Source organism: Pituophis catenifer, unplaced genomic scaffold, assembly GCF_029215685.1.
Source record: "Pituophis catenifer annectens isolate HBS135680 unplaced genomic scaffold, rPitCat1.0.hap2 SCAF_6, whole genome shotgun sequence".
In the NCBI taxonomy this organism is placed as follows: domain Eukaryota; kingdom Metazoa; phylum Chordata; class Lepidosauria; order Squamata; family Colubridae; genus Pituophis; species Pituophis catenifer.
Genome location: NW_027256886.1, coordinates 18,001,925 through 18,074,013, shown reverse-complemented (window position 1 = coordinate 18,074,013; position 72,089 = coordinate 18,001,925). Strand labels below are relative to the sequence as shown.

At 36.0% G+C, this 72,089-nt stretch overlaps 1 protein-coding gene across 1 annotated transcript; it reads right to left on the bottom strand.

The window, feature by feature from the left end:
- Window positions 1–18,524: 18,524 nt before the first annotated feature.
- BCHE (butyrylcholinesterase) lies at window positions 18,525–52,291 on the bottom strand. The gene is made up of 3 exons (XM_070945537.1): window positions 50,769–52,291; window positions 23,580–23,746; window positions 18,525–18,703 (listed from the first exon to the last, which is right to left on the bottom strand). Exons 1-3 carry the CDS (start codon window positions 52,289–52,291, stop codon window positions 18,579–18,581), a joined length of 1,815 nt encoding a protein of 604 aa, XP_070801638.1. The 3' UTR covers window positions 18,525–18,578.
- Between the last annotated feature and the right edge of the window lie 19,798 nt (window positions 52,292–72,089).

The window sequence follows — 72,089 nt, the reverse complement described above, 5'->3', positions numbered from 1 at the left end:
AAAATGCCTGAAGGAATCACCTACTATACATCATTTGTATATTTCTTCTATTAATGGAAGAAAAGCTTCATACATTTGCTTTTCAAACAATTGAATAAATGAGAAGAGAATAAAAAAAGAATACAAGTCTACTTATACTTTTCTGAAAGGTAAATCAGAAAGACAAAAGAAAGGACAGATTGAGCAGTGACATCTATTCTTTCTTTTTTCTTTCTGATTTACCATTCAGAAAAGTATAAGTAGACCAGTACTCATGTTTTTTTTATTCTCTTCTGTATATGACAGATTAGATCTGGAAACAACCCAAATCTTTTTTTTGGGGGGAAAGGGGGGGGGAGAGGGAGGGAGAGAGGGGGGGAGGGGATGCATGTCCACTTGCAACACAATTTTGAAATCATACATATTTGTATATTCCAATAATATATTTTACAGTATAAATAAATGTAATTTGGTCATGTACTAGAGCCCTACATTACACTACTGATTAAACTAAGCCTTTTTGAGACTGGAATTTATATTGAATTTTGTGACAAAGTTATACTTTAGTCCAGCTGGAAGAACAAGAGCTGGTAACATGATGAAGAGTAAGGAGAAGATGGTAGAGATCTTACACTAAGTTGAATATAAATATATATAAAAGTTAGGTTATCATAGTAAGATACATACTGAAATGAATGAAGGGTTCATTTCTCCTTTAATTTTAAAAATAGCAAGAATCACTCAGTTTGCTATTTAGTTTGCCTATCAACTACACAGAACCAAGAAAATTGCCTTCTTAATCTGCTTTTGTTGTTTTCAATAACATGTGCTATACATACTGTATTATGATTGTTGGTGACAGGCTATTCTGATCTTCTCCAATAATTTTATTTTCAGCAATGTTTTTGCTTTCAATTTTTATCTTCTGTTTTACTCTAAAGAACATAAAGTGTTGCAGTTTCAGAATTCAGTAGATTTACTCAGGTTCTAGAATGTCCTTGAGAACACCTTATTCACATAACCCAAATTAATAGACTTTCAATGAGAGAGACAGGAAGAAGCTCTAGTGTTATTGTTGAGCGTTGAATTGGATTGAGCTTGCCTTGAACTGGGATTATCTTCCAATATCTGATTCAAAATATAAGGAAAAAACTATACAGAGTAAATTATTTCAGCCTATTAATAGGGTGTCTATGAGGATTCTCAGTCATCTAAGTCGTGATAGTCCCAAAAATGCTTTTTCAAGAGACAGCTGGACTTTGTTTGTTTTTCTTGGAGACATTTCACTTCTCATCCAAGAAGCTTCTTCAATTCTGAACTGAAGTCTTGAAGGAAAAACAAAGAAAGCCCAGTTGCCTCTTGAAAAAGCACCTTTGGAACAATTAATAAGGTTTTCTGCTATTTGATTTATTCCATATTTAAAACATTTTTTTTCTTCTCTGTCAATTTAAACACTTCCAGAGCAAATAAATTAAGGTCAATAACAATATCACCTAAAAGCAAAAAATAAAAGAAAGAGATGTAGGGAGCAAACTGGTACGCATGTTGTTACACCTGGAAGCATCTTATAATCATTATTCCATGGAAATATGCAAAGGATGAGCCCAAATATCTCATGCTGATGAAATGCTTTTTGGTAAAATAAATAAATAAATAAATAGGATGGGTAAATTAAAAGCAGGAAAAAAGAGTGGCATTTCACAAGCTGGTTATAAATTTTAGAGAAGCTACTTAATAGATATCCGTGCCAGTCAAATATCCCTTAATGTGAATTTGCCTGATAAAATTTGGTCTTCTGCCTGTTTTGAAGACAATGTTTAATGAACGACTCCAGTGGCTCTAGATACAGAATGCTTAAATTGCCTATTTAGCTAAAATGAGAAAAAGCCAAAAAAAAAAAAAAGGGGGGGGGGAGGAGAGGAACTCAATTTTTAGTTAGATCAATATTCTTCTTTCTGTATTGCCAGTTTAAAGTGATGTTCATTGAATTCTCAGGCAATTTCCAAGCCAAGCTCAAATCTGCTTACTTTCAGCAAAGCTGCCCCATAGCTCTTTGCTTTCCTGGAAACAAATAAAAGCTGAGCAGTTTGGGATTATTGATATTGTATTTTCTAGTTGATTGGCAGCCCCATCTCTCGGAATTGCAGGATTCCTGTGGAGATGAAATTGCAGTTAAATTCATTTGAGGTAGCACAAGAAAGACACATTCTTTACAGCTGGCATGGTAATAACCAATTATAAAGCAAAAAGTATAAAGAATAAAGAAAGAACGATTAAAGATAAGTAATGCAAGTCACAGGTTAAACTGAGTTTTATTTATTTGGTTTTTTCTCTATCATCAATTAAGAACAACTGTATCCTATTCTTCCCCAAGGTTCAAGAATACGTGTGAATGGTTTAATAGACTTTTTTTTAAAAAAGAATATATCTTGCACAAAAGAAGATGTGTGTTGAAAGGGAGGGAAGAAGAAAGATACCAAGGACTTCCTTTAATGGATTAATGTTCCCAGTCTTCCCATCACAAATCCATTATCATATGGCCTTTACTACCAATAGAACTCTTACCAAATGTATCTAATCAAAAATGTCTTCAAATACAACAAGGAAAGATTTGTTGGTTGTTTAGTTCATTAGTCATATAATCAGTGGTGGGATTCTACTGGTTCAGACCGGTTCGGGCGAACTGTTAGCTCCAACTTTCAGCCATGAGCGAACTGGTTCTCTCTTTGTTTGAAGTGGGCCCATCCGCTCGCCCCTGCATTATACTTATCTATATATCTGCTTCCAAAGCCCAGCTGATCAGCGGCGGCAGACTGAATTGCCGCTCCTCAGTTGTTTTCCTTGCTCTCAGCAATGCGGAAGTTCAATTTTCTGCAAACTGCACATGCAGTTGTAAAACCAGTAGTATCCCACCACTGCATATAATGGCAGCATGTCACTAGAAATGAATATATCCTTCTGCCTGACATGTACTTTCAACATCTTTTTTGAATTGTCATGACCAAAACGGGATGCAGTATTCCAGGTGTGGTTTTAATAATGATTTATAAAGCGGTACTAATACTTCACATGATTTTGATTCTATGCCTCTGTTTATACAACCAAGGATTGTATTAACTTTTTTTGGCTGCTGCTGCAAACTGCTGACTCAGGTTTTAAGTGATTATCCACTGGAACTCCAAGGTCCCTCTCCCATTTACTGATTTTGAGCCAGGTTTCACCTAATCTGTATTTGTACCTTTGATTTTCCTGCCCAGATGTAAAACCATGCTTTTCTCCACATTAAATTTCATTTTGTTGGGTAGGGCCCATTATTCAAGTCTGTCAAGATCTTTTTGTTGTAATTTGATGTTAATGACTTATTTTACTGCAACAGAGTCGAAAGTCAATGATTATTTTTCTTTTTCTTTCTCTTAATCCTTCCTCACTTTTCTCTCCCCTCCCCCAATTTCCATTGTGTTCTCATTTTCTTTTGTATTTTGTAACTTATTTTATCTTACAATTCAATAAAAATATTAACAGAAAACAAATCTTTTTGGATCCTGAGCTTGTCTTCTGCTGTGTTGGCTATTTCTGCCAGTTTAGTGTCATCTGCAAATTTGATGAGTTCCTCTTGTGGTACCCCACTTCTTACTTCCCTCCATGTAGATGTAGTACCATTAAGGAGTACTCATTGAGTACAGTTTGTGAACCAGTTACAAATCCATATGGTGGTGATGCTGTCTATCCCACATTTTTCTAGCTTATCAGGAAGTAGATTGTGGTCTACTTTGTCAAATGCCTTGCTGAAGTCTAAATATATTATGTCCACAGCATTTTGCTGGTCTACTAATTTAGTTACTTTGTCAAAGAATGAAATAAGTTTGGTTTGGCATGATTTTTTTTAACAAACCCATGCTAGCTGTTAGTAATAACTTCATTTTTTTCTAGATGTTCACAGTTCTATTTTTTTCTCCCAGTATCTTCCCAGGTATAGGCTTGCAATAGGCTGATTGGTCTGTAGTTTCCTGGGTCTGCTCCCCCAACTTTTTTTTCCAAGATGAGAACCACATCAGCTCTTTTCCAACCCTTTGTAGTTCCCCAGTGCTGAAAATTTTTAAAACATTTATAACATTTGCCAGGTCTTTCAGAACTCTGGGATGTAATCCATCAGGTTCTGGTGATTTATATTCATCAAGGTGTTCTCTTACCATTTTCTTGTTTATTTTAATTTTTATTTCTAGTCTGCCTTTTACAATTATGCTTTTTGTAGGGTTGTTAGGGCTATAGTTTATTTTTGTATGAAGAATGATGCAAAGAATGAGTAAAGCAGCTCTGTTTTCTCTCTATTGCCTGTTACTTCCTTGACATCTCTCTTTAGTTGACCAACTGTTTCGTTGACATTTTTCTTGTTATTTATATGTTGAAATAAACATTTTTGTTTATTATCTTTGATTTTTGTTGCAAGTCTTCATTCATTCTGAGCCTTTGTTTTCCTGACTTCATCTTTGCAGATTTGGGCTCTCTGCTGATATTCTGCCATAGTTATGTGTCCCTCTTTCCATTTTTTGTACTTATGCTTTTTGTCTTTCAGTTTATCAGAGAGATCTTTGTGCAACCATGCTTCTTGGATTTCTTGTTTTTCTTTTTCAGTGGTATTGTGTTGGACTGGGCTTTTATGATTATATTTTTCAGTGTTTCCCATGCTTCTTGAATTGTTTTCCCCTTTAAGATTTTTAACCATTAAATTTTGCTTGGGCTCTCTCTGAAGTTCTTAAAATCAGCTCTTTTAAAGTTTAAGAGACCAGTTGGATTATATTATATTGCTTGTGTTTTACATTGTATTGAATTCCAGTATGAAGTAGTCATTCTCATCTCTCTTATCAGGGGTGGGGAATCATGGCCCTTTTATAACTTGTGGATTTCAACTATTAGAATTCCTGAGCCAGCAGGATTAATTGATTTATTAATTCCCGAGCATGGTTGGTTCAGGAATTTTCAGAGTTGAAGTCTTGTGTTATGACTTGTGGTCATAACAGGGCCATCATTCCCCAACCCCTGCTTTATATGATGAGAAGTGTTTTGTGTAGGTAAAAATGACTCCAGATAAAGCTCTGCAGCCAGCACGTGAAATAATAATGGTTCATATTTTATATTTCCATCAGTTAGGGAATATCATCATGTCTTACAGATAATGATCCCATTAGGTAGATGATTGATGATGATGATGGTGATGATGATGACGATGATGATAATGACATTTATTTACTGCCTATCTCACCACAGGGCTACTCTAGGTGGCTCACAATTATTAAAAAAAATATGAAGAAATAAAAAGAAAGTTTAAAGAAAGTGAATGTAAAATAGAACAATAAAATAACTGGGTAGGGGAGAGGGAGGGGGAATACATCAATATGATTAGTTAAAAAATTCTTTACTGGTTACAAAAAATTTCCCTTAAGAATTTTTTCAGCCTAATATTCAACTGAGGAGAAGGCATATGGTAAACAGGCATACATGGTGCAGCTGTTCATAATGTATGTGTTTAGATTTAGCAGCAAAGGGCATTAAGGTTATGGAGGGTATGCAATACAAAACAAAGATCCAGTGGGTAGAAATGCATGCAACTAAATGTTATCAGTATTATAATTTCTGAGATAAAAATGAGATTTCAAATTTGTTGAGAAAAAAGTTAAGATTAATAGATTTCCCTTTTGAACTTTTGCTTGATAAGCATGGGAAATGTAAACTGAAAAAAATCTGAAATAAAAAAACAACAACAATAGAAAATCGGGGCTGCTCGAATACCATTCTAGATTAAAATGAAAATGGATACAACAAAGGAGTGGGAAAGGAGAGAGGAATAGAGAGAAGGAAGAAGGGGAGAAGAGAGGAAAGGAGAGAGAGGGATAGAAGAGAGGGAAAAGGAGAGGAAGACAAGGGAGGGGAAAGAAGAGTAGGAGAGAGGGTTAGAAAGGGAGGAAAAAGAGAGAAGTGGAGGAAGGGGAGGGAAAGTAGAAGGTGGGGTGGAAGAATGAAAAAAGTAGAAAGGGACAGAAGAAGAAAGAGGAGGGAAGAAGAAGAGGAAAGGTTGTGGTAAAAGAAGAGGAAATGGTAAAAGAGCAGCCCCGAACAAATAAAAATGAAAGTTAAAGGATAAGATGAATGATCAATGATTAATGATGGATAAGAGACTGTACACTTAAATATGTTTATGAGAAATAAAAATTTAAAAAATATGTAAAAAAAAACCCCGAACAGTTTCATTTCTGAGCTCTAATTCATCATCCATCCTTGGTTTTTTTTTTTTTTTTTTTTTTTTTTTTACAGTTGTATTCATTTATAAAATATTTTGTTCCTATTTTAGGAATTGTATGGCACTATTATTTGTTTTCTAACTCAAAATGAGGAACTTACGTAACTGATATTAAACTTCTATGTTACTGAAATTCAGCAGCACAATTAGAGGTCTTTGTGGAACACCAGAAGGTTTTAAAACTTGGAAAAGCTTTTTTATATTTTGTGACCTTGATATCAAAGAATATATATTTGAAGAGTTTCAGTCTAAGGTCAAAACAAAATGAAGTTTTCCTTCAATGACCTTGGAACAGAGCGTGGCTGCTTTAAGTGATGTTGTTCCAAAATGCTCCAACTATTTTGAGATATCTAACTGCAAAGCTTTGTTAGTTATGCTGAAATCCAGTTATAGTTTCAATGGAGATGTTCCTCGGGAACACAGAAAGGTTAAATTTGATGGGACATCAGGATGAACAGATTTTTTTTTTTACACAGGCAGAGGGATATTGAAGTTACATAATTCACTGCAAAATAACATGATTATATTCTCCTTAAATTAGATAACCTGTCAGAGCATTTTAATGATCAGGACTGAGCAAAAGTTTCCCAGTGAAGCAAAATGTGTTGTGGTCCGCCAGCAGCCTGCGGAGCTGGCAATGGAGTTGGACAGCAAGGAGGCTGAGGAAGAACATGGGCCAGTCCTGGAGGCTGGGGAAGGCCCAAATGAGGGCTCTGCGTCGGAGACAGAGATGGGGCCAGGGCCATTGGAGAGTGAGGTGCGGACTCTGGAGCTTCCAGAGGCTGACAGTAGAGAGGCAGATGAACAGGAGGAGCTTGTTCCTAGTGCACGTATGAGAAGAGCTGCCAGAAGGCAAGAGCAGCTACAGCAAAGAGGACGACTCAGGAGTAGGGCCAAGAGATGATTGGCCCCTCCCATAAGGCTTAAAAGACCAACAACGGCTCTTAGGCTCTTTGTCAGAAAACAACATTGATAGACTTGTTCTTGTCTTGCTGCACTTATCTCTGGTCGGCATCTTCTGCTTCTGAACTTTTGCCAAGAGAAGCCTTTGGCAGTTTGCCTAATTATACCAAGGTTGGTGATTAGACTGAAGAATTTGTGTTATGAAGAATTTGTTTTAATTTAGTTTGCACTATGCTGAGAATGAGTTAATTCTCAGCTGTTCTAATAAAATCTGTTTGTTTTGGAATTGTTTGTGTCTAATACTACCTACTTGGGCCTGGGTCACAACAAAATGGTTTTGCATGCACCATAGAATAAAAACAAAAAACAAAAACCAGGGGCAGCTTCTGAAACAGCCACCCAAACCTTATGAGAAGTGCAACAGCTTTGATGACTCACTTACATTATTCACATTTACATATGTTACTAAGCATCATTTTGCAATGCTTTGCAGAGCCCAATTATTCATAGGCCTATGGTCTTATAGAGAGAAAGATTGAAGGTCAAATTGCAAAACAAATACAGGTAGTCCTCAATGTACGACTATTCATTTAATGACTATCTGAAGTTATCACTCACTGAGAAAAGTGACTCACAACTGGTCTTTATATTTATGATATCACAATATCCCTACAGTTAGGTGCTTGGCAATCAGTATGTATTTATGAAGTTTGCAGTGTCTTGGGGGGACATGCGATTGCTATTTGCAACCTTCCCAGGGGCTTTCAACGATCAAAATTAATGGATAAAATCAGAGTCATTTAACAAGCATGGCAAAAAAGTTGTAAAATTGGGTGTTATTGACTTAACAACCATATTTAGTTTAGCAATGGAAGTTCTGGTCCCAGTTGTGTTGTGTTGAGGACTACTCTTAAAAGACGAATAGCAACAGCAATAGCACTTAGATTTATATATCACTACATAGTACTTTACAGCACTCTCTGAACAGTTTGCAAAGTCATCATATTGGCCCCAACAATCTTAAATTAAGATTGTTAAGAGCCTTGGTGGCGCAGCAGACTAAAGTGCTGTTAACTAGCACCAGCTGCCTGCAATTACTGCAAGTTCAAATCTCACCAGGCTCAAGGTTGACTCAGCCTTCCATCCTTTCAAGGTAGGTAAAATGAGGACCCAGATTGTGAGGGCAATAAGATGACTTTGTATAAAAAAGAACACTGCTTAGCGGGGGCCGAAAGCCCTACTAAGCAGGTATATACAAAAGTATGAAGGCTATTGCTTAACGCATTGTAAGCCACCCTGAGTCTCCGGAGAAGGGCGACATGTAAATCAAACCAATAAATAAATAAATAAATAAATAAATAAATAAATAAATAAATAAATAAATAAATAAATAAATCTGGGTTCTCATTTTACCGAACTGAGAAGGATGGAATATTGAATCAACCTCAGCCCATCAGGATCAACTCCTGATTCTGGGCAGTCTGCAATACTGCATTCTAACCATTCTAACCATCAGGGGTCTTGAAAGAAAGGATAAATGAGTTGAGATAAAGGGAAAGAGTGGGAATATTACAATTAGATAAAGTTGATGAGATCACCAGAAAGAAAGAAGTGAGATGTTTAAAGAAAAGGCAGTGTTTGAAGTGGTATATTGATGTGGTGGAAGGAAGGATAATTTACAATAAAAAAACTGGGGAGAAATATAGCTAACACAGTTAATGTCACATCCATGTAATTACAATTCCTTTTCTTTTTGTTATTTAATACCTTTAAAAAATCTAACTAGTTCTTTTTTTCCTGACCTTTCCCTAATACTGCTTACCTCAAAAAGAAATAACTTGATGGGCTGATATGAATAACCAATCAATAAACTTACTCCGAAGGAGTCTATTTCTGTGATGGCGAACCTATGGCATGTATGACTAAAGTGGCATGTGAAGCCATGTCACCTGGCAAACATGGCATCACCTGTTCCTCTTCTGGGTTTCTGGCGTGCATGGCAGTGCAGCAGTGCCGGAAACTGGAAGAGCTGGTCTTCCATTTTCCTGCATGAGCATGTGCTCCAGCCAGCTGATTGTCATGTGTGCATGCATGCCAGAAACCCAGAAGACTAGCTAGCCAGTGCACATATGTGTGCCGAAAACCGGAAGTTCATTTTCAGGCATGTGCACGCACCCTGGGCAGCTCCTTTTCCAGGTTGCAGCCCAGACCAGCAGTGCTGAAAGGTTCACCATCACTGGTCTATTTTGTTATTCAGTAGCCTGAAGTTCAAAACACTGGATATTTTAAAATTCAGGAACATAGATTCCAGTTAAAGGAGTCTCTGTGGCTTTTGATTTGCTAGTCATTGCCAACTATAGGGGTGGACGATGCTCATTTCTTTTTCAAGGCCATTATGCCAAAACTCTCTGAAGATATTTTCATGCTCATATGGCCAGCATGACATCATGGAGTTCTATTACCTTCCCACCATTTGAGGTGTTATCAAAAGCTATATAACCATCTTTGGGTAGCTTTAATTTGAATTTCTGTACTTTACAGACTGTTAGACATGATGGTCTACCTGCTCCCATTGAATTCTATTATTATATGTCTTACTGAATTAGAAGCCATCTGAGAGAGTATGTGGAGAAACTTGGAAATTATAGAAACTATTAAATATTATGAATAATATACTTATTATACAAGCTGCCAAAGAAAACAGCCCAAACAAAGAATCTCTAAGACCACCCCCACCCCACAGAAAAGCAAGTCACCAGAATATAAACTGACAGCAAACAGCACTCCTTACTAGTACTGATGATGCTACCTAGTTTGGGTAATGAAATATCTGCAGGAAAACAAGCAAGATCAAAGAGCACCAAGGACACCTCATATTATTCTTTATTTGCCCCCTTATTGGCATTAACAATCTTTCTGAAATCTCTGTCAATTTTGCTTCTTTGATCTTGCCCAGCTGTGTGAACCTGGTACCAATATGTGCCTGCAACAGACTATTTTTATTATTATTTTGTATACCATGCACATTTTTTTATTCTAGCACCAATGTTGGCTCGTGCATTTTTAAAGAACAACTAAGAAGTTAAAGGTATAAATTAAAATTAATTCTAAAGTTAATGTTAATATTAATTAGCCATTAAAAGCCTGGCCAAAACATTCATACCTCCTAAATGCTAAGGCAGTATGATGTCATTCTTATTACAGTCTGGGAACAATCTAGAAGATTCTTCACTTGCCAAAAAGGTAATGCCCCAAATAGAGAATTTTAACAGAATAACGAATTGGAAGGGACCTTGGAGGTTTCTAGTCCAACCCCCCCTTGAGTAGGGGGGCCCTCAAGCAGGAGGCCCTATACTATACTATGTCAGTGGCTATCTAGTCTCTTCTGAGAAGTCTTTAGTGTTGGAGCACCCACAACTTCTGAAGGCAAGCTGTTCCACTGATTGTTCTTACCGTCAGGAAATTTCTCCTCAGTTCTAGATTGCTTCTTTCTATTTACAGTGCAGAATCTATTGCTTCTTGTTTTGCTTTCTGATGCTTTGGAAAATAGGTTGACTGCTTCTTTGTGGCAGCCCCACAAAAATTGGAACATTGCATTCATGTCACCTCTAGTCCTTCTTTTCAGTAGACTAGGCAAACCCAAATCCTGCAACCATTCTACATTTTAGCCTCCAGCCTCCCCCCCCAAATAATTTTTGTCACTCTTCTCTGCACTCTTTCCAGAGTCTCAGCATCTTTTTTTATATTATGTATCCCTTTTAAACTACCATGGCAAACTATAGCCTTTATCTATTAAAAGAATTTTATTTGACCACTACTTACGTTATCTTTCCTTTACCTTGCTTTCCTATCAACTATTTAAAAGTAAGACTTTTTACTTTTTCTATGTAAGGATAAACCAAACAGAATTATGCTACAAATAAACAAGATTTTCTTTCTTTTTAAAAACATCATTTTCTGATGCTAGACCTGTACTTCTACCTAGACGGATTACACATCAATATTTCAGTTGAGTAAATTCACATTGAATTTTATTGTGGTGATTTGTTTTTCTGTATCTATAGTGAATACTTTTGTGATACTTTTTAACACATCCTTTGCACAGCACCATGCTTAAAAGAAATGTTTTATCTCTTTTAGTTTCAGGGAAAGAATGAAATAAAAGTACACAGGGTGTTTAGGTTATCTAGCTGAAAGAATCTGCCCACCAAAAGCATTGTAAAAATGCTTGGGGATTGAAAGCCAGCACTCAAACTCATGTTTTAATCCTGAACATAGGAAAGAGATGTAATTAGATAAGTACACAATAAGACTTAAGAGTCATCTCTAAATATATAATCAGAAATGCCACATGCTCTGTAAGAATGAAAATATCACATGAAGTACTAGTATGCTTTACACTGCACTGGTAAGACCACACACAGAATTTTGCACCAGTTGTAGCCGCCACGATAAAAAAAAAAAAAGCTCTAGAAAGGCTCTAGAAAAGCTCTAGAAAGAGTGGACAGAAGAGCAACAAAGATAATAAGGGGTCTGGAGGCTAAACTGGATGATGATGATAAACTGTACTTCAGATATCAACACATTAGAGAGGGTCCAGAGATATTTCACTAGAAGAGTACTCAAATCCTCTCTTCAAAATAAAAATATCACCAGGCTTGAAATTTTAGGCCTCAATAGCCTCCAACTACGACATCTACGTTCCGACCTAAACTTAGTTCATTAGATTACTTACCAAAACGTCCTACCTGTAAATGAGTACTTTAATTTCAATCGGAATAACACAAGGGCTATCAATAGATTCAAACTCAATTTAATTCACTCTAATTTTGATTGTATGAAACATGACTTCAACAATAGAGTAGTAAAAGTCTGGAACACTCTACCTGATCCTATTGTTAGTCTCTCTAATTCCCATACCTTGTACCTTAAACTGTCTACCGTGGACCTTTCATGTTTTTAAGAGGTCCCTAAGGGGGCGTACATAAGCACACCAGCGTGCCTACCGTCCCTACTGTCCCCATTTATATGCAATCATTTTATGTGTTTATGGCTATGTTTTGCTTATTTGTTTCCTTTTATTTGTGCCATTTTTTTTTCATGTGTCCATGTCTATGTCTATATTGTTACTTGTTTCCTTGTACTTGTTGACAAATTAATTAATTAATGGAGCTAAGTATGTCTAGCCTATAGGCAACAAGGACTAGAGGTGACATGATAGCTATCTTCCAGTGCTTGAGGGGCTGTCATAGGCAAGAGGGGATCAACCTATTCCCCAAAGCATCTGAAGGCAGGACAAGAAGTAAATGAAAATGGATGGAAGCTTATCAAAGAGGGATCCAACCTAAAATTAAGGAGAAATTTCCTGTCAGTGAGAACAATTAATCAGTGCAAAGGTTTGCTTCCAAAAGTTGTGGATGCTCTCTCACTGGAGCGTTTTAAAAAGCTATTGGACACTATTTATCAGACATGGTATAAGTATCCTGCTTGAGCAAGGAGTTGAACTAGAAGATCTTCAAGGTCCCTTCCAACTCTTAATAACTCTATTATTCTGTATATACAGATTTCCATGGTAGTCACTAGTGCTGAAAGACTTCAATTTAAACCTTAATGATGCTGACTCTCTTTCTGAGATTGTGGGAAGTCACACTAGGTACAACATAGATCCCGTTTTAAAAGTGTCAAACTATCTATTTTATTATTTGTAATTTCTAACTCATTTCTGACAAAATCTAATACATCCATGATTAATTAGGGCTACCAGATCTGCACTGTAAAAGTTTAAATGATAGCCTAGAGATACAAAAAAACAAAAACAAAAACAAAAAAAAACGTGCTATCTAGTAGTTGTTTAGATTTGTGCCTTGATATCATAATTGAATTGTGAAGGTATTGAGATTTAAGAGTGGAACATCTGTAAAGCTGATGCAATGTAAGGTTGATGCAATGAAGATGAATCAGCATTGGTATTGCCAGTTGTAGATTACGAAGGGATCCACAAAAGATTTATCTCTTTAAGAGGTGTTTATTTAAGGCAGCCAGGAGAGGGTGTATTCTCTCTCCTTGTGTCCGGTATCCGTTGCTGAGTTCTCCGTGTAGAGTTAAGAAGAAGTTTGATCGCTTGTCAGGTATTTGCATACCACGTATATTTCTGTATATATCTTGTATATAAACCACTGTTAAATGTCTATGTCTCTGTGTGCTGTGATTTGCTCCTGGGTTGTCTCCTAATAGTAGTCACTCTGCAAACGCTCTGACATGAATCATTTATTTGTTTTTCTAATTTCACATGACACAATAAAATATTAGCCAAACATGGGGTTGGGCACAATGTGAATAACTATGGCAAAAACAATGGGGTTGGTCAGATCTATGTATTCCATGAACAGGGCTAGAAATTGGCTATGGGTCCCTAGCCAGGATATTTTTTAGCTCAACTTGGGAATTGTAGAAATTAAGCACCCTTCATAAATTCATCTGTAATGATAAAAGCTTGTTACATGATTTTCTGTTTTTGTTTTTGTTTGCAATACAGGTGGTCCTCAACTTATAACCACAATTGAGGCCAAAGTTTATGTTGCTAAGCGAAACAATCATTAAGTGAGTTTTTCCCTTTTCTTTACAGGTTTTCTTGCAACTGTCATAACTATCAGTTATTTGCCAAGCATCTGAATTTTGTCATGTGGCCATTGGGATGCTGCAACAGTCATAAGTGTAAAGAATGGTCATAAGTAACTTTTTTTAGTTTGTGACTTTGTCCTTGTGGCTTCAAATGGTCACTAAATGAACTGTTGTATGTCGACGACTACCTGTAATATAGTGGAAAACATTGATGAAAGGACAATATATTTAATGATCCATATAATTTTATTTCTTATCTCTTTTATTTCTTAAAAGGTGGCAGTAGCCACCTTTTGTCAGGATTCGTTCTGTGTCGTTTCTGGGATTTGTATAATATATTTTCTCCCTTTTTAAAATGTTTTCATTTTTGCTGTCTTTTGGAAACTTTCACTAATATCCAGTTTTTAGATTAGTATCATCCGATTGACTTCTTTGTTTGGGCTGTGAGTTTATATTATTCAAAACGGAAGTCTCACCTAGAAAGCAGATATGAAAATAGGCAGCCATGTTATGCTTTTTGTATCATGGTCAACCCCTAAAGTCCACTAAGCTTGTGCAGCCAGACAATGACAGCATAATTTCCTGACAATTTTCAACAGGAAATAAAAGGAAATACCATGTTAAGCTCTTGTAGACTTAACACATCACACTAAACAAAAATAAGATGAATATGAGCTGACAATGTTGGACAAGCATGACATTGTTATAATATCACAGCTTCATGGACTATGACCCTTTCAGTAAAATAAAAAGTATATCTATTATGACCATCATCACCCCTTCCAAGCTGTCTCTGTTATAGAACATGTAAAGAAATAGACTTGTTGAGGACTCATCAGAACTTAGCACAAGAATTTGCTTGGAATAAAGATCACCATATGAACATGATTAGAAATATCTTTTATTACCATTAATAGACTTAATACTTGAGAATAAGAAAAAAAAAGAGTTTTAGAGATGAAGGACAAATTAGAACCTATAGAGAATAAGACAGTGCAAAAGAAACCACCTATAACATATTTTCAGTGCACTACAACATCCTTTCAGTTTATAAATCATACAGTGGAAATCATTTCTTGCAAAAGTTGTATAAAAATTTACAACCAAACCAATGGAATGCTGACATATAGCTTCTTGCATTGAGTAATTGTATATCTATATCATCTATCTTCCATTGTCAGAGCTGTAGCTTGCAAAATATAAAAATAATTGTATTCACTCTGATTAAAAGCACTTGTCAATATCCTAAAAGCCATAATATCCTGGTAGTCCTTGACTTACGACCAGAATTGAGCCCAAAGTTTCTGTTGCTAAGTGAAAAAATGTGTCAAGTGAGTTTTGCCCCATTTTACAACCTTCATTGCCACATTTGTTAAGTGAATCACTGCAATTGTTAAGCTATTAACATGGATGTTAAACGAATCTGACTTCCCCATTAACTTTGCTTGTCAGAAGACCGCAAAAGGGGATCAAATGACCCTGCAACACTGCAACCCTCATAACTATGACTCAGTTGCCAAACATCTGAATGTTGATCATATGACCATGTGGATGCTACAATGGTCATAAGTGTGAAAAATGGTCATACATCACTTTTTTCACTAAATGAATTGGTAAATCGAGGACTACCTGTAATTTCCTAAATTATTCTGATAATAAATTGGCTAAATCCAGCAAAGAACCCAAAAAACCCCCAATAATAACCAAGAAAGTCCTCAGCAGCATCTGGCTGACTTTGAATATGATTAGAAGCTATACAGGATTGAGCCAGGTTAGTATTTGGATCAGAGACCTTAAAGTACAACCAGCATCGTAACACCAGACAATAACAAGCAACTTTTATTCTATTGTCAAGAAAGCTTCTTGGTCAGGTCCATGAAATCACCAAGAAGTTAAGTTTGTGTTTGAAAAATAAATTTATAGTCGTCCTTGATCAGATGTGAATGATCTAATCATATCTATTTGATATAGGTCATGAATCCGATTCAGGGGGAAAATATGTGGGTTTGTGAATACTCAAGCATGCCTTGAACCACTGAATTGGTTCAAAAGCATCCAATTCAATTTCGCATGTCAAATTGATTCTAAAATTAGAATTGACAATTTGATTTAAAGGGATAATTCAATCAGATTCTCTTTGCACTGGTTTTTCAAATTATATATATATATATTACAGGGTTTTTAAAGTGAGCTTCTCTTTCAGCACTGTTTCCCAACCAAAACTGTTAATTCCTTTTACACAGCACAACTCATATACCCATAGAGCAAAAGGCAAATTAAAAATCCGGAAGAGAAGCCAGTTCTAAAGTTTATTTGTCGCATGTCCTATTAATGTGTTTGGGAATAAGTCTCACTATACTCAGAGGAATAAATCTGTGAATAAACCTCTACGAGACTCTGCTGTTAATAAATTGTATACCAGGAACAATGATGAACTGATGCTATGCAGGGATGTTACAAGAACAAATAAATTGAGAATTGCAAAGCATTCTGCAAATGAGAATTACGGATAAACATTTTCATCACATGCCCAGGAGGAATGGGATTACAGGGAGAAAAATGTTTCACATTGTAGTATGGCACTTGATCCCACTCAAGGAAGCCTTTCTGTTCTTCTCTGACTCCTGTAGGGAAAACTAGTGTAGTTTGTGAATGAGGTTCTGATCCTTGGAATGTTTCTCTTTCATTGAAGCAAGATACTTAGTAACTCTTAAATTCCCTTTGATGTAAAAGCTTTATTTTTTTTCTTGTAAAAGAAAAAGTTGGTGATACTTAACACCATTTCCTAGTAAACAACTTATGGGAAGCATGTAGATGCAGAAGCCAAAGGTTACCTGAAGCAGAGAAAATTCATGCTTAAATGGAATATCACGTCTTTACAAGTACACTCAGCACTCATCTTTTCCAGTGACCATGAAAATAATCAGTGTAATGGTCTATGAGACATACAGCCCATCTAGAAGCATGGTTTTATCGATAAAAAGTGATGAAGTGCAACATCATGCCAGGATATCAAAGGTTTGATATATGATGGAAGGGATCAAATATGGGCTGATGAATTAAAAAAGAATACCTTAAATCAGGACCTAAAGTTCCACGTTGAGGACTTGTCCCAAAACAACTGAACCCCACAAATCTCCTTCTAAATTTAAGATACCATGACAAGACTGATAGAAAAGTCAGAATCCAACACTTTAGTAGAAAAGAGGATTTAGGTCAGGGTGTCAAACTCGTAGGCCACGGGCAGATGCATCATGCGCTGGCTATGCCCAGCTCCACTTTAGTGAAGGGGGGGAAATTAATAATGTGTCATGTGACGACAATGTGATGACATGAGTTTGACACTCCTGATCTAGCTGTATGTGATGATATGTTGATATATTGTGTGTAAGAGTTTCTTAATTCTGCAGTTCACTATCCTGTTTGTTATTGTTTGCTACTATTCTTCTTGCCACCTTTTTCATATTGGGAAATCTTTTGGAATCAAGATGGTAAAAAACAGCTTTGGGTAGCTATTTGATTACAGGTTTAGATTTTTAGATTAGTAATCTCTGCTTAAATTAGTCAGGAAAATTGTGTTGATCAGCAGTGTAACCAAGTTTATAATAACAATAAACCAAGTTTATTGAAGCTTTGAATGAGTAAACATCTGCAATTATTGTACCACATATTGCTGTCTTCTGGGATTATTGTCACCATGGAGGACAGAAGTCCTGAAAGGGAAGAAAAAGGAAGAAATACATTTTCTCCCTCGTAATATTATACTAAAACTGAAGCAAGATCAAAATGCTGTGATACTGTGTTGGAATTGAAGCCATTTGAGTTTGCTCTATTGCTACTGGTATTTCCATGGTTTGCTAAAGGAAAAAGCAGTTGTGATTGTCATTGCATTGAAAATGTTTGATTCAACAGTAATTTTCGTACCTAAATCTGGTTAATTATAGTTGCATAATTATATTGCAACGTAAGTGAGGTGTGCATTCAGCTACACAGTTGAATTTAGACCTAAAGTCTAGGGATAGGGAACCTGATAGTTTTTATATGTTTCAGGTGTCAGCTTCTATTAGTGACAGTCATCTTGGGCAAATGGAAAGATTGTGGAAGCTATCAAATGAAGCTTTTTTTTTTTTTTTTTTTGGCAGGCATTTGGAAAGGCTGGTTATGTTGGAGCAATGGATCACGTTCCCCTTCTTCTACTTATCTTTCTGGATTGAAGCAAAAGTTTGTAAAGAGATTATACCTGGTTTCAGTGCTCACCATACTCTGAGGCCTCATTCTTACCACATTCAGTCAAAGCCTATTTTCAGATATTTCTGATCAGTGTGGGTGTATAAGTAGAATGGGCTAGTATGCACATTCCTGGAAGGTACACAATTCCATTTGCCAGAAGGCCAAAGAATATTTAGCCTTTGAAGCGTCTTCTTAAATGAGTTGCATATTCCAATATGTAACAATACCACGGCTCATAGCTAGCACCAGCTTGATTTTTTTAAAAGACTATATAATTTACTATTGGACTGGAGCCATTATATCAACATTAATCATCCTCTGGCTTTAATTGCTTTAAGCCTATTTTACATTTCCTGATGCTTCAAAGGGTGGAAGTGCTTTCATAACAGTTATTGATATAAATAGAAATGGGCCTGGAAGAATGGTATATTTGTAATGGGTCACTGAGCCAGCCTAATATGCCTTATTGCTAGATATGCTACATTAACTATCTCCATGTTTGCCTTGATCTTTGACAGTACAAGCATTCCAAAAAGGCTGAAACTTTTAATTAGAGACCTGTGCAGCTTTGCCTCTTACTAGTGTAATCATTAAATTGATTTTTCCAGTCCATCATGTAATTGTTCCAGCGAAGGAATCCTGCTTTCCACTCTCGTTCTGCTTCATCAATATTTTCTGTAAAACATGAAATGGGTGGCATTAATCTAAATTTAAATCTCTTTGTACATTAATTGAAAAATAATCCTGATTACCAATGCTGTTTTCCCCTAAATACACCACACACCATTTTGCCCTCCTTCTTGTCACCTGATTTATTGCAAATCCAAAGGGCAAAGTTTTAACTCTGGATTATAACATAATCAGTTAAAATGAAGAATTATTCTTCTGGCCCAATATGCCACATCATTTGCATTTTCAACTTTCACACCCACAAATGACATTTAACAAGGAGCTTACAATTTACTGTTTGATGGCTGGGGTCCAGATGCAGACTTCCAGTTAAGGGATGCAATAAATTTTCATAAATTTATTTTCTTGACATAATCAATTATCCATATTACCAATTGAGGAAGAGTACTTAAAATATAGCAACATGATTTTGGGTATTATAATAGATCAGCAAAATAAGAAAGATTTATATAGCCAGCTGTTCAGAATTAGGCAGGAGACACTAAGAAATGGCTAGAGCTCCACACATACTGCTTTTCTTTTTAATTTTTAATCTACTAAATTGATAGATATGTTAATAACAAGGAAGGAGAAATTATCCAATGATTTTTCAAGGTAAGTAGCTGTATTCAGAAATCTCTGTAACATCATCACACAAGGGACATGTTTATTTAATTGTATGACATAAGGACATGACAGGTCCTTTGTGAAATGGCTTTATATTTTACAGGTCTTCATTTGTTCTCACCTTATGCTTCCTATGGACATACCATATCCTTATGTACTGGACATGAATTATTTCAACTCTTCCCCTTAGCTGCCACTATAGGGCATTGTATACCAAAACATTAGACACAGAGGTGGTCGGTTTTTTCTCCTCATGCCATCACTCTGCTGAACGCCTAATTACCACAGTACTGTTTTATGTCTAAAGATATTTACCCATATAGTATGGCTGTATTACTATTATCCTTCTCATCTTTTCTACTACCTTTTCCTAATGATATGTTATGATTATATTAATTTTTTGTTTGTATGTACACTGAGAGCTTATGCACCGGAGACAAATTCCTTGTGTGTCCCCAATCACACTTGGCCAATAAACTATCCTATCCTATCCTATCCTATCCTATCCTATCCTATCCTATCCTATCCTATCCTATCCTATCCTACCCTACCCTACCCTACCCTACCCTACCCTACCCTACCTTACCCTACCCTACCCTACTCTGTTCTACTCTACTCTGAAAGCAAAATATCTCCTTAACATTAATAATAGCATCATTGTTGAAAAAAAAAAGTCAAGTTGAAGGACTGGTGTCATGTGGTTTTTCTTGGAATTTATTGAAAGAATAAATTCTTCCAATTTATTCACACATGTATGTGTCATTCACACATACCTTGGGCAACGTGATAATTAAATAATGCAAGGACAAATCTCCAATTTTAATGGAACTATAACTAGGGATATTTTATATAAATTACAAATATAAGCTATTTGAAACAAATAGTACTATGGTGTTATCATGCTCTTGACAGAACAAATGGCCTAAACATGAGATGTCAGTTTCCACTCAGATTTCTTTTAAAGAAATAAAATAGGAGGAACGAGAATTCTACCGAATCCACCATGTACATGACTACCACTCTTCAAGGTGCCCTTGAATTATTTTTAGTATTCTATCTCAGTCATTGGTTCATACAATTTTATTAAACTATATTGCTTTGCGAAGCAGCTTTAAAGGGATTTGAAGCTTTGCACAGTGCTTGTACAAATGTGATTTTAGAAATAATGGGTCAAATTTAGATCTAATTATACTAAAGGTAGACCAAATAAAATCACTGGAACTTAAGAAACCTTAACTAACATGGATCCCCATTCTTTTCAGCATGTCTGATTATAGCTAAATCCATTCCATTATCTTATTCTCTTTTGTGATGCTGCTATTTTTATATTACTGTTATAATCTCTACATGAGCATAGTTGCTTGCTTTGCTTTTTTTTCGTACTACTATATCATAGTTCTGAAGCCTTAAAGCTTTAGCATAACAGCAGTAATTTCTATATAAAACACAGCCCATTCTTTCAGCCTATCTATTTCTCTTGCTATTCCCTGTATTTGGAAATCTTAAGTGATGTTGTGGAATTCTAAGTTTCAGCTTGAATTCAGATAACATCATTAGTCTACAGGAAAAAAGTCTGCCCTCTAACACAGTTACATTTTTACAATTTTATGTTATGAAAACAGTACCCATAGCAATTAAGGGATACAATGGTCTGCATATGGGATCTGGTGGGTTCAGGTTACTTGAGGGATTGTCTCACCCTACTTGGATTGATCTGTACCAGGGGTGAAATGATAGCCCAATCCGGTAGCAATGGCGGCAGGTGGTTTGGAGAACCGGTAGCAAAAATCCCTGACCCCCCCCCCCCGCCTATGCCCAGCTGAGCTGCATGATTATTAGAGCCTTTTTTTTTTTTTTTACTTTTAAAAGCATTTTTTCTACGACCTCTTCGGCTGAAAAAATGCTTTTAAAAGTAAAACAAAAAGGCCTCTGATGATCGCGCGGCTCAGCTGCGATTGTCAGAGCCTTTTAAAAGCATTTTTTAAACAACCTCTTCGGCTGATCCCAGCTGAGTTGCCTGATCGTCAGAGCCTTTTAAAAGCATTTTTTAAACAACCTCTTCGGCCGATCCCAGCTGAGTTGCCTGATCATCAGAGCCTTTTAAAAGCATTTTTAAACAACCTCTTCGGCCGATCCCAGTTGAGTTGCCTGATCGTCAGAGCCTTTTAAAAGCATTTTTTAAACAACCTCTTCGGCTGATCCCAGCTGAGTTGCCTGATCGTCAGAGCCTTTTAAAAGCATTTTTTAAACAACCTCTTCAGCCGAAGGGGTTGTAGAAAAAATGCTTTTAAAAGAAAAAAAAAGCCTCTGACGATCAGTCGATCAACTAGGATTGTCAGAGCCTTTTAAAAGCATTGTTTACAACCTCTTCAGCCAAAGAGGTTGTAGAAAAAAATCCTTTTAAAAGGCTCTGACGATCCCAGCTTAGTTGCCAGAGCCTTTTAAAAGCATTTTTTTTAACAACCTCTTCGGCCGAGGAGGTTGTAGAAAAAATGGTTTTAAAAGTTAAAAAAAAAAGAGTTGGCCACGCCCACCCAGTCACATTATCCCCCACCAAGCCACACCCACAGAACCGGTAGTAACAAATTTTACATTTCACCACTGGCGTGTAGCACTTGTGCTGGCAGAGGAGGCATGTTGGGAGTCCAGTCAGCTGCCAGAATCCAGGAGGAGGGCTTTCTCTCTTCCCTTTGAAACATCTTGTCCCCCCAATGTGAAGTTAGCCCCAACCCTCCTATCTTTTTGTAAGGGCCTAAAGGTGTGGCTTTGTCAGCTTGGGGACCCAGTGAGGGAAAGTGCAATGGAGGTGATTGATTGAGTAACAACAGATCACACATTCCCCCCCACTCCACCCCCACCCTCCCCATGTATCCTTGGCTTTAATCTCTGATTTTAATTTTTTATGTTTTAATTGCATATGTAACTGTAAGCTGCCCAGAGTTACGCTATGGTAAGATGGGCAGCCAATAAATTTTATAAACAAACAAACAAACAAATAAACAAAAAATGGGATCTTGATTCGAGTGATCACCTCTATGACTTTAGGTTTCTAGGAAATTAACCATCTTTCATTTTTCAATGTAAAGCTGTGGTAGGAAATGTTCAGCCATCCAGAAATTGTTGACCAAACATTCTTTACATTAATTACTGAGGACTTCTTAATCTTAGTGACTTTAAGATGTTTGGACTCCAACTCCTAGAATGTTAGATCTGGCGCATGCTGATTGAGAAATTCTGGAAGTTTATTATTTATTAGTCCAATTTATATGCCGCCCTTCTCCGTAGACTCAGGGCAGCTTACAATGCATTATAGCAATAGCCTGCATACTTTTTTGTATATACCTGCTTATTAGGGCTTTCGGCCCCCCCTAAGCGGTGTTGTTCTATACAAAGTTGGCTTATTGCCCCCACAATCCAGGTCCTCAATTTACCTACCTCGAAAGGATGGAAGGCTGAGTCAACCTTGAGCCTGGTGAGATTCAAACTTGCACTAATTGCAGGCAGCTGGCAGCTAAGTGCTAGCACTTAACAGCACTTTAGTCCACTGCACCACCGAGGCTCTTACAAGTTGGTCTCCATACATTTTGAAGTCACTGAGTTTCAGCAACATTGAGTTGCTATATGCTAGTGCAGTGATGGCTAACCTTTTCTGGACTGAGTGCCCAAAGCGCGTGCCCACAAGCCCCCAAAATGCAATGCGTGCATGGCCCATGAACATGCACCCCATCCCCCAGTGCATGCATGCGCACCAACCCTCTGCCCCCTGTGTATGCCTGTGCAGTCCCATGCACACCCTACATCCCCTGTGCATGCACAGCAGAGACCCAAAGACCAGCTGGCCAGTGGGAGGTGCGTGAGCATCCGCAGCAGAACTGAACTGGGGTGATGGCTCATGTGCCATTAGAGAGGATGCTGCGTGCCACCTCTGACACATGTGCCATAGGTTTGCCACCACAGTGCTAGTGGAAGCACTATCCAGACCATATCATTAAAATATATTTCTCATTGCATGCAAAATAATTCAAGTGTAAAAATAGGATTGGTTGAGGGGGATAGAGGTGGGGGAACCTACCTAAAATTAATGGAGATTTATTTTTAGTGAATATTATCTTTTTAGAATAAACTCTATATTTGATTTTATAAAAATAATTATTTACCCACAAAGTCTTAAAATTGAAATTAAAATGTAGTAGTAGCAAGATGAACTTGAATTAACCAATTTACTAAATACAAATATATTTAGCAGCAAAATTACCTGTCTTCTCCAGGACCTTAGGAAAGAGGATGTTCCAGAATCGGCATGTCTGAGCCCGCAATTTTGTTTGAATCTTTGCAGCATTTGTGCTTAATGCTAAGTAGTTTTGTTCAGTGGTTGTGAAGACTGGCCATCTTGTCCCATTAATCTGATTTCCATTGGGTGTTCTATAAGATTAAAGAGAAGCATTAGAATCCTCATGGGAAATTAGCTGGGCATATCAGCCATTAAAAAAACCCTGTTGATCATTCTAAACCTCAGAAAGTTTGCATGGGAATAATTCTATACTTCTATATGTATATTATGGTATCAAACGTAAATATCAAAATTCCTTGTGTCCTGGTGGCACAATGGTTAGAATACAGTATTGCAGGTTAACTCTGCCCACAGTCTGAAGTTCAATCCTGACAGAGCTCAAGGTTGATTTAGTCTTCCATCCATCTGAGATCGGAAAAATGAGGTCCCAGATTATTAGCGGCAATATGCTGACATTGTAAAGCACTATGGTATATAAGTCTAAGTACTATTGCTAACACTAATAGTAATAGCAATATACATTTGGAATGAATTGGATTCCTCTTAAGATGCATTATATGTCATTAAGTAATCAAGTTATCTTTAAGTAATCAAGTTAAGAAAATCGGCCCAAATTGTCAGGGGAAAAAAACAATGGTTAGTGGTTAGTGGACTAAGAAGAAAAGCCCACCCCCACCAGAGGTTGGTTTCAGCAGGTTCTGACCAGTTCTGGACAACCGGTAGCAGAAATTTTGAGTAGTTCAGAGAACTGGTAGTAAAAATTCTGACTGAACCCACCCCCATCTATTCTCTGCCTCCCAAGTCCCAGCTGATCGGGAAGAAATGAGGATTTTGCAGTAACCTTCCCCTGGAATGGGGTGGGAATGGAGATTTTACAGTATCTTTCCCCTGCCATGCCCACCAAGCCATGCCCATCAAGCCATGCCACACCCACCAAGCCACACCCATAGAACCGGTAGTGAAAAATTTTGAAACCCACCACTGACTCCCGCCATATTGTATTCTGATTTCTAAGTTATTTAATTTTAGCTAATTGTAACATTATGTTTGTATTTTGCTTTTACAACACTGATAAGCCACCCAGAGTAACCAGATAGTAAGAGGAAAGGTATATAAATTTAATAAATAAATAATAGCAACAACAATACAGTGCATGCCTGAATTGCATACCGCAGAATCAAACCTGGATAGCTCCAGTTAAGAAAGAATTAGTAGAATGCGTATGAACAGTGACTGTAGATATAAAAGAGATGCTTCTAGTTCTGTTGTGCATAAATAAAACAAATGAGGAAAATGAGGCATTCCATTTTAAAACTTGTCATCCATTTTTCAGGAAGAAACTTTTTAGAAAGCAGGTGCATAATCAAATCACAAAATAAAGGCTTAAAAACAACAACAAAAGCTTCCCTGAAAGTGGTTTGCAGAACTTTATGAATGCTATCTAATAACATTCAGAGAGGGCAATGTAATAAAAAGGCTTGAATGTGCAGAACTGAACTTAGTAATTTGGTATTCTTCTCCATGGTATGGAGCCAGGAAAGCTGGCAAAGAAAAGATACCTCTTTCTGAGGACAGGAAGGGTTTAAGATTGTTTACCTACCTAAAAGGAAAAGATCAAGATTGGCCATTTGAAGAAAATTTGGAGAACTGTAAATGTTTACTTCAAAGGTTTTTCTCCCCCTCATCTAGAATGGCAGCGTTGTTAATGAATGCTACATTTACCTACTGGAAGACCTTGATAAAAAGGTATTGGATTTGAAATCCATGTTCAGCTGAAGAAAAGAAGCCCTTTCATGAGGTGAATTGTTTGATTTATGCAAGGGCTGGATTGTCATATTTTAAAAGAACAAAGATGCTGTAACTAAATGGTGTGGCAGTGGTAAATACCCAGTGAAGTTGTTTATTTTACAAAATATAGCTGTTGTTTTTGTTACACCTACAGGTAGGACACCTGTAACAGCTCTTCACAGCAAGTATTCAGATATAACAGTGGAAAGTAACTATCTAATTTTACATGTGGTTTCATTTAACATTTTTGCTGAATTTCAAATGTAGGATGAGGATGGAATGGAGAAAACACAAAACATGTCTCCTATAAATTTTATCTGCTCCAGAGCTTATTCTCACCAATGTTCCATGTTTGGATAAACTTCCTGTCAGCGTATTTTAAGATACAACCGAAACCTGACACTTCCCCTATGAAAATCTTTCCTATCATCTGTGCAGCTATATTGTTGATGAGGCCTCCATTATGTCCTGCAAAAATGGCACGGTATAATTTTGAAGGGAGCTGTGAAAAGAGCTACTGGAAGCATCTCAAAGGGTTTCTTTCCAATGCACCCTTGGAAGCCTCTGAAAAGCTTTTATGACTGCTGGAGAAGGCTAACAGGAGGCTGTCAAGTGATGTGAACGACCTTGAAACCTTCAGAGCACAAAATGCCTCCTAGTCAAAGCCTCCTCTCACAGCCTACTGAATATCATATTTTATTTTACTTGGCTGAGACTGTACAAGAAACAAACAAAAAGGCTACAATATGCAGCTAGTGGTCTGTTATATGCGTAATTTATGCATTGGAATCTTCCTGTATAGTGAACATAAGCAGGGTATACTTTGCTAATCACAGAAATTTTTAAAAAATGTATCATATGATTAAACCATGCTCAAGCTAAGAGTGTGGGACATGGTGGCTCAGTGGCTAAGACCTCGAGCTTGTCGATCGAAAGGTCGGCAGTTCAGCTGTTCAAATCCCTAGTGTTGCATAATGGGCTGAACTCCTGTTACTTGCCCCAGTTTCTGCCAACCTAGCAGTTCGAAAGCACGTAAAAAATTCAAGTAGAAAAATAGGGACCACCTTTGGTGGGAAGGTAACTGCGTTCCGTGTGCCTTTGGCATTTAGTCATGCCGGCCACATGACCACGAGACATCTTCGGACAGCACTGGCTCTTCGGCTTTGAAATGGAGATGAGTACTGCCCCCTAGAGTCAGGAACGACTAGCACATATGTGCAAGGGGAACCTTTATCTTTACCTTTACAAGCTAAGAGTGGGGTAACATTTCAGAGAATTCACCCTTATTCTTGGAGCTGATCTAGCTACTAGGTGGCCTCTTGTGCAATTCAAGATGTTCGTTACCAACTTTAAATCTCCACATGGGTCAGGGACGGTTATCTCCAAGACCACTTATTGTGAAATAAATATCTCTATCTTATAAGATCAGCACCATCCTGCTGATGGTCCTATTCCCTGTGGAGTTACATCTGCAAGGATCCTGTAGTCAGGCCTTCATAATAGAGGCTCCTTCCTGTGAAATAGCTTGTCTTCATATATCCAAAGTACTATCAATCTGATGAGCTTTTGCAGAGGTGAAATTTGGCTCTAGGAAACAGAAATTTTGGGGGGTGTTAAGGTTGGGTATGTCCTGATAGGGTTATTTATGTTGTAGTCTGCTCAGACCCAGATGGAGTGGAGTAGCAGAGAAATCCTGGTAATAATAATTTAAAAACCATATATTAGATAGAAAAACAAAAAAAAAATTAGGAAGACATGTCAGAAAACAAGTGACTTGAGACTTCTATTAAAGCTGGGAATTTAAAAAAGAAAATGGCTCTGAAAAGTTAGGGTTTAACTTCTTTGCATTCCATTCTTGTTTTGACACCAATTAAGAGTGCAACCTCTGTCTTTTTCCTCATTAGATGCTCAACTTTTCCAGATAAATACTAAGAAGATAAAATATGGTCTTCTCCATGCTTAGAATAGTAGTACTCACTAATTTGGTGAATGAATGACTTCGCTTGAATTCCAGGAGGCTCATAAGTCTAGTATCAATCATTAAAAACAATTGTCTACTTACAGTTGCTCTCTTTGTTGAAAAGGAATTATGAAGAGGGCAACTGAGTCCCAGGCATGAAAAGAATATGATGGTTCAAACTACTTTGTCCCAGTCATTCTTGCAACATTATTTTACCTCACAGAGACTTCTCTAGAGACAGTCTCTTGTGTGTAGTTCAAGACTGAAAAATAAATTGAAGCCTGGGGAAGAAGTCTCTGAATAATTAGGAGCTCTTCATGACATCAATCTTAGAAACAAAATGGAAACTCAATAGACGTGTGGGCAATATTCCAAATTCAAAATGTTTTGCGCTTGAAACACTCTTTCAAATTCAAAACAACTCCAGAACTATTTCAAACAGCTGTTTAAAATTGAAACAGTGTATTTCAAGCGGAAAATATTTGAGTTCAAAATGTTTTTTCCTTATCCTTAAAATATAACCCTAAAAGCTTTAGATGTAACGAAATGCATTACATGGTTTTGCAGTTGCAAATAAATACATCCATTTTTTATTAGAATAACATAGAAAGTAGAGTATTCAAATTATAAAACCAAAATGTTAAAAGAAGGTAAAAAGTAAAATTAAATTTAATGAGTAAATCAATTTTTAACTTTAATCATACCCTGTTTCCTCCAAAATAAGACATCCCCTAATAATAAGCCCAATCGGGCTTTTGAGCATATGGTAATAAGGCCAGGCGCTAAATTTTTATTATTTAGAACTGTTTTTGGATAATTTTGAAATAAAATAATTATATAAGTAGTTGTTCTCCAACCTAATGTCATCCAGATGTCTGTAACTCCCAAACTGTTGACTATGTTGGCTTTCAATTATATTAGTTTAGAGTTTTGGACAGTTTTAATCATTTATCGAAAGTTAGAGATTGTAAAAGGATGCTATGCAAATTAGTGATTTCAATATTATGTATATTAAGAAATGATTACTTTCCTCTTTCCTTTCTCTTAGTAAGCATGCATTTGATTTTCAATCCAAATTTTATAAAACTTTATTTAGAGGCACAAATAATCTCAAATCACATGTCAATGCAATATTTATAGAAATTGCATAGGTTAAGAGCTGTTCAAACAAGCATAATACTAAAACATATATTCATATTTACAGGGCTTCTTGTCCATGAAAGAATGCTTTCCGTCAACAGGTAAGTATCTTATTCTTTTAACAGAAAACATTTTAGTTAATGGGATTAATCTGAAAATCCTTTACAATACAATGGATATAAGAGGCTCTTGAAAATTTTTATCATTCTCTCTTTCTTCTCTATATATATACATAGTTATATGTATATGTAACATAGTTATACATATATATAATATAATTATATGTATATATAACAATAGTTATATGTATATATAATTATTAATCACTGATTTCATAAAAAGTATTACTTTTGTGACATTATTGCCAATAGTTAAATAGTTATTGTTGAATCAATCAAGTTTATCAGAAATCTGCACTTTGTATGGGAAATTAACATAATGTAAATATATATATTGCTCATTATGGTTTCCTACTACTATGACTGACAAAGCTTCAAGGCACAACACAATCTGTATCTAGATTCTTTTATCAACTGCAACATTAATAGAAGGCTTCTCAAATATAAATAGAAAAGTATGAACATTAATTTTAAATCTCATTCTTAATCATCATTTTTCTTAACTGCAGTTTTGAAAAGAAGTGGTAATTCTAACCCTAATCATTCCATAACAAGCTGTATAAACATCCTGTATTTATCTTTATTTACTGGTTGAAACTACATCACAACCCTAGCGAACTGATTATCTAATATATTAGCAGAGAACTACAAATCTTCCAGGGAAAAAAACAATCCAAAAGAAACTGATTCTCTATTATTTCTTCAGTGATGCCATCTTAATCTTAGAGTTAGTTCAAATCAGATCAGTACTAAGGCAAAGGATCTTAGATATAGAAGATCAAAAAGAAATTGCTGATTTTTGTTATAATATAATTGGAAATAACCAAATGTTCATGGTTAACCTCATATTTATATCATATCACAGCTCTCAAATTTAGGAAAGCTTTATGTTTAATCACGGATGAAGGCAACTATACATGTTCCAGGATAATATTGTAGGATCCAATCTGGGTTGGCCACTGAGATCAGAAGTTTAGTCTTCCAAGCTTTTGAACTATTGCTGGAACCCCAAGGAACTTCTGTCTACCAGAACATGTGCTTTGGGCTATTTATTTATTTTTTTTGAAATTTTTTCAAAAATTTCAAAAATTTGTGTATTTTATACACAAACAAACATTTAGTATATCAGTCATTTTTTCCATGTGACATCTCGGTGTTTCCTCCATAAGGTCATCTTTTTGCAGATTCTTCTGTCTTCATTAACCTATTACAACATATCTCCAAAAGTACAATATTCTAATCATAACATTTTTTACATAACTATTGATTTATTTTTCTATATCTCTTTTCTAACCAATGATAAAATTGATCCCATATCTTAAAATATTCTGAATCCTCTCTTTCTTTAATCATCAAAGTTAATCTATTCATTTCTACACAATCTAGAATTTTTTTAATTACTTCTCCTTCTAAAGGTATTTTCTCTGCTTTTCAATTTTGTGCAAAAACAATCCTTGCTTTATGTGCATAGAATTTATGTGGTGCCTGGTTATGTGTAGCTTTTTATTTGTTGATTGGGGTGCTGATTGCCAGCTATTAACAGCAATCATTGGCTGTTGTTTCCTTGTGCTGCCAAGTCCTGGGCTCCTAAATCCCTGATAAGCTGGTGGTCAACTTCTGTTGACTGACAAGGGGCCCATTTCCAGGCTCAATCATTTCCCTGGCTATCTTTGTACCTGTTCAGCCAACAATCTTAGTAGCTGTGAAATCGAACATATGTCCTTGTTCATTGCAATGTGAAGGTATGTTTAATGCTCTCCCCACAGCTGTCCTGGAGGGGAAATATAGAAAAACCCTATATAAGTCCCTGTGATATGAGAAATTACAACCCATGTTCTTCTTTATTGCCAATTCTACAGGGACACTCATCACAATTTGATCACATCCCTTTTATTTAAATTTCTGGGCACATCTTTTATCAGCACTGTCTGTTAAATATTAGGGATAAATTTATTTCTCTATTTTTTAAAAAAAAATATTATGCAAAAGCTTTACCCACAAATGGTTGCTAATAGTTCTTGTTTCCTTGTGTCCTTGTGTGTTAGGGGAGAATTTTGTGTTGTTAATTTTATTGATTGTGGGTTTTGTTTTGTTTTTGGTCAATGAGCAAAATAAAATTTTATCTATCATTTAAAAGAAAGGGTGATTTTTTTTTAAATGTTTAACATATTTGAGTCTATTTAGAAAATTATATTATCTTTCTGGTGTCATGCATGAAAGTACAACTCTTACACTTGCCTATATATAGATCAGATACCTGCACAGATACGCATCCTTTACTATACAATCTTCAAGATCTTTAAGTGAATTTTTCTGTGATTTCTCCTAGAAACTATGTTGTTGGTTTGTTTGTTTGTTTTTTTGATGCAGAAGAGAAACCTAAATTCAATGCTTTTGAAAAGTTCTATCTGCTGTCATCTCTAAGCTGTATTTATAGTTATCTCATCTCTCAACCACTACAATTGATTGATTCCAGCAGGCATCAGTAACCATTGCTTTTGATTCTGGTGCTGGTAGGAACCCAGAGAGACATAAACTATTCTTTATGTACAAATTATTAAGACTACTGAAAATAACTTCACCCAATAGGTCTTTTTAAAAATATGATTTGTAGTAGGCCGAAAGTCAATAGTAGCAGACAGTTCCCCTTAACATATATAACACTTGGTTTCAGATAAACCATAGCTCTCATCAAACTGATAAAGTAGAATGTGTGGTTGTCCAGTAAATCAACTTTAAGAATTGAGGCTTAGATTTGGTTCTCAAATTTAGGCCTCCACTACAAATATGGTTTGTGCCAATCAAGGATCAATATGCCTTTCTAATCCCATGACATCTGCAGATAAGCCCATGTCATGCTTAAGGCTGCTTACTTAAACTTATGGTTTGATATTATAGAACAGTTTCATTTACTTTTAAAAAACTGAAACTTTTCTGATCTTTTGAGACAAATGGAACTAAATATATATAAGGAAAGTCCTGTCTCTAACAACTCCCTATCTAATTGATGTTAAAAACGGACAAATAAGCTGTATTTCCTAAAAGTATCACCACCCTTCGATTGTCTTTTGGCACTGTCTTCCACATGAGATGGTTACAATCAGCTGATTCCTGATATCCACACATTGAACACAAGCATTATGAAACAGGCACAATAGTTATAATGGCATGACTGAGTAATCCAACCTGCTACTGTGCATTGAAGGAGGTTTGTCATTGTAGTGAAAATTGTCCTGTAAGGGTTAAAGATTCTTTCATGTGACTCTACAAGAAGTAGGCAGTACAAAGTTAGTTTTGGAGGAGAGCAGCCCAGGGGTGAAATGCTCCCGGTTTGCCCTGGTTCAGGTGAACTGGTAGTGATAAAAACTACCAGTTTGGGCGAACCGGTAGTAAAAAAAAAAAGCTAGTGATTTGGACGAATCAGTAGTTAAAAAAAAGCTACCAGTTTGTGTGAACCAGTAGTTCAGAAAAGTTATTTCCAAAGATCAGCTGTGCCACGTGGTTTATAGCAGTTAGTGAAGCTAAATCACGCGGCACAACTGTTCCACCCTTTGCTGTTCTACTTACCTAGTGAAGTCTTCTTTTTCTGTGCAAAGCATGGATTTGGTGCATGCTGCGCATGCACACGCAGCATGCTTTTGGCACACACTGCTCATGCACATGTACATCACATATTTGGCACACAGCATGCATGCATGGCCAGTGAACTGGTGGCAAACCGGTTCAGATTTTGCCACTGGAATAGCCCATAGTAATAAGGTGTTCAATATGCTTTTTCAGCTGAAAAAAGATCTCCTTTTTCCAGCTGAAACCTATGATGTCTTTGTTCTTTTTCTTATCTGTTATTATATATGATCATGCAGACAATTTTTTAAATAAATACTTTTAATGAAGAATTTTACCAAAAATTCTTCTCTAGGTCCTCTACATTGCTGAAGACAGTATCAGAGCACTTGATTTCTGAGTACAGTTCAAGATGTTGACTGTCATAAATGTTACAAAAGTCTTCATGTATAGAGCCTGATTGTTTGAATAACTTCTTTCCAATGATATCTACGCACAAGAACCATCATTTTACCAAATGCCTTCCAAAATAAGCACAGTATCATGACCTGGCAGGTACACATTTTCTTGTAAATAATATTTATATCAGCTGAATTCTTGCATGATTAAGAATTTTTTTTTCCCCCAGGGGGAAGAAGGATCAGAAAAATTCTGTCTCTGCAGGATCTATACAGAATCTAGATTTTCATTAAGTATGAAATAAATATTTAAGACAGGGGATTTTTAGTAGAGCTTAAAAACGAGTTTGAAAACAGCACTGAAACAATAGGCCTGTGATGGTGAACCTATGGCCATATCGGTGGGCATGTGAGTGTTGCCCTAGTTCAGCTTTGGCACACATGTATGTGCCGGTCAGCTAATTTTCGGGCCTTCTGGGCCCACCGGAAGTTGGCAAACAGGCTATTTCCAGCCTCTGAGGGCCTCCAGAGGGGGTGGGGAAGGCTATTTTTGCCCTCCCCAGGCTCCAAGAAAGCCTCTGGAGCCTGGAGAGGGCAAAAACTGGCCTACTGGGCCCACTGTGCCATCACATGCCAAAAGCGGGGAAAGCGCAGGCTTGTCGCGCACGCATATGCATGGGGGCATGGCGTACTGAATTATGAGTGTGGGCACATGTGGGTATGACTCCCCCGTGCTCCTCCCGCTTTTGGCACACGAAGGCAAAAAGGTTAGCCATCACTGCAATAGGCTATTTTCTTCATGCTCATTTCTGCTCTCCACTCCCATGGCCATTGTTGAAAATTGTATCTGTGTGATGGGCACCCAACCTAGGACTTAAGGGGAGTGGATCTGGGAGAGAAATCTTAAAAGAGAGTTGACATTTTCAGGTATTGCTACAATTGTTCTATCTAGGTCTTCAAGAGAAAGGATATGTTGATAATACACTACAAGCCCATCATTTCTAATGCATAATTAGTTCATTGGACTAGACAATGAGGTCACCATATTACTTATCCCATTCCCCTATATACTGGTATAGCACCCTATTGCCAAAACAGCTCTTTCCAACTTTTCCAAAGGCTGAGATGCAGCTATTTGCTGAGACTCTGTTAAATTCTAACTGTAGAACAAAGTGCTTCCAACTTTGTAACATTAATAGGAATTCCACTTTTGAGGGGACTTAAGAGCTGAGCCACCAACATAAAAAGATGTTTCTGTGTCCCCCTCCCTTAATTTATGGCTGCTGGATTGGAAAGAGCTTGATGTGTCTAGCATTCTAATGAAAGAATACTTCACAAGATCCTGACAGGATTTGGACATGCTGAACATTGGATGAATGTCTGTAATAAAGCTTCCATTCTTCTGTATCTTATTCAAGCTAAGAAGAAGTACAGTTAGGAGGCTGACATTCTCAGCTTTTAGTAAAAGAGTGCTTGTCAAGGAAACAGAATAATCTAACTCCAGGGCTTTAGAAACTCTGGATGTCTGGCAGCTAGTAGTTAGCTACCCCCTTAAGCAAAAGTTCACCAAGAGTTCTGCAGAGTATTTTCATTCATCATTGTGCACACATAGAATAACAGAGCTGGAAGGTTTTCTGGTTCAAACCCTGTCTAAAGCAGGAATCTTTACACACACACACACACACACACACACACACACACACACACACGTAAGCCTCCCAGAATTGCTTTGGATAGTGAGGTGGGGGGCATATAAATTAAATAAATTAATAATTCCTCAAATCATCCCAGACAAATGAGAAGTTGAATCTTTGTTTGAAAACTCCCAGTGATTGAGCATCTACGACTCCAGGAAACAGGCTGTTCCCCTGCTTAAGAGTGCTCACAATCAGGAAATTCCATCTTTTTCAAGTTTGATTGTTCAAAGTTTCCACCTACTGTATCATGTCCCCCCCCCCTTGGGTATCATGAAGAATAGATCTGTACCTTGATAGTGACAGCACAGTGAGTAAGACTTGATTCCATCCAAAAATCCACACAAATTTTTCTCTTTCTCTCTTAGAAGCTTCAATGCCAACTATGTAATTCCTTATGTAATTGAACAATACAAGATGACACTGCATGCACCCATTCAATTATTGTCTTTTGGAGTTGGGTCATTTAGATTATGATCAGAACAGACTTTCTCCAGTCGTTCTAACTGAAAAGAGATTCAAAACGTGAGCATATCAAATATGAAGCAGGAGGAGCTATCCACCCATGGAATAATTTTTTTACATCAGTTTTCTAAGTAAAATTAGCAAACTTTACATAAGCTATATTTATTGGAAACAGTCTACTTAACTGAAGATAAGATTTCGATAAGAAGCAAGTTGCATTTAATCCATGGTAATTCATATCTCACTACCACATAATACTATACTATTTACTGGAAGAAATATTCTAATTATCCAAGAGATGTTCTATATGCTGCCTTCATTGATTTAAAGTCAGGATTCAGTTTAATTCACAGAGACAAGTTTTGAATGAAGCTGGCAGCTTCGTCTATTGATTGAGCAGTCCTACTTTTGATCATGAAATTGTGTTAAAATACTTTCATGCTAGCTATATAGATCTCTGAATTTCTTTCCATGCCATTCTCTATCCAAAAAGGAGTGAAACAAAGTTGTATATTAGATATGTTCATTTTAAACTTTTATATTATTAACTTTCATACTCAAAATGTAGTCCAAACTTTGAAAATCAATCCATTCTATCCTCTTAAATGGCCAATAATTCCACCTTAGTACCTCTTTATGCTGATGACACGATAATCCTACCCACAATGCAAGTACACTTGGAGTGAAGTCTTTATTCCCTTTTTTATATTATAGAATGGAAGGACTCATTGTCAGTTATTCTGTGACAAAGATAGTGGCTTTCTCCAAAAGGCTTAACAGCTGCATCCATTGCTGAAAAAGAAATAAAATCTCTGTAGAACAAACTAAAGTCCTGGGAATTATATTTCAGTCGTTCGCTACCTGGAGGGAATAAATAAAAGCTTTCTTTCATTGTGCCCATAAGACCACTAATTCAATTTTGTCTTTTTCCATACAGCAAAGGCATTACTTATGCACCTGCTGTTATAAACATCTATAAAGGTAAAAGTGATTAGCCTTTTCCTTTACAGTTTCCAGATTTGTATTTACAAAGAGTCAAGACTTCTTAAAATGGTCCAATCCTCCTTCCTTTTTTAGAATCTTTATTCAAAGTTCTTTTGAAATCAAACTATTTATCTTGGTCTTTGGAAGTGGTTCTCTAGGGGTACATTTGGGGTTATGTCACCTTTCTCTTTTGTCATAACTGATCTTCGGTGAGATCTCTGTCTTGCTCTATACTTTTGGATAGTTTTCAATCATCTTGGGTGTTATTAGACCAGATTTCCTTAAATTCAATATTTGGTTTCATTTAGGTTCAAGAGAGCCAACTTGGAATTGAAACTTCTAATCTTCAGCAAAATTGGAGCACAGTTTCTCATCTTACCTGGGGAGAAGCTGTATGGAAGACCATTTATGCCTGCGAACTAGCTAATTGTCATCTTATCCATGCTTGGCTGAACAGCCTTCCCCCGTTGAGATTGTTGTTTGCCATCTAAACTAGTTGGTGGAAAATACAACAACATCCCATCAAAGGATCCATTATCTTCATATGCTAGGGACAATTATGTATTCTTATTGATCTGCTATTTTTACATGTCTTGGCATTCTGATTTAATAAACACTTTGCTGCTAACTCAACTTGGATGTTCTGATAAGGAGAAAGTTCACACCCTGGTGGCAGATGTTCCTGCACAAATTATCTTGAAAGATAGCCAAATTCTGTGCAAATGTTATTGCTGATTAGTCTTAGGATTTCCATTTTTAAAAAATATTTACATTTGTCTAATCCTCTCATGTCATGGGACAAAAATAATCATTTTTTTCTACATCTTTGTATATTTTAAGCCTATTAATTGTTTTACTTTCATATCATTTCTTCTTCTGTTGTATATATTATTTCTTGACAGCTGGCATTTTACTATAATTAAATAATCTAGACTTAAAACAAAGTAAAGCATAACAAAAGTTGGAAAAACTTTGAATCTGAGTTCTGATTTTCTGTCTGTTGGTGTTGGGTGATTCAATAGTGTCACTCAGAATAGTTAACAATGCTACCAAAATCTTAATCATTGAAACATATTCAATATATTTAGGACACCCAGAGTTTCTTCATGGATTTAGATGGGCAACATAATAATTTAATAAATAAATAAATTTACTTCCATAGGATATGCACATGTGTCCTATTACTTTGCACCTAGATCCATTAATATTACTGGGTGTTACATATGTTTTTTTTTTTTTTACAGTTATTTCAATTGGGCCTTTGATGTAATACAACCCACGACTTTATGAAAAAAAATTAAAAATGAAAAAAGTTCTATTTGTTTTTTATTTCCTGAAATTAGCAAATGATAATATTTGTGTGTCAGGGGGGATGACCACAGGATTATAGTAAGCATTTTTTAATGAATAAAATTAGGAATTCAGGACACTTACAATTTATGAATGCTCATATTATTTCTGAAGTCAGTCTTACGGTTTTATTATCGAGGCCTGTTGATGTGTGATTTGGCATAATGAGTTGTCTCTCCAGATTTTATTTTAAAAATTAAAACATTTCTCTATTCCATCTAATCATTTATCATTTCATCAAATGATATCAAGGATTCCCTGTGCAGATCTGAATCACTTTATATTTAATTCATGCACACAAGCCATGTCTCTCTAGAGTTTTCATATTGATAAGTTTAAAATAAAAGGCAGAGGATAGAAATATTTTATTCTGCAATTATGGATACCATTCATAACTATTTTGTGTGGTAAATCTCTAGGGATGTTTCACTTGGAAATATGGAAGCTGTTGCTCTTTAGTCCCTTATCTTATTTGTCCTTAATCCATGCACGGAAACATCTTCCTTCTAAAGGAAGAACAATTTGAGCTTGTAAAACAATGTGAAATTGTGGCATATGAGATATGCTACAGGTCTCTTCTGCTAAGGAGCTTGGTGGCACCCAGGAAATATACCTTTTCTGGCAGGACATCTACCTTCGGGAATATTATTGCCCCTGATTTAATACTGGCATCATCTTTGATATCCTTCCAAAAGTCCCTCAAAACGTGGCTGTGACGAGGGCTTGGTTTTCAGGGACTTATGGAAGGACAATAAGGATGGTGCCAGTCTCATCTCAGGGTCGATGATATTCCTGAAGGTTGATGTCCTGGCAGAAAAGATACATCTCTGGGATTTCAAGCAATTGGTGATTTAATGAAATAGCTACATTCTTTGTCACATCTAACACTCTTTCCTGGACTTTTAATAGTAATATTAATGTGGAATTTCATTGTGGAGTTTTTTTAAAAAAAAAACATTGTTCATTGTATGAGGTTTTTTTTATTGTATATGCTGCTGAGAGTCATGTTTTGTGAGACGGTGTAAAACCATAGTCAGATTTAAAAATATAACTAAAAATATAAAATCTGTGTAGCTCATTGAAATTAATGCTATCTGCTTTGAATATCTCAGTAAGTAGGTATAAGCACAGGTACTTTAAGCACTGACAAATAGATGCTTTAGCCAGGATGAAGTACAAATTACCACAAAATAGCATAAATGAAAGGAAAACAAAGCAGCATCCCCAAATTATAAATGGTGCCAAATCATATAACACTGCAGTGAATAATGGAGGTAATGTTGGTGAAGCTAAGCAAAGCAGCCATGATTACAATAACCACACTTCCATTTCAGTAAGCTGTGTGGTTTTAATTGATTAAATTTGTAAATCATGATTTATGATATAGTATGTGATGCAAAGTCATATTTATTATACAATATATGGTTAAACAGGTCGAGTCAATCAAACCATACCAATCAAACAACAGGCTAAAGAATAAATAACTTATCAGAGGGGAAATCATGAAGGAGAATGTCAAAAAAAAAAAAAGTGGTCATATTTGCACAAATGAAGTATCACATGCAAATAAATGTACTACTGCTACTAAGTTGTACACGTCTACCATGTAAAAGAGGGAAGGAGCTTCAACTGCATATTTGCTATCATTATCTTGACTTTTTCAAATTCTTGGATGGACCTGGGTTATTACATTCAATTACGATCAGTATACATTCAGAATACAATCAGTATTCTACAGCATTGCAATTTCCTTTTTTATTGTTTTGGAAATATTTATCTTTTATGATTTTAATGCTATAAACCTCATTTCACACCAAGATGAGAGGCAAATAAATTTAATAAACAAATTAAAATAATAATAATAATAATAATAATAATAATAATAATAATAATAATAATAATAATTTTTATTTAGAAATTTTATTTAGAAATTCTAAATTTGCCGGACTTGAACATTTTGACTCTACAAAAACCACCTTACTTGGAACAGCTTACATCCTCTGACGATACCTTAACAGTTCCTAGGTCCTTGGTTAGGACTCGAGCTGCTGAGCTATTAACTAGCCTCAAAGGCTGTGAATCTCACTAAAGATTAACCAAATAATAATAATAATAATAAGCAATTAAATATTATAATATTTTTTCAAATTTAATATTTTATAATAATCCAGACAGACAGGCACCTGCCACATAACACCCCAGACTTAACAGTTGTCGATAAGAAAGACAAAAATGTCTGGATAGTGGATGTGGCAATGCCTGGAGACAGCAGAATAGAAGAAAAAGAACTGGAGAAGATAACAAAATACAAAGACCTACAAATAGAAATAGAAGGAGGCAAGCAAGGTTAGTACCAATAGTAATAGGCATCTTGGGTGCAATCCCAAAACAACTGGAGCACCACTTGAACACCATAGGCATTGACAAATTTGCCATCAGTCAATTGCAGAAGGCAACTTTGCTTGAAACAGCTCCCATCCTGTGACGATATCTGTAACACCATCTAACATCCTGATTTTCCTGTCCCAAGTCCTTGTAAGGACTTGATAGGTAGACAAAAATGCCAAACCCAGCCTGAACATTTGGCTGACTGTGTGATGATCAACAATAACAACAACAATAAAAATAGATAAATAATAAATAATAACAGTTGCACTGACAATATAAAACCTTAAAAATCATCATCATCATCATCATCATCATCATCATCACCATCATCTCAGGGTATTCTTTCTAGATTTCATTTGGGAGACATAAAAAATAGCTATAGAATAGATTCTCGAGTCATAAACGATTGCAGATGCCATTCATAATTAGAATGGCTCCAGATTCAAATGCCAGTATTTTAAAAATTATAAATGATGCACCTCAATTATTTCTCTATACCTTACTGCTAACTTGAGCTCTGCAACATGTGTAATCCAGCAACCTGAACAAATGTGCACATAATAACATTAATATAATTAGTTACTTTCTAATTGTTTTCAATAGGAAATAAATGTAATTATATTTGGCTACAATCTTATACACATTTACCTGGAAGTTGATTATCCACCTATAATTAGATTTCTTCTTCAACCTATAGGTTGGTCTGTTAGCCTGGTATTGGTTTAACACAAATATTTATAAATGAAATCTAGTATATCTTATTCAATCAAAAGTCATTCTTTAGAGAATAAATTTAAAAACAAAAACAGTAAGGATTGGAGAGGGTTATCTTCAGCCTACCCTGCTTTCCACTAATTGCTTTCCTATACCATTCTTGCAGTGGAATCTATATGGGGACATAACAACTGTATTCATATGAATTTAAAGTTGATTTTTCCCCTGTTGGGTGTTTTTTGATACTGCAAAGTAAGAAGAATGCTGACTAATAAGGTGTAAGATGACATCTGCCTTGTTTCTGATTGCCTGAAAGTTTCATTCCCCTGAAAACAAATTTCTACTTTATTATTTCTTTCTGAATGTCTTTAGAATTTTAGTCAATGGTGAGGGTTTTTTTCACTCTTTTTATTGCTGCCAGGTGATCCAAGAAGTGGTGGGTTTCAAAATTTTTTACTACCAGTTCTGTAGGTGTGGCTTGGTGGGCGTGGCTTGGCTTGGCAGGCGTGGCAGAGGAAGGGTATTGTAAAATCTCCATTCCTTCCCCAATCCAGGGGAAGGTTACTGCTGGGACTTGGGAGGTAGAGAATAGATGGGGGCGGGGCCAGTCAGAATTTTACTACTGGTTCTCTGAACTGCTCAAAATTTCCGCTACCGGTTCTCCAGAACTGGTCAGAACCTGCTGAAACCCACCTCTGGATCCAAGGTATGTGTATGTTCTGCATGTTACCTTGTTCTAATTCTAAGAAGCTTCTCAGTCTGTAAGGTTCCCAGATCTTCAGGAATTTATTTAAAATTTGGCACAGAAGGAAAGGCAACAGAAAAACATATAATGCTAAACAAAGGAAAAAGCATCAACATGTTTTATCTACTTTGTCCAGGAGGAAATTGCAAAGCTTCCATGCCTATTAATAAGAATCATAACTTATCAGCTTCACACGAATTGTTTATATCATAGGTGTTAGTTAATGCCAAAGGGACAGAAAATATTTTTGAATACATGGGATAAAAGAGAGGAAAACATTGCAACATAGGTAAAAAGAGATCCATGAGAATCTCTTTTGAAGAAACACTTAACAAGGGGGGTTCCTATAGTCCTCCTTCTCCTTCTAGATCATCCAATTAATATTTTCATCAATGACCTTGGGGCAAAAATTCTAAGTAATGTTTGAAGTATTCTAATTGAGATTGCCTGATTTCACTATTTGGGAGAAACCCAAGGATTTTAGAACAAGGTGTTGTTTTTTTTAAAATTTTCTTCGACTTAGACAAAATTTCAGTCATTTTTATTTCTTCGAGCCATATTAAACAGTACCTCACTCAATCGCAGTAACTGGTCAAAAAGGATAAACCTAAGTCTAAAACAAGGTTGGCAAACACTTGATACTTTTTCATGCCCATCTCAAAGGAAAATGTAAAGGTTTCTCAAAATATAAAATAAGAATGATCTGAAATGATCAGAACCCAATTAACATTTCCAAAGTGGGCTTGCTTTAGAAAATGTACAATCCTTGTGGTTCAGGCATTTCTCTAGAGCCATAGCAACGATATGTTGTCAGCTTCCTTCAAATGATTTTTTCCCCCTTGCATCTGATTTGTCAGGCATTTTGAAAAAGAAAAAGAAATTTCACTTGTACTTGGAAAATGGTGCTGAATAATTATAATGACTAAAGTAATGTAAAAGGCATAACCTAAGCAACTTTTGAAACTGGTTGACAAGTATTTTCTTCATGATAAATAAAGCTTCCCCTTACAAGGGTTTTGCTGAGTGTATCAATGACGGTGATTGATAGTACCAGTTACCATCACTCATGCACTTCCAAAGGCTTTTTGAAGAACACCAAAAGTCAAGAAGAAAAATGAGGATAAAATTATGTTTTAAAAAAGGAACCAAGTAAGGAACCAAGCTGTCATCCTGGCTCTCTGAATTTAAAATAAATCATGAGGAAACCAGAGCCAAGAGAAGAAAACATGCTTTGATTAATATTCATAATAACATCTACCAAAACCAAAATGGGCTTTGAATCAAAGTCAAAGTGAAATACTAAGGAGCTTTCATCTGTTAACATACTGTAACTTTATCAGTCTCCAAAAGTGAACTGCTGCTGACACTTACATGAACCTTTCATAATTATTAATGATAATAGTTAATTTCTGATACCACTGGTGGAGAAATTGATATTTTTGTATCTTTTTTTATAGGAATCCATTGTTAAACCTCTTCTAGTCTTCCCTTTTGAAATCAAATCTCTGAGAAAGCATTTGGTCTTTAGCACAATATATGAACATATCATCTAGAGATAGAGAATTTTGGAATGGTCATTCAAGTTTGATAGAGAACATTTTTTTCATTGCCATAGCTGAATCTTACTTCATCAACCATTTGTATTGGCTTCTTATATACAGTGGGTTCATTTTACACATCCTATCATCATCATTATTATCATCATAAATTGCATCAATCATTTGATGTTGACATTGTATGCTCACTCATCTGGGAAAAAAAAATATCGTAGGACAAAGAAGATATCTAACCAAACTTGCAAAGGCTATGAAAAGCTTTGTTGGGGTGAGTGGAATGATAGTTTGAGTAGAAGCAGAGCCACAATGGTTATTTCCAGAGCTTGAGCAGCTGTGCTAATTCTGTTCTGTAGCTTCTCTAGAATGGTCTTCTCTGGGTAGGAAGTGCATACGAAGCAAAGTAGTCAATTAAAGTGACATACTCTGTTTCTTACATGAAAAGTGCACAAAGTTCAGTCAGTTCAAACATTAAGGCAGATAATATCAACTCCAAACCTAAAAGAAGCGTATATAGGTCTAACACATATATGATGGTGTTATTAAATATTCATCTTAAAGGAAAAGCAATTATCTTCTGAGTAGCCTGCCTTAGTTTACTTTAGCTATATAAGTAGGAAAAGAAATATAAGAAGTAGTATTTATTTACTCAGGCTGGGTACCACTATGGTATAAATCCCAAATGCTGAATGGAATAAAATGATGTGACATGCTGTTTTCAAACTCCCTTAAAGTGGGATGTGTTTCTTGAGCTTATTAATTCAAAAGCCTATTTAACTTTTACCTCTGAGAATTAATTTGGATGCACAATTGTTTGTTTGCTTTGATGCTGGTGCGTATATTACTATTTTTAAAAGAAATATTTACACTGCAAACTGCCTATAGTCATGAGATTGCAGTAGCTTACAAACAACAAATGAATAAATGAATTACAATGTGTTCGATGGGAAGAATGGTGACACTCAGCAAAATAAGCAAACAAATGAGCAAATAATAAATAAGTGTACAAATGTTTAAAAATAAAATTATTTCTTCATGTTTCATAGCAATTTAATATTCCTTGAGAAGAAGGAAAATAAGACTCTCAAACCAGAAAAATCCTTGTCATCAAACTTTATTTTGTCTGAGGGCAAAAGTTTCAGGAGTGGGATAGAAAGATTTTCAGAAAGTTTAACTGTGTGCTCAGCATATTCCATCTTCTAGAAGTTGTATTATCAATATTTTATTCTGTTTGATCATCTCTCAAATAATTGACAATATAGAACCCCTTTTTTTCTGCTGCAAATGTCATTCCATTGGGTCAAAAAGGCAGTTTAATATATTTTAAGGGCATATACTTCAAAATCTCTTGGCTCAGTTCAGTAAAAACTGGCATGCTCTTTTCATTTATAATGTTTTAATCTTGAACATTCCATACCATCAGAAAAAACTCATTCCCCAAGTATTTATGATTTTCTCATAGCAAATTTTTTTTTTGGAAAAATAGGGCTCCATTCCCTCCCCTGATTTATGCTCCAGAATTTGGATATGTTAGAGTACCACAAGACAGATCAAGTTAATTCTTTGAGCTAAATGTAGTTAGTAGATGATGTTAAGACATCATTTTCCTAACTAAAATCAATAGAGCACATTTATCACTGTTTATGAAGATTTCAGACTTATTCATAACAGCATGTTTGGGAATTATGTTGAAACAATAACAAATGTTAATTATTAAAACTTGTTTTGCTAAGTAATAAGTCTTAAGTAAAATGGTTCATGCTGAAAGATGCAAACCACCTCTTCTTTGTGCACATAAGTGGGATTTACCATTAATAGTTATGATTTTTTCAGTGCTTGACAAAATGCAGTTCCTCAATATTTGCTTGAAAATAAATACTACTTGCAAACTAATTTAATTCAAACAACAATTGGATTGACTTCATGGGTGAGACAATGTATGTGCTGTTTTTGAAATGTGTTTGTGTGGGGATCTGTTCTTTTCTCGGCCCAAGTGTACTGCAAAAAGTAAAACTAAAAATAACATTTGCAGCAAAATGTATAGCACAAAACAAATGAAGTGGTTTAGTGACTGACTTAACTACTGAAATACTACTGTTAATTTTTTCCTTGCATTTTTACATAAAATTCAAGTGTGAGATATCTGAGAGTTCAAAGCTTTACCAATTTTCCCATGGCTGAATTAGTTTTCTCTTCCAACTCTCCCTCGTTTAATTTTTAGTTATCAATTGGTTTGACTAGAAGTTGGAATGAAAATTCAAACCATTTTCAGTTTACCTTGGCCATTAATATCAAATAGAACATTATTGTATCCTTGATCCAAACTAGGTTCCATTTTAGTTAAGGACACAATGTTCACAGTTGTTGTGTTTGTTTGCATATATGTGGGGGAATCATCAATCTTTTATTCTCTGGAAACATACAAAGTATGTTTTTAAAACCAAGAAATTGTGTAGGGTTTCTTGCATGAGCAAGAGGTTGGACTAGATGATCATCAAGATTCCTTCCAACTCTGTTATTCTGAAACAGAAAAAAAATTTCGTCCTGTCCAATTACTGTAACTATATGACTTTTACTGGAAAGCTTTTTCAGTCAGAGAGGTTTTTCTCTCCTTTTCATCCCTATATCTTCCATCAGTTTTAAAGAAAAGATATGGCTTCTTGTAATTTTTCAGGGTTAATTAAGGCAACAGACAAAAAGATTTGGGATCTATATTTTAGGATTCCAAATGAATGGCTATCTGTCTTGTTTTACAACATTAGCAGATGGAAGCCTATATCAGTCAATCAATAAGACAGTTCTGAGTCAAGGATATATAAGAATCCAAAACCATATTGAAATCCAATGGACAGAAAATGGAAAACAAAACATATTAAAACAACAACAACAACATAGAATAATAGAGTTGGAAGGGACATTAGAGGTCTTCTAATCTAACCCCCTGCTCTATGCCATTTCAGATAAATGTTGTCCAGTCTCTTTTTGAAAGCCTCCAGTGACCCACAACTTTTGAAGGCAAGCCATTCCATTTTCATGATAATGGGGAACATTTATATACCCCTATTTGTGTTTATTGTCTAGGTGGCCAATAATCATTGTGATAATGTTAATTTTGTGCCAAAGTTGTACCAACATCTCCTTTAAAATTTTTCAAGTTCTAAAAATCAGAAAAGGAGAACTTTTTTTTTCTACTTTTTTTTCTCAGGGTGCTTCAGAATTTCTTTTGAATTTGCTTTGTGACATTTTGAGCTTTGTTTATGACAGCAGGTTGTTGCAGAGGTTTTTAATGATGCTGAGGTTTGGGGCACACATATTTCCATCATGGGATTTTTTTTTTTTTTTGCAAAAACAATTTTTATTTTAAAACAAAAATATAACATAAAACCATCATCATTCCAAACAATCACAGACAGTATATCGATCGGTTAACATCCCTTTGTGCTCAATCCCTTCTTCAAAATATCAATATATGACCAAAGCTTATTTTCATAAAGAAATATTTCACTTATTTTATCTCAACTTCCACTTCATATTTCATATTTATCTCCATATTTTATTATCTATCCATTGATAAAATAAATCCCATACCAATAATATTGTTTATCTTCCTATTCTATTATTTCAAATGTCAATTTGCTCATTTCAGCACAGTCCATCATTTTCTTAATAATTTCTTCATCAGTAGATACCTTTTCTCCTTTCCAGTTTTTAGCAAATACAATTCTAGCTGCTGTTAAAACATTCACAATTAAGTATTGCAGTTCTTTATTATATGTCTCCATAAATGGATTTATATGATCCATAAAGAAGATACAGACCCACAACAAATCAAAAACTATAGGCCTATTTCCCTACTAAATTCAGACTATAAAATCTTTGCTTCAATATTGGCAGAAAGGCTTAAGATATACATATTTCCATCATGTTAAAGCCTCTTTTCCTTCCAGTACTTCCTAGTCTGAAAAAAAAACAGTAAGCCAGATTTCTTTCAGATTTAATTGAAGCCAGGAAGGAGAAAAACAACTGGAGAGAGAATTCTGAAAGGGGTTCTGAACTTTGAATTCTGAAAACAAAATAATGTATTGGCAGATGAGCCATTATTATTTAGAGGTACAGTACAAATTACTTTGCTTCCCTCTCTGTCATTATCATGTTGTTTCTGTACATTACTACTAACATAATTTGGAATCTCTCAAAATGATATGCTACAAGCCTCCTTGCTTTAAAAATATTGATTTACTGGGTATAAGACAATCCCTGATCTGAAACTTCTCTCTTCCCTAACTAAAGTCCTAAACTTTGATAATTGTATTGGAACCTACAAGGAGAAGTTGTGTTTACAAAAAAAATCTAAAACCTCTTCCCAAATTAGGCCAGATAAAAAACAACAACAATGCAAGGTTGTCAGAATATTTTCTTTGAGAAAAAAAAAATCGATTTGTTAAACTACAAAAGTGACAGCATGAGAGAAAAGAAAAAAAAATCTATTGAGTGAAGAGTTATAGCAATAGCACCGTTTATATTTATCTGATCTGGATAGGAAGCCCAGACTGATTTACAGATAGAAAGATACTGATTGTAGGGCTGAATAGTTCTATTTTTCTCCAGCATTTGTATTTCTCCAAAGCCTATAAGTGTTATGGGGGTGAATATTGTGTTTGAAAATTTAAAGTCAAGAATCTTCACACCATTTCAAATGTAAGCTACAGCTCTATGTGCTGAGAATTTTGCATTAGCTGGCAGGGCATGGTGCATATCAAAGTCTTACTAGTTTTGCAACCTAGGAAAACAAATAATCACTATCATTATATGTTGCTATTGCACATTTATGGCAAATATGAAAAATACTCTTAGCTTCCAAGGCACAGTCTATACTTTAGAAAATTATCCCTTGAATTCTGCATATTGGAAAACATTCAATTTTGCATATTGGAAATATTCATTTGATTTGCATGAGTGAAAATGGGAAAACCCAAAGCAGTTATTGTTTAATAGTCATATTTTATTTAATATTACAACATATTTATTTTGATGGAAAAATTCACATATGAAATATGTTTATTAGGAAATATGCAACTAAATACAAAGAAATGCACACAAAGGTGCATACCATATTTATTCTTCCCAACCGTACATAATATAGTAAAGAAAAGGGTTGGAAGTCCGTCCATTGGCAATATTTCTTTATTTCTTTTTTTATTTGATTTTGGTATCACCCAAATCCAATTGACGCTGGATATCTCACAGCTTAAAAAGAAACTTTGAAAAAAAAAAGCATATAACAATAAATAATTTGGTGAATCCCATCAGCAACAAACAAATCATACATCGAACAAGGAACTGCAACCATCTTAGCCCAAGACATAAACGAACCAAGAGATCTTTAAGGCCCTTTGGAATGGCAACAGGGTTGGAGAAACCTAGATCTCTGAAGGAAGCCTTATTTCAGAAGACATTCACCATGATATAGAAGCATGCTTCTAGGATCTTTATAGATAGCATTGCTTAATAAAAGGATCCCAGAATGTTACAACTTTGTTGAACAAGCTCTGCTGATACCACAGGAGACAGGACTTTATAGATCATCATCAGAATCTTGAATCATGTCCAGAAGCAAATTGGCAATCTGTCAGCCCTGGAGGCCATCTTTTCTTTTGGATCTTCAGGGCTGCTACACTTAGTCTGTGGGAAACTGGGAGTGGGGTTTGCATGGAGTTGGCAGAAGTATTTAGCCATAACAACATTCTTTTCTCTGAGAGTCAAGGATGTTCAGCCTGCACATTGAGTGGCATGACTGGGAGGCATATCCAGATGGGATGGTGGATTAATTGGACCATGTGATGGACATGTGAGTGCAGGGAAAAGGACTTCGACTTTCCTTTGGGTGGAGAAAACCCAGGAGCTTTCAGATTTGGGTTTTCCCAGATGTGCCAATATGATATCTCTAATAAAATGCAACTTTGAGGAACTGCTGGCCTTGGAGTCTTCATTGGTTGAGGGTCCCTGGAACCCTGACATAATCAGTGCAGCTCTCAAAACAGGGATATTGCATGGGCTTACTGAGCTAGGCCCACCACTGCTTATGCTTCTGTGTCCTGGACCAGTTGAATTTTCTAGCTGATGTTCAAGAGCAAGCCCATGTAAAACAAGTTGCAATAATTGAGTTGTAGGGTTTGAGTGATAGTGTGAAGGACCTTCTTTTCTAGGAAAGGGTGAAAATGCTATATCAAATGAAACTGCAAAGACCTTCCTGGCATAGAGCTGCTACTTGATCATAGAGTAGGACCTGTGAGACTAGAAAGACCCCCAAATTGTGCACCATTTTCAAATGGGGAAGCGCTACTCCATTTCTGAAAACTGTTCCAGATTACTAGGGTACATGGAAGAGAAGCTAGCAAAAGAAAGGCCAAATTTAAAAATGGGCTGGGACTATAGAAAAAAAAGATTTATGAAAAATTCCCCAGTGCATCCCAATGAAAGGGGCAACCCCATTCTTCCTCTGGTCATAAGACTTGGAGCTGAGTATTACAGCCAACCTGTGTTTCCCAGTGCAATATAAATAAATATAACATGAGATAAGAGCAGTAACACAGAGGGAGAATACAACACATATGAATATACCATGATTAAAATATCCTCCCTGCCCCCCTCTCTTTCCCCCTCTGTCTCCTTTTCTTTCTCTTTCTCAGGCACACATGCACACACATACACACTTAGATACATTATGTAGGTGAATATGCAAACATGAAATGCATACTATGGCCACTGTTTATAAAGGAATTGGAAAGAATTTCATAAATCATATTCTGCTTTCTCTAATTTTCTTTTCAAAGAGAGCCTATAAACTGACATGGAAATGGGGGAAAAAAACTTAAGAAAATAGAACTTGATTGATTTGTCAGCTTCTAGATGAATGTGGATGCTCTGCATGAATTTTTATATCAGAAATAAAAGAGAAGGGAAAATGCTAAGCAATTTTATCTGTTGCATATAATTGATCTAGGTACATTTCACTCCTACCATAGACCTATCTTTTAAAAATGTACTCTGAAATTTGGATTGGAATTTTAGTCTTATTTTTATTCTGTACCATGCAAAAAGTTAACCTTAAGACAAATTAAAGATAAGAATATCAATAACATACTTACTGCACGAGTCAAAAAGAGGGCTGTGTAAATATTTACAGACCCCTCACATCCTGGACAGAAACTGTTTCAACTCCTACCCTCAAAATGATGCTATAGAGCATTGCACACCAGAACAACTAGACAGAAGAACAGTTTTTCCCCGAACACCATCACTCTGCTAAACAAATAATTCCCTCAACACTGTCAAACTATTTACTAAGTCTGCACTACTATTAATCTTCTCATTGTTCCTATCACCCATCTCCTCCCTCTAATGACTATATGACTGTAACTTTGTTGTTTGTATCCTTACAATTTATATTAACTGTTTCCTAATATGATTTGATTGCTTATTGGTACCCTATGACTATCATTAAGTGTTGTACCTTATGATTCTTGATGAACATATCTTTTCTTTTATGTACACTGAGACAAATTCCTTCACTGAGACAAATTCATTCACAGATCATTGGCTGTTTCTCAGATTGCCCCTTAAAGGCACATATACATATGACCCAATCTTTGCTACTACACTCATGTTTGAAAACATGAAATATATTTGGATGAATGGACAGAGAAAAAGACATACATGGGATTTCTACTTTGTTATAGTTTCTTATATTTAATGTATATTGATTCAATGTCTTGATGCTAATGGTCATTTCTTACAATTATTCCTTGCCTTTCAAATTTTCCTCTTTGTGTTTTAAAGAACATGATGGTAGAAGAGCTAAGAGAACATGGAATGTCATACTTTGAAATTTGAAACACTGGCTTTCAATTACATCAGCTGTTGTGATGATAAATGAAAGTTCAGTTTTCTGGAAAGATAGTAGATGACTAATAATACCAAAGCATATTCTGTTTTAATATAATTTAATCCAACATTATCATCTTTTGAAAGTATTGGGAAGTATCTTGTCTAGAGAAGTAACTAGCAGATTCTCCATTGCAAATATTATACCCAGTCATTGATATCAATATCAGTATCCCATATTATTTTTAACATCATTGCCAGTATCTGTGAACAATTATATTAATATCAATAATGGAGTAGGAATAGCCAGATGTCATTCTTATAATCAGGCACTGAAAAAATACTTTCAATTTCTGAAGAGAAATAACAAAAAAAGTTGCTGTATTATAAAATAAGACAGTCCTTACCCAGTTTTTGCAAAATTTGCCCAATACTTCAGTATAGATCTGCTCAGTGCTTCCTCTGCTTTAGTATAATTAATTCTTCGCTCTAGAGGTAATCCAAATACGAACTCAATTTCATAACCATGTGGAACTCCCATCCATTCTGGCCAAGCAAGTTTTGAAGATCTGTGCTCAAAGTAATAAAAAAAAGCATTGTTCCCTGTCAAGGCAAATTGTTTTATGAACTCTACTGCAGGACATGTGAAATAGTAATCCCCAACAATATCATCCATGGCATCACGATAATTGAAAATATTCTTCTCATCTTCCCAGTCTGTGTAATGAAATGCAATAGATTCCAATCCCATTTCATTTAATTGCGGAAAAGCAACTTTCAAACCTGCCTGGAATTCCATTTCATTGATAACACTGTTGTTATCTTTGCTGAAGCCAGGAGCACCGTACACAAGAATAGTAGTACCTTCATCTTTGTTTACTCCCATCAAGATCTGTGTTTGTTTAAAGTCTCCATTTTTCAGCAATATTTCTGGCATTTCAGCAAGAAAATCACCATCAACTATGGGACAAAACTGCAAACTTATAAGACCGGTGTATATTGATGCAGCTTCTCCTTTCTCCAATAGCTCTTGGGGTTCCTTGTTTTGAAGACAGAATATAATCTCAGTTTCATTTTTGCCAGTACAGTGGAGGAGTTCAGCTAAAACTAGAGTTCTTTTTCTTGCTTCAGATGGTAGAATTGCACCCCAAGGAGCATTCCCAGATCCACTTTGCATGATCGCCCTAGTGAAGAGAGGATAGCTTTGAGGAGAAAGAAGATGAAAGCTAACAGACCCTGCTCCAGCACTTTCTCCAAACAAGGTCACACTTTTAGAATTACCTCCAAAGGCTCCTATGTTGTCATGGATCCATTGAAGTGCGAGTCTTTGATCAAACAAACCTACATTTCCTGGGGCATCTTCATTTCCTGGAAAAGCCAAGAATCCAAAAGGCCCTAATCTATAATTCATTGATACGACGATGACTCTTTCCACACGAGCTAGGAACTTGCCATCATAAACAGAGAGTGAAGATGTTCCACTGTGAAAGCCACCTCCATAAATCCATACCATGACTGATGCATTTTTAGGCTTGGGAGAAGGAACCCATACATTGAGATAAAGGCAATCTTCACTAAGTTTTGTGTTTGGATTCCACATCTCTGACCCTTCAAAGCCAGGAAAAGTATTATCTAGGAGTTGAAAGCAAGAGTTGGCAAACTTGGTGGCATCCCAAGTTCCTTTCCATTCTTCTCGGGATTCTGGCTTTTTGAAACGTAGTCTACCAATAGGTGGTGTTGCAAAAGGAATCCCAAGAAATGCAGTTACTGTTCCACCAAGCACAGGTAAATAAATACCTTTGACCATTCCATTCTTAGTAGCAATGATGGAGTCATCTCCAGCAGGAAACACCTTCTTGACAAACATACAGAACAGAAGAAACCACATGATACTTTTTGTGTGGCTCCACATCCCATTGGCATGCATCATGAATTCTGAAATAAAAGAAAAAAGAAAGAGCTTAAGCAGAAGTTTCAGATGCAGAAACACAATGAGTCACTGCATTGGGGAGCTGTGTTGTACAGCCTCAAGAGACTAACTGACCGCTGTAAGCAAATGCACCTCAAAGCAAATGCACCTCAAAGACAGTCCAGTTGGCAAACTGTCCCAATTTCATTATTTACAAAGTATAATCAAATGGAAGTGAAGAAAATATAATCAAAGCATCACCTGCAATACCACTTCATTTTGAACACTAAATTGAACACTCCCACAGTCACTGACAATCAGCCAGAGGCTTGCCAGGATCTAACTGAGAATATGCATCTTCACTCAGATGATCTTTTGCCATGCAAACTCAGATCATAAGCCCAGCTCCTCCTTAATTTGGAGGTGTACCTGGTCTGCTTGTTTGAGTATAAATGATGCAGACCTATGAAAATGATCCTTGGAAAACTGTTTCTGAGCTCTTGATAAATGCCGGAATCTACTAAAACCTGGAAAATTTAGGGGAGCTAAGTCTTGAAACAAGTTTGCTCCAGCAATTGGAAAACCTATTTACAGTATAAGGAATAGTTAATGGGGTTGAGCTACAAATATCATTTAATATGACTTTTATTTTGGAATATGTATAGCTATTTATAATTTTCACTATAATGCTGACAAAATAATATTTGGGATTATTCAACATATGTTAGCTGGTTTGGTAATGAAATGTCTACAAGAAAACAACCAAGCTCTTGTTGATCAGTGCCCCTGAGGCTTTTTCTTGTAAGGTGGCCGTGATTCTGATCACCAAAGGTTGTGTGTTGAATTGGCTGAAATGGGGAACATGTGTTCTGAATATGGAAAAAGCTGATTAGAAATAAAACTACAGGATTCTTAGAAGAACTTGCTTGGAATGTTTATCTCTAGGAAGAGGCTGTTTGGGTATTTAAGTATGTGTTCACAGTGACTTGTTTGGTAGGAATGGTTGTATCTGTGTTTTTGTGTATATGTGGATGTGTATACATGAACGTATAATCTCTATTGACTGTGCTTAGTAATGTATCTAATTTATGCTTAGTTTGGAAGTCAATACTTGAATAATAATAATAATAATAATAAAGTCATATTTGTATATTCTTAATAAATAACATAGGAAAAAAGTTCCATAATAATATGCAGTAAGTTAGTCATTTTGAGTAATTTCCTCTTGAAAGAAAGATGGAAAGGGGGAAAGGGGGAAAAAGTATTCTATATCCTCATTACTGTCATTTTAAACAATCTATTCTCAAATCATTTGAGTAATGCTTCTATCCTTAAAAGGGGCAGAGTTAATTTCTCTGGAAAATACAGCTGCAAAACTCTTGAAGGGCTGTTTTGCTCATTGCCAGCTAAGATTTTGAAAGCTGAGAATAGAAAATAGGAACATTTTTCCTTTAAGTGTTTCCTAAGTGTAAGTATCAAAGGAAGTGAAAGACAGAGAAGGATTATCAGGGACAATATTTCACTGATTCAGATGAATGCAAGAGCAAATGAAAAGCCACACTATAGGAGCCAAGTACTGAGGAAAGGGACTGAAAGGAAGAGTAAATTTTATGTTCTGCATTCCATAAAGAAATATGAAATATTATCTTTAAACTGTACTTACAGTTTAAAGGATACAGTTTAAATCTTACAAAAACAACATGTGCACGTATGAATGTTATGCTTTAATAGTGGGATAGAATCAAGATCATGTCAAGGTCAGGTACTGCTTTACAAAGCCTTAGTAAAACCACACTAAGAATACTGCATCCAGTTCTGGTCACGTGAGAAAAAAAGGATGTCGAGACTCTGGAAAGAGTGCAGAGAAGAGCAACAAAAATGATTAAGAGGCCGGAGACTAAGGAATTGGGTATGTCTAGTCTAATGAAAAGAAAGATTAGTGGGGACATGCTACTACTGCTCCAATATTTGAAAGGTTCCTACAAAGATGAAACGATTTTCAAAGTACCAAAAAGCAAGACAAGAAACAATGGTTGGAAATTAACCAAGGAGGGAAGCAACCTAGAACTAAGGAGAAATTTCTTAATGGTGAGAGCAATTAACCAATGAAATAGCTTGGCTACAGAAGTTGTGGGTGCTCCATCACTGAAGGCTTTCAAAAAGAGACTGGACAACCATTTGTCTGAAATGACATAGGGTCTGCTGCTCAAGCAGAGGGTTGGACTAGAAGACATATGAGGTACCTCCCAACTCTATTATTCTAGGTTCTAGGTTCTTTCCAGTCTGGTGGATAATAGAACTGCTCTAGGGAATGTGAGAAATATTTAAATGTGATTTGAATGGACTGAGTCCTCAAACTTGGTTTCAGGTGGAGAACTAGGGATGCCTCTTGCCAGGGAGCAAGACCACAGAAATAACAGTCTTTCTGTACCATTCCTAATTTCTCCAAGGTGTGGCCAAATCAAAAATCTGCTCACTGATGAATAAAGCAGATGATGATGGATTGACCCAATATGGCAGAATTTCAAAATCAACAAGGGCACTTGGGAACCAGCAAAATATCTACAGATCTAACTTTCCCTGAGGTGGAGATCCTTTTTGTTTCCAAAACTAGATATAATATCTTACCATCTGTAAGACTGATCCTCAAGACCCCATTTACCAAGTGCAGCTGTTATGTGGTGAGAAAAAGATTGCATCCATTTATCAAATATAATTACATTGTAAATTTAAGGCATCTCAAATAATCATGACAAACACACCATTATTTTATTTTATTTTTAAAAAAGGACCTGATCCTATTTCTGTGGTAAAGCACATTTCTGCAGATACTTGTTGCTGTTAGTTGTGAAGTCATGTCCGACCCATTGCAACCCCATGGACAACGTTCCTCCAGGCCTTCCTGTCCTCTACCATCCTTTGGAATCCATTTAAGATCATACCTACTGCTTCAGTGACTCCAACCAGCCATCTCATTCTCTGCTGTCCCTTTCTTCTTTTCCCCTCAATCTTTCCCAGCATTAGGCTCTTCTCCAGTGAGTCCTTCCTTCTCATTAGGTGGCCAAAGTATTTGAGTTTCATCTTCAGGATCTGGCCTTCTAAAGAGCAGTCAGGGTTGATCTCCTCTAGGACTGACCGGTTTGATTGCCTTGCAGTCCAAGGGACTCATAGGAATCTTCTCCAGCACCATAGTTCAAAGGCTTCAATTCTTTGGTGCTCAGCCTTTCTTATGGTCCAACTTTCACAGCCATACATTGCAACTGGGAAAACCATAGCATTGACTATATGCACTTGTGTTGGCAGGGTGATGTCTCAGATCTATCAGTATCTGCTGACATCATATCTATCTGATGTCAGCAGATACTAGGAAAAAATATTATCTGAGGTCCTAAAAAAGTTGCTACTGTTGATCATGCTGTTGAACAAACAGAGTAAGTTGATATGAGATGATTGATTTTTTTGTGTTCCTCATAGGGAAGAGGACGGGAACTGATTCAAACAAAGCACATTCAAATATAACTCTCCATATTATTCTTGCAATTTCAATTTAGCAAGTTCAGAGAAAGACTATGACGAGTTTAATTAGCTAGAGAACTGCAAATCTCTATTAGGTAGAGTGTAAGAAAGTTGACATTGATGAAAATGTGCAGAAACTGTTACTTAGGCAAAAGGGGTTAAAACATTTTTAAAGTCCAGAGCAATGAGATAACTTTGGGAAAAGATTTCATTTATTCACCACAATATAAAAAGGAGGAAGTACAGCATAATCAAACCATTAAGACTCTGTATTACATTTAATCTCAATTAGAAAAAAATAGTCTTAGCCTTCATGTGGACTTGATTCCTGGCCTGACCTACTGAGCAGGGCTGACAATTAATATGGAGTGGCAAATTTAAGAATAGATGTAACTGAGATTAAATTACATGAAAGCTTTTGCTGAAATCCTGTTATACATTTGCTGTTGTTGAATTGATTTATACCATTCAATTTTAGTATTTTTCTTTCTCTCTTATATGTACACTTTAAAATATAGCTCCTTTCAATGATAGTTAGCCACAGATATTCAGCAGGAGAAGCTACTAGGGAATAATCCTGTGACATCTAAAGAAGGACTTCTTTTTTTTTCTTAGATACACATCTGTTAAATAGGACAATGATATTTAGTTCTTTCCCAGTCTTTGCCTGCAGAGATGACAGTGGCAATGTTAGATCATTCATTTGGAGAACTGCTAAACGAAATTTTCTCAACCTGGGCAACTTAAAAATGTGTGGGCACCTTGAAGTTGTGTGGACAACTCCCAGAATTCTTCAATTCAAAGAGTCATTCAACTCCTAGAATTCCCAGTTTTCAACTCCCATTGCTGGAATTTTGGGAGTTGAGGTCCACACCTCTTCAAGTTACCCAGGTTGAGAAAAATTGTGCTAAGCATTTAGATAACAATAAAAATTGGACATTACCAAAAAAAAAAAGAGAGAGAGAGAGAGAGAGAAAGGAAAAAGGAATACCCATATTTTTTTGACTATAAGATGCACCGGTGTCTTATGAGAATGAGTTTTTTGCCCTCCCCGGCCCTCAGGAGCATTCTGCAGGCCTCATTTTTTCACAAAAATGGGCGAAAAATGGGCTGGTTTTTGCTCATTTTTTTCTTTTAAAAAGGGGGCACGTAGAAGGTTTGGAAGGCCTGTAGAGTGCTCCTGGGGACTGGGGGAGGGCAAAAATGTCCCCATTTTTGCAAAAATTGGGACATTTTGCTGTTTTTCACAAAAATGAAATGAGTGGTGTGGAGCTTCGGGAGGCCAAAAATGGCTGTATTCAGTGTATAAGACGCACCAACATTTTCACCCTCTTTTAGGGGGGAAAAGGTACATCTTATACTCAAAAAAATACGGTAACTTTTTAAAAAAAATTTTTTTTTGAAACACACTACTATTTATATCTACCTAAAAGTATGTCTTTTTTGAATTTTGATAGTGATTACTTTTAGATGAGGGTAGAGACATGTTACAAATAAAGCAAAACAAGACACCTCTTCCCATCCAAAAAAATCAAGGCTACATATTTCTATCAATATTAACATTGGATTCCAGTGTTATAATAAACTACACAAGCACTTATATTTACAATTGGAAGATATTGATTTGAATTGTACATGCTTAGATTTACCATAGGTGTAATCCATTTTGGCTCTCATAACATGATAATATAAACTAGAAAGGAAAAATATGATATCCTGACTACTTTGAAGCAAGTCCCACTAAGTATAGAGATGGATTGAAATCTAAATTAAACATTTAATTAAAAACTGCTTCATGGTTTAAGATATTAATCAAAACAATTTAATTTACTTAAGAAGATAAGGGGAAACATGTTGAAACACTGGTCTGCATCTTTTCTAAATTACATCATATTTAAACCACATATTGATATTGTTTCCTGACTGCTTATTTGTACCCTATGATTATCATTAAGTGTTGTACCTTATGATTCTTGATGAACATATCTTTTCTTTTATGTACACTGAGAGCATATGCACCAAGACAAATTCCTTGTGTGTCCAATCATAAAAATATAATAAAAAAATATATAAAAAAAATATTCTATTCATAGAATTTAATGGGATTATTTACAAGTAAGTATGTTGAATGCGGAATCTAGATTTGAAACAAATCAAAACTTTCCTTTCAGAGAAAACCTAAACATTCAGTTAAGTACAGCTACTTCCAACACCTATAGAATGCTTATTGTTTAATTCCATAAATTCAGAATTTACAAGCAAAATATTTAGACCTCCATGCTTAAATGAAGGAATCACCATTGAAAAGAAAAAAAGACAGGAAAAGAAAAGAATAACATGTCAAGTTCATAGGCTGTTGTTCTATTAATATGAACACTGCACAAGTACATATAGCAATGTGCTGGCTGGCAGCCAATGTTAGCTATCAACTATACATATTGGAATCTGTCATAAAGTTGTACATACAAATGGTCTATGTAACACTTTTTGAACTGTTTTAATTTTCCACCAATTAGCAGTTCAGGTTAAACCATGCTGCAAGTCCACATGTGTGCATCTTAGCATATAGTTGTACAGAAGTCAAACATTTGTCAATAGGAATTTGATTATATACACAGCTAAACTTTATATATAAAGTTTAGCCGTAGGTGTCCTTAAATTGACTCATGTTAACCCCCAGCAATTCAAAACAAATCTATCTCATTCTCATAAGATTAAAAGTAATTAGAAAGTTTCTTTCATATAACATCCAAATTGAAACATAAATTTAGATTTGTTTATTTTTAAAGATTTGTTTCCATTTAGCCTTACTCCATGGAAGTAAAGCAGAATATACTTCACTATTATCATTCAACGAAGCAACTCAAATTGATCACAATGATTGCTTCCTCTCCTTGTAAATCTTTAGTCAACCAAGAAATCTATATACAAGGCAATGTGACCCCAATTTAAATTCAGAAAGTGGTTAAATTAATAAATGATTTTATTAAAGTTCAGTTTAATTTACTTAGCCCAGAATCCATTGAATAATACTATGGTTCAATACACCTGCCTGCTTTCTTGTTTCATCATTTCCATTTGCAAAATAAACTTGGTATTCTCAGCAGAGCAACACATGGACAGAATATAGCATTTTAGCCTGTACATATCAAGCTTAACTATAACTTATGCTGATAGAGATCAATGTAAATAGAGAATCTCTTACCCCAATTCGCGTTATAGAGAAGCCAACTGAGAGAGGGGGAGAGGGAGAGAGAAAGAGCACACAATGCTATTTAATACTTCAGGAAACTGCAGTGTTCAGCTGCTTCTATAAAGCTTCCAAATTGGACTGCTGACATTATAATCAACTGTTTAGGACAGTGATCGCGAGACTTGGCAACAGGAATCTGATCTGAAGGCAGGCAGTCTTTATATCTGACATCTGTTCAAAATAGCTGAAAGACTTGAGAGTTAACAGAAGCAAGGGATTTGAACATTCCATCTTCTTTGATTTCTCAGAAAACGGGAAATGAAAGAAGTACACTTTTAGTTTGAAAAAGCTACCAACTCCCCTTTACTTCTACAGGAAGAAAAAAGTCTGGGAAAAAAAATTGTACTCCCACCCCTGCCATGTTTGCTTTTGTTGTCTTCCATTCACAGATAAGAACAAAGAAAGCATTGTACTATGTTCTTGAACATCACAAAAAGTGATGAGTCCTAAATGGAGATCACAACATTTTTATGAATTTTCAATTTTGTTTTGCTTCTTTTTTGTAAAGAGAAGAAAATAGGAGAAAACAAAAGATAAATATTCAAGAAGCAAAATAAGAATATTGAGAGGGAGGGAGGGAGGGAGGGAGGGAGAGAAAGAAGGAAGGAAGGAAGGAAGGAAGGAAGGAAGGAAGGAAGGAAGGGAAGGAAGGAAGGAAGGAAGGAAGGAAGGAAGGAAGGAAGGAAGGAAGGAAGGAAGGAAGGAAATATTGCAGGATGTGTATAAAATATTAAAACTGTATTCATAACAGTTGAAAATGCATACAAACATAATGACAGAATCTCTACTGTTGGTTTATGAAAATAGGAAAATATATTGTTACATATTTTTTTTAAAAAAATCCTCCATATCAACATACTTCTCATTAGGTACAGTACTTTCTAAGAATAACATTATTAATATGAAAATGTAGCAAAACATATAACCATTTCTATTCCTTTTACCAAAACCTTGATTTTTTTTAATATACTTTGCTTTTCAGGATATATAATCCTTATATAATGTGCTGAAAAAGAAACATTTAGGAAAACATGGTACCTATTTTTAGAGAGCAAAGAATTCTCTGCAGTCTTTGATATCTTTCATGAATTTTGTCACTCCAGACTATTTTCGGATATATTATTGAATGATTAGCCTCATGGAAAAATGATGCCAAGGAATCACACAAAAAGAGTAAGTTGAAGGTTTGTTTTGACTTTTAATTAGCTCTGCAATGTTAGACTTTTCAAAAACCTGAATGCACATTGCCTAGCAACTTACAGAGGACCAAAGAAGGTTGTCCTTGTGTGCGTATGTGAGTGTGTGTATAAAGGAAAACACTTAGCATGACCTAAATCTTTGGGGGCATCACTGCTGGTGAACTTGATTGATTGGAATCTTTTTTCCCCCTTTCTCTTTTGAAGTATTTCATAGTAAACTAGTCTTTTCTATCCAGGATTCTTTAAGAATTGGTTGTGGTCTTTTTTCTTTCTTTTTTAATGGTTTACATTCTTCCCTTGAGTTCCTTGAATGATGGCCAGGGCTTCCAATTAAGTTAATAATATTCAAGCCTATCAGTGTTTTGTGGCATTTGAGACATTCCATAGATTACATGTGATGGAATATCATATTAACACTGTCTTCTGGATACAGTTCAAGATGCTGATTATCACCTAGAAAGACATTCCCTGAATAACTTATGGAAACTCCTATATCTATAGATCCCACACATCCTGGACATAAAATGTTTCAACTTCTCCCTTCAGGATGCTGTTAGAGGGCATTACAATGCCAAAACAACCAGACACAAAGTTAGTTCCAGGAATGAAATCCAGCAGGTTCTGACAGGTTCTGGAAAACCGGTAGCGGAAATTTTGAGCAGTTTGGAGAACTGGCAAATACCACCTCTGGCTGGCCCCAGAGTGGGGTGGGAATGGAGATTTTGCAATATCCTTCCACCAGGAATTGCAGTATCCTTCCCCTGCCACGCCCACCAAGCCACACTCACCAAGCCACACCCACAGAACCGGTAGTAAAAAAAATTGATTTTACCACTGGTTAGTTCCCCACCCCCACCCCATGCCATCACTCTGCTAAACACCTAATTCCCACAGCACTGTCTTATGCCTAAAGATATTTATCCTTATAGTGGGGCTGTATTGCTATTATCGTTCTCATCTTTCCCACTACCTTCTCCTATTGGTATCTTATGATTATCACTTGTTTGCATCTTATGATTTATGATCTATGACCAACCACTTTGTTGTTGTATGTACACTGAGAGCTTATGCACCAGACAAATTCCTTGTTTGTCCAATCACACTTGGCCAGTAAAGAATATTCCAATATTTCAATTCAATCATACCCTTTCTGCTCATGCTACAAGAATCAGCATGGCAGGCATGCTTGTGGTACCTTCTTTGAAACAATATCACCTGAAGAGATACAGATGAGCTGAAAATTTAGTTCTAAGAATTCCCTGCTGGTGTAGGAAAGGGTAATCACTGACTGTCCCTCAAGACTTTTTGAAGAGTGCAAGGCAGGGCCTTGTCTTTGATCTTTTTTGCTAATCTATTTCTGCTTCTGCTTCTGCAGGATTGAAGGTCTACAGATGAGTTCATTTAATTCACCCATGCTTTTGACAAGACATTCACTTTGTTTAAGGCCTCCGTTTGTAGAAAATGATGCTAATGCACTGAGCTTAACTATATTTTGTTTGCTGCTCTCAATGCATCTTGAGTGCATTTAAAAGCTCTCAAACGAGCAGTTTAACACTTCCATGCTCCCATGTGTACAAATGAGATGCAGATAACATTTTACCTGAACTAAGTAGTAACTTTAAATGCTTGGAAGAGGAGATTGGAACCCTTGACTGGGACCAAGTTGCAATTATTGTTCTGATTATTACTTATTCCTTTGAGTCCAACAGTGCTGTGAATGGCGTAATGAAGCTCGCAGATGAGATCATACTAAATACTTTAAAAGAATAGAACTCATAAATCAGTATAAATCTGCCCCATTTTGCTTTCCAATTTAGCAAGGCAATATTATCATCCCTCTCCATTTATAACATATTTTAAAGAGATTTAATAGAACAAAATAGAGTATTTTATGCTATATTTTCTAATACACTTAATTATTGTAAATTTCCTATACTATGTTATGCAGTTTTCTCTGAGATCATTCCTTAAAAAAATCTGTAATGCAGACTTTGATCCTTTGCAATATACATATAAAAAAAAATACTTAAAACAATTATAAGTTTCATTTTTTGTACATAACTTTTAATTTTCTCTCAGATTTTCTTTTTACAATCAAATATGTTTTTGTTATGTGTCCAGACAAATATTCCATTTATCTAGAAGGCTCCAATTGTGGATCTTACACATCTGCTTCAATAGAAATTTGTAACTGATTTTTTTCATACCTAAAAGGAAATAATGGACAGTGCCAACTTACAAATTTGGAAGTAATCATAGAAGTATTTCACACAAAAGAACAATTATGTCAAGTCCAAGTAAATATTGTGATCACAAAAAAAAGTATTCTAAGACTTGAAAAGATTTAACCAAATTTCAGTTTCCATAAACTGATGTTTGAAGGGTTTTGTGACCAGTCTTGGCTGCATACTTGAAGGTTTAACAGTAAAAGCATTGTGAGGATAAACTTATTGTTGCAATGTCAATAATTTTATTTAAAATTGGTGAAAGACAAAATAATTCATTGTCAAAGTTGAGCTTAGAGACAAGGTGTCAAGCTTTAATTAATTAATGAGTGTTTTAAAATTTTTAATTAGCTCAAATGGATTTCCTTTTATTTGGGGAACCCTTTTTTTAAAAAAACAACAACCCATATTTAATATATGTGCATAAGTGACAGAATGTGATGGCTTTCCCAGACATCTGTCCAGACACCAGCTTGGCTAAGGAAGAGCCAGTTCCAGGTTTATCAGAGGGGGATGTAGAGGAACATCCAGGGGTTGTCAGAGACTCTAAGTCATGAGTGGCAAAGCCAAGAACTGCCGAGCAATCACAGGACGAGTCACCAGATGAGTAGCTGACTGAGCTAGAGATAGGAGGGGCCCAGCTGCAGCTGGGACATCAAGAGGCTTTTGGAGGAGAGGGCATGCAGCTGCATCTGGCCAGTGGAGATGAGGAAGAACTACCTCTTCTTCCTGATCCAACAGTGTGTAGGGCTGAGAGAAGGCAAGGACAACAAAGGTCAGACAGGCTAATTGTCAGGCCTTGCCGCTCAGGATGGGAAGCACTGGGGAGTGGCTATTTAGCTTAGCGAGTGGAGTGAAATGACACTGGGAACAACACATCTGTTTCCTTGCTTTGCATTCATCAACCTCTGTTCTTCTTGCCTTGAATCTTGTTTCCTGACTCAGACTCTGTACCTTGTCCCCGATTAGTGCCTTGATCTTTTGACATATTTGCTTCACAGTTTTTGCTTTTGCCTCATGGACTTGTCTTAGCATTGCCTCTGCCTTGTGGACTTGTCTTGCCCTGTGGACTCATGCTGGGTTTGTTCCTGGACTGAATTGTGAACAATTGGGGGGTTGTGTGATTCTTGGCATTGGGATTTTTTGGAAAAAATAATTGGGGCTTGGAAAGACTCAAATAAAACCTTTACCCCACATGTGATGTGTGAATGTGTGAGTGGGATCAGGACACAGAAGGTAAGTATCATTTTAGAAGAATTGGCTCCCATATTCTTATATATATGGGGGGGGGGAATCTCTGAGCACCAATCTAGTGATGATTCAGAAAACACTCAATGTGAAAAAATCCAAATGTCCATTAGCAAAAATATGAATATAGATCTTCTATAGACTTTCTACCACAAAAGGTAAGTAAAACATCAAGAGGAAAAGCTCTGGAGCTGAAAACTGCAGAGCCATGCCTTCTCCAAATCTGGCAAGCTACAAAGATGAATCATCCACCCAAATCACTACAAATAGTGAGAGGCTAAAGGACATACAAAAGAAGACATGGGACAATGTCTTTAGAGATACATACCAATGACTCGTAGAACAAAGTGATGAATTTAATGGGTCTTTCCAGGCCAAATTAGAAAAATTAATCAGTAGAACAACTTGCCTCCAGAAGTTGTGAATGTTCCAACACTGGAAGATTTTAAGAAGATGTTGGATAACCATTTGTCTGAAGTGGTGTAGGATTTCCTGCCTAAGCAGGGGGTTGGACTAGACCTCCAAGGTCCCTTCCAACTCTGTTATTCTAAATTCTAAATTATAGGTTTTATCCTATAATCTTAGCAGCAGATTCAGTGTTACACTAAAATATCTCTTGGAGCAACTTGCAAAAATTAACTTTGACATTTGCTGAAACACATAATACATGGCACAAGAAAAAGAATTCAAAGGGGAAAATATAATTGACAGGTTTACTCTGTGTGAGCTAAATCATAAAGTAAGGCAACAAGTAAAGGAAGACTACACAAACTCATAAAAAGCAATAAAGGCAAAAGGTAGCATCATAAAGTGTCAAAAAGAACTGCAACAGAAAAGAGGGCTCTTGAAACCTTTCAAGAAAGATGATAAATGTCACTACAACCAAAAGTATAGAAATTGAAAAAGACTCCAGTTTCATTGCCTCAAAAGCAACTATCACAAAATGTTATCATTCAGAGGGATACTCAACAGTGCCAAAAATTGAAACAAATGAGGTTCTTCATGAAATAAGACTAGAAAAGTCAAGCAAAGCCCCAAGCGTAAATGCAGTTATCTAAGAAGTTTACAAACAAATGAATAAACACTTGCAAAACCATAGATCAAATTCTTCAATGACTGCTTAGATGCATGAGATATTACCAAATGGATGAGGAGGAGGAGGAAAGGAGGAGGAGGAGGAGGAGGAGGAGGAGGAGGAGGAGGAGGAGGAGGAGGAGGAGGAAGAAAAAGAAGAAGAAGAAGAAGAAGAAGAAGAAGAAGAAGAAGAAGAAGAAGAAGAAGAAGAAGAAGAAGAAGAAGAAGAAGGGGAGAAGAAGAAGAACCTCCAAGCAATTATAAACTGCCACCTGATCTACAGATGTTCTACAGCCCAGAAACTTTTCACACATGTCACAATCAACAGATTGGACAAAGTCTGAAATGAGCATCAGTCGGAGGAGCAAACTAGCTTCCACAAAAATTATTTAACCATTGACCGCACATATACACAATCAAGCAGATCATAGAATGAGCATGGGATGTTCATATGCCCTATATCTAATGAAAACTTATTTGATAATATACAGTCAAATGAAGTTATAAAGGACTTAAGATGAATGAAAAAAAATAACCTGGCTATTAAATATAATAAGGAAAGCTACTCAAACAATATTATACCATTTTATATTCAATTAAAATCCCAATATACTGGGAAGCTCAACAAGGCAACAGAAATCTCCCCTCACAGCAGTCCTTCAGAAGATTTAACTGGGAACCAGGGGTGAAATGCTCCCAGTTTGGACCGGATCATCTGATCCGGTAGCGATGGAGGTGGGTGGTTCAGAGAAATCCCTGCCCCCCCCCCCATGCCCAGCTAAGCTGCACGATCATCAAAGGCTTTTTTTAAAAAATTTTTAAAAGCATTTTTTCTACAACCTCTTCGGCTGAAGAAATGCTTTTAAAAGTTTTTTTTAAAAAAGCCTCTGATAATCGTGCAGCTCAGCTGGGATCGTCAGAGGCTTTTAAAAGCATTTTTTCTACAAGCTCTTTGGCCGAAGAGGTTGTAGAAAAAAATGCTTTTAAAAGTTTCTGACGATCCCAGCTGAGTTGTCTGATTGGCAGAAGCTTTTTTTTTTTTTTAAAAAAATATTTTTTCTACCACTTCTTCGGCCGAAGAGGTTGCAAAAAAAAAAAAAATGCTTTTAAAGGCCTCTGACAATCCCAGCTGAGTTGCCTAATTGGCAGAGGCTTTTTTTTTCTTTTGAAAGCCTCTGTCGATCAGGCAACTCAGCTGGGATCATCAGAGGCTTTTAAAGGCATTTTTTACAATCTCTTCGCCAAAGAGGTTGTAGAAAAAATGGTTTTAAAAGTAAAAAAAAAGTTGGTCATGCCCACCCAGTCACATTACCCCTCCCACCAAGCCACGTCCACAGAACCAGTGGTAACAAATTTTAGATTTCACCACTGCTGGGAACTGAGAAACATTAATGTAAATGGTAAATAGTCCATTTACCTATAGTTTGCCAATTACCATATGATTGTCAGTTACAATGTCAAAGAAGCTGAAAAGCATTTAAAGGACCCCCATGAGGTGAGAAAAACAGGTGGGCCTAAAAAAATAGAAACAATACCTAATATATGTACAAACCATTTTGTATTACCATGCTATGAAATTTGGAAATGAGCAGATAGAAGAGGCAAAACTGAACATAAAATTCTTGGATTTAATGTTTTTCAGTAACTATTGACCAGCCTCTAAAATTCCCGTTTTTGGAGATAGTTGTTGGGAAATGATTGGTCTTCAGTGGATGAGAATTTTGGAGGAAACAGATTACTCAGACACTTCTATTCCAGTTTCAAGTCAGGATGATGAAACACCAAGAGCTGATAAAAGGCAGAAAAGCTAGACTAAGTCAAAAAGACTTAGAAGTGAGTTGTACATTGCTCCCAAGAAACAGCGGCATTTGAATTCAACTTGTAATAAACTTTACTCTTAGAAAGAAAATATAATCATTTGAAATTAACCTAGTGAGGTCCTGTACCAAGTCTGGAGGCTATGTGAATTTGGATGGGGTGATAAAAGATATTCAATCCTAAACAGGCTAAGTGGCTGTAGATATTTTTTGGAGGAGGAGAGGGCTAGATCTGTAAATATTCCACTTTGAGCCTTGGATGAGGTTATGTAATCAAAGTTTCCTCTTGGATTCATAGTTCATGCTCAAGGAGCAACTGTGGCCAAGAAGACATTTGCATGGTACATTTAGTTGCACCCATTCCTGGACTGGCAAGCTGTTTGCTTACCCCATAATCATCTGATGAATGGATTGTAATGCAGTTTATATGGAGCTGCCCATGAAGACCATTCAGACACCACAACCAGTCCAAAATGCAGCAGTGTGGACAATTATGAGCATGCCTCTTTATGGTAATGGACCATATGGATCATGAGTGGCAATGGTTATCAGGAAAAGGTTCACAGATGGTAAAACTGGCATAATAGTTGATTTTCTTAGAAACCAAGTCCTCTGCTTAAGCTGATTTCCAAGTTTATACAAGAAAGGTTAGGCAATTATGTGTTATGTGTTTGTTATTATTTCATGGGAAACCATGCATAAGCTCTCTTGTTTAGTTATTTGTGAGTTGGACAGCTATATAAATCTTCTAAATAAATAAATACTTTCTGAAGTATTACTTTCTGAATACAGTATATTGCAATTTTAAAAAATGGAAAGTTCTGTTGTACGAGAAGCAGATTCTTTTTTTATATAACTTTTTAAAGTAATAAAGTAATAGAGTCTGTATAAGCTAGTCTTAAACATTCATTGACTGTTGAAAGGTACAATATAAATCATTATCATCTAAATATGGTTATTTGGAATTATTCTGATCTTTGTGCTTATATTTAGCTGCAAAACTTTTCTGAAAAGTTCCTCTTTCTGCTGCAGAGTTTTTGGATGGGAAAACAATTACTTATACATGAACATTTTCATTTTATCCTAAGGTAGCCAAACTGGTTAATTCTGTTGAACACTTCTTTTTGTTGTCAACAATCTGGCAACAGGTTTTATGAGAGATAGGTTTAGGATAATACTTCCAGAAATACTCTGTAAATTGTTTGAAACAAATTCTTGAACAAGATACTGGATTTTTTTCTCCTTCAGATCTCCAGCAGCTTTTCTCAAGACAAAACTGCTGTTAACTTAACTCCCTGTCTTGTTTTGGATACAACAATTGAGAAATATCCTCACTGTATTTCAGACATCAATACATTAGAGAGGGTCCAGAGATATTTTACTAGAAGAGTATTCAAATCTTCTGCTCAAAATAAAATTCCCTATACAACCAGGCTTGAAATTTTAGGTCTGGATAGGCTCGAACTACGCCGTCTACGTTCCGACCTATGCTTAGTTCATAAGATTATTTACCAAAAAGTCCTACCTGTAAATGAGTACTTTAATTTCAACTGTAATAACACAAGGGCTATCAATAGATTCAAACTCAATGTAATTCACTCTAATCTTGATTGTAGGAAATATGACTTCTGTAATAGAGTAGTAAATGTCTGGAACACTCTACCTGATCCTGTTGTTAGTCTCGCTAATCCCCATACTTTTTATTTTAAACTGTCTACCGTGGACCTTACACATTTATTAAGAGGTCCCTAAGGGGGCGTGCATAAGCGCACCAGCATGCCTACCATCCCTGTCCTACTGTCCCCATTTATATGTAATCATTCTATGTGTTTATGGCTGTTTTGCCTATTTATATCCATTTATTTATGCCAATTTTTTTCATGTGTCCATGTCTATGTCTATACTGTTTCTTGTTTCCTTCTACTTGTTGACAAACAAACAAACAAACAAACAAACAAACAAACAAATATAAGGTGGACATTCCCAAGTAGTTCTGCAGAGATGCAATCTTAGTATGTAAGATACATATCTTACACTTTTATATTTTAAATTGTAAGATAAATACAGTATAAGATACAATGATGTGCACAAGTACAATTTTTAGATCTATAGAAGCTCTGCTAATCTTGACATTATATAGACTTTGATTTCATCACTTTGTGGAACTGTCAACAAGTGGAATATCTCTTATTTCATACCATGACAATAGTTATAGAGACATTAACAAGTGGCTTGGTTTTGTTATGATACCTTGTGCCAAAATGAGCTATAGAGCTATTACTACATTTGCCTTTGACAAGGGCCTTTACAACAGCATCCTCGCAAATCACCTGATATAATCCATTGTGTCACTACAGTCTGCAGGCTGATAAAAACAAGACAACCATGGCAGAAGTATGCATGCTTTTAGGTAACTTAATAAGGGATCTGTAACTTAATTTAGGATCTGTAATAAGGGATCCCTGGTGCTGATCTCCAGTTCCAATGACTGTGAAATAGTGATTAAGCTGAATAATGATAAAAAAAACCATAAGAGATCAGCCCCCTCTTCCCCCAAAAAGAGTGTTTAGCTTTTATCTTGCTGCATCTAGAATACATGAAAGTCTTTTTTCTCGCTCTGAAAAAAATAATAAAAAGAATACAATTATAATTCTTTCTTATACTGTCATTTTTTTCTACAGACAGAAGGGAGATCTTCTAATGCCAGGTCAAGTTACCTCCAGGTTTTGCAAAAATATTGTCCTTCAAAACAGTGGTGGGTTTCAAAATTTTTTACTACCGGTTCTGTGGGTGTGGCTTGGTGGGTGTGGCATGGCTTGGTGGGTGTGGCTTGGTGGACGTGGCAGAGGAAGGATACTGTAAAATCTCCATTCCCACCCCATTACAGGGGAAGGATACTGTAAAATATCCATTTCCTCCCAATCAGCTGGGAATTGGGAGACAGAGAATGGATGAGGATGGGGCCAGTCAGAATTTTTACTACCGGTTTTTCAGAACTGGTCAGAACCTGCTGAAACCCACCTCTGCTTCAAAACAAAGAGACTTCATGCCTCTCAGCTATTTTACTGAGAGGCAAGATACAAGTTTCATTTAAATTTAAGAACTAGTTGAGGCATTTTAATTGCCGTAATTTAGTTTTTAATCTACTAACAGACCACCAACCAAAGTTCTTATGTGCATGATAGAGCAATGCAACGAGGCATGATAATGCCTTATTTCCAAGGCATTCCTTGGAATGAAAGTGTAGCCAGATGTGAACCTGTGAGATGTTTCTACCAATTCCTACTGGTCATATTTCTGAGAATGTCTTAACATTATTACTCTTGGCCTTGTTTCAAATCAATACAAAATAACAATCCATGCATGACATAGAGATATAGAATGAAGGATATATAGTTTAAGAATAGTCTATAGAGATTCTCAGTTATCCAGATGATGACTGATCTGGATGTCCCAAAAGGTGCTTTTTCAGGAGGCAACTGGACTTGTTTGGGGTTGTTTTGAAGATGTTTTGCTTTTCATCCAAGAAGCTTCTTCAGCTCTGACAGGATAGTCCTTCCATTCCCCACTATCCTGTCACAGCTGAGGAAGCTTCTTGGATGAAAAGCAAAACTTCTGCAAAAGAAAAAAAAACAAAGTCCAGTTGTCTCCTGAAAAAACACCTTTCGGATAGTTTGAGAATAGTATATATAGTTCACCACAAGCTTACCATGAGTCATCTTTTGCTTTTAAAGGTTACTGGTTTCCAATTTTTTTACTTTTTTTTTAAATTTGATTTATATGCCGCCCTTCTCTGGAGACTCAGGGTGGCTTACAGTGCGTTAAGCAATAGCCTTCATACTTTTGTATACTTTATACAAAGTCAGCTTATTGCCCCCACAAACTGGGTCCTCAATTTACCCACCTTAGAAAGGATGGAAGGCTGAGTCAACCTTGAGCCTGGCAAGATTCGAACTTACTTTAATTGCAGACAGCTGGTGTTAAATTACAGTGCTTTAGTCTGCAGAGCTATCCAGGTTCCTATCACAATCACAAAAAATAATTGTTTCATTGTAGTCTGCATTGATCAGAGTCTACCACAACTACTATCTGCAGTTCTGACATTCCAACCAGGGGTGGGTTCTACTTACTTTTACTACTGGTTTGCAATGGGAGCATGTGTGCGCTTCTGCGCATGCACAGATCACCTATGATGATGTCGTGGTGGGTGCGTAGAGCCTCCCGCCAGTTTTACTACTGGTTCTATAGAACCGGACTGGACTAGGAGCAACCCACCACTGATTCCAACTCTAAGGTACATTGACATCAAAGGAGACATCACATGACCAATTTATCCTTTGATGGGACTCTTCAGATATGGGTCTGATCCAGTCATAGGGCATCCTCAAAGTGGTCATTCTAGTTGAAAATATCACATAGCAAATACATTGTGTAAAATAGGGGAAAGGGTATACAATCGAACAAAGGCATGTGTTTATTGCATTACAACTTGAACACAATCTATTATTTATTTATTTGTTTTCTCTAGCTGCCCATCTCAATCAATGACTCTGAGTGATATGCATCATAAATGTAGAAACAAATTAAAAGCAATTAAAGCAGATTAAATTAATTAAATATGTTGATGCTGAGTAGAATTATTTCAATAGCTGTTAATACAGCCATGGCATTACGAAAGTATTTTTCTTCATTGTCCCTTTAGTATATTTCTCAATTTCAGCACAACTAATTAGAAGCATATATTACTGGCCAACACAACTTTCCCAACTAATGTAAGTAGAAGTATTTTTCAATAGCTGGATAGTTATCACAAGTAACTTCCACAAGTTACCACACTGTATCTCTTTGCTTCTAATATACAAAGGAGAATGAGAAAAAACAACACACATTTATATTCTAAATGTGTTGAACACAACATGGTCTTCTAATTCCTAAAAATGTTTGGTTGTGACCAGGTTTAATTATTCATATCATGGAATATTGTTGTAGTTCAGAAAGCATTTTCAGGAGTCATCTCACTATCCCTTCAGTAGTTCTTGGTCATGGGAATTCATGACCTGCTTCACATATCTTCCCTGTGGTGTCTTTTCTTGGATACTCTGGAATTGCTCTAAATCTTAGGCACAATTCTTTTTCTCTCAATTCCAACAATGGCAGATTTTCTAAGTCCTTTTCCATCACTCTGTTTATTATTTCTGTTTTACTTTCTAAAGTTTCCACTTTGTCATTAATTTGTTTAATTTATCCTGTAAGATATGTTACCTATAGATCCTATAGATTCTTCATCAATATTATTAATTATTTGTAGTTTCTTTGTTAATCTCTTCTTTCAATTTCCTTTATCTCTGCATATGCAACCAGTTCACTTTCAACAGCTTTGACTGAATCAGTTACATGCGGTCCCATTTCTTCAAACAACTTTGGTAATATTTTTGGAGTGATTACATTTTTCGTCCTTTGCTCTACTGACTCTCTTCTTCCTTCACC

Excerpts from the sequence above, each read along its gene's own strand:
- BCHE (XM_070945537.1), bottom strand. The coding sequence starts at position 52,291 with ATGATGCATGCCAATGGGATGTGGAGCCACACAAAAAGTATCATGTGG. Across the intron at positions 23,747-50,768 it reads GCAAATTTTGCAAAAACTGG|AACACCCAATGGAAATCAGA; the intron begins GTAAGGACTGTC and ends TTAATCTTATAG. Across the intron at positions 18,704-23,579 it reads TAAGGTCCTGGAGAAGACAG|AAAATATTGATGAAGCAGAA; the intron begins GTAATTTTGCTG and ends CATGTTTTACAG.